Source organism: Triticum aestivum, chromosome 2B, assembly GCF_018294505.1.
Source record: "Triticum aestivum cultivar Chinese Spring chromosome 2B, IWGSC CS RefSeq v2.1, whole genome shotgun sequence".
NCBI classification, from domain to species: Eukaryota; Viridiplantae; Streptophyta; class Magnoliopsida; order Poales; family Poaceae; genus Triticum; species Triticum aestivum.
The window spans coordinates 757983036-758055124 of record NC_057798.1 but is presented as its reverse complement, the minus strand read 5'-3'; the positions used below and the strand labels follow the sequence as shown (position 1 = coordinate 758055124).

Genomic DNA, 72089 nt, shown 5'->3' with positions numbered 1-72089 from the left:
GACATGCAACTTACGCAAATGTTAGAGTAATAATATATGACATGCAACTTACACAAAGCATACAGGGTCTAATGCGTTTTTCGAGGCTAACTTTGACCAAATGTTAGAGTAATAATATATGACATGCAACTTACACAAAGCATACGGTCAATTTCGTATCTGAAAGGAGTTTCCAATGATATAATTTTCACATTATACATCTCATGTACTCCCTCCGTCTAGGTGTGTAAGTCATCTTACGAAAACCAAATAATCCCAAAACACGTACTACCTCCGTCCGGATTTATTGGTCCCCATTGTGTTTCGTGCCAAATTTTGACCATAGATTAAACTAACAAAATGTTCAAGCATGTCACCAAACATTATATTTTTGAAAACTATGTTCCAATATGAATCCAATGAGATAATTTTTCTTGACATGCATTAACATTTTGTTAGTTAAATCTTTAGTCAAAATTTGACACAAACTACAAGGGGGACCTATAAACCAGGATGGAGGTAGTAGGCGCGGTGCATTAACTTCTACCTTGTTTCCTGTTTTTGACATATCAACCAATAAGAGATAAGGGTGTGCATGCTTTTAATGACCTGAGACTATCAAACATGACATGCAGTGGTTAGTTCATTGCATGCAATACTATTAATTAGCAAATAAACATTAATTTCTCTCGTTTCCCCTCATCCTTGGTCACGGTGCATAGCCTAAGATGACTTACCTATGTGAAAGGAGTACTATTAATCTTGTCAATAGTCAAATTGGAAACCATCTCGAGTACAAATCTAGGAGTACATACGAATCTAACAATATTGATTGGGCGTTGTTGAATGTTGATACCTTTTTTATCATAGTAGAGATACTTTGACTACACATAAAACTTATATGTAAAGTAGAAAGGATAGGAGGGAGTATATTGTACGTTCAAAAACGAAACGAACATTGAATACCCTTTATATATGATTTGCGGATGCTATGATCACCGGTTCAAAATTTTGAATCCGCCTTGGGTATCACGTGCCCCCACTCGTTCCCTCTCGATTTCATCTCGGGGTCCGGAGATCTATTGAAAGAGGACTAGGGTGAGTACATGCGAATGATACTCGGCGGAATTTTCAAATGAGGCATGCAGGAGGATGGACTCGACTGGAGGGCGACATGATCGATGGGGAAGAGGATTGGAGAGGAATGAGAAATAAGGAAACGCCACATGATTACACTTGAATGGCTCAAATAAACAATAAGTTGTCTCTCTTGGCCTACATAGTGAAAGGCCTAATGCGCAACGCGGAGCACATACGCTCGAATATGGCCGGGAAAATAGGAAACCGACATGTGGGGCACACCCGTCGGGACGACGTAGCGCAGACTAGTCCAATGGAGGAGGCCACCGGCAACCGTTCATGTGGGTCGTTGGAGCCAACAATGGGGCGCAGCTCCAGCACCGCCTCTGGACACGGTGACCGCGGTGAGCGACACGCTCATATTGTCGATAGACACGGTCGGTGACGGTGTCCTGGACTAGGGGCTACTCAACGCGTCGTCTCCCGATCAGCTGGATTGGGCCGAGGACCCCCATAGCCGTATACTCATGGGCCAGTCCGGACAGCTGCCGCATACATGAAGAATCCACAAGACTTGGCGATCAAGACAAGGACTCCTCCCCCACCGGCGTATTCGGCTAGGACTCTTTTTATCCTAGGCCTCTGCTGCATTATATAAACCGAGGCCAGGCTAGTTGATAGAAATATACAACAACAATCATACCATAGGCTAGCTTCTAGGGTTTTACCTGCATCGAGAGGGCCCGAACCTGGGTAAACATTGTGTCCCTTGCCTCCTGTTACCATTGATCCTAAGACGTACTGCTTGGGACCCCCTACCCGAGATCCGCCGGTTTTGACACCGATATTGGTGCTTTCATTGAGAGTTCCGCTGTGTGATCGGCGAAAGGATCAATAGCTCGACTGCAGGTCAACTGCGACGTCGGCTTCTTCGTCACCAGCTCAACTGGTCACCTTGGTTTGACCGAGGACTGCACCCTAACTCCGATCATCATGTTCGGATGAAGGCCTTCATCAACACCAGCTCCGATCTCTATAAAGATCATGGAGGAGTCATCCATGGAGCTCGGGGGCTCAACGTCAACATTGTCCTCACGCGACCGTGCTGTTTTTCTGGACAGTAAACTTGTATCCGCCGCCACCGCCTCCTCAAGTGTCGCTTAAACGATTACTTTGGTGGAATTATGCGGAATTAAGTCTACAACAACCCTGCAAAAATTTCGTTGAGTTCCGATTGAGGAATCTCCGGCAATCTCCAATATACCGGAGCCCTGTTGAATCTGGACGAGAATCCGGACGAGTTTAGGGCGTGGTATCCAGCATCTAGCTCGGATGTCATTTGGAGGATCCAACCGTTGATTCACTGCGGAATTCCCATATCTAACACCTGCCAAAAATTCAGCTCGATCCGACCGTCCAAACTCCGGGAAACTTCCGATTAGTGCATCACTTTTTGGATCTGTTTTCTGCGCGAGAACGAATCCGACCCGAATTTATCTTCTTTTTGAATGGGATCTCGGACATCCTTTTTGAAGGAAGTTTTCATATGGGGTGTTGTGTTTTATTCTCAAACACATCCCAGTAGTATTAAAAGTATTCTTGCAATACGAACTTCACCGTCGCGCCGGTGTCAAACCAGCCCGACAACATCACTCCACGACGGTCGACCTGCGTTAGACACGTCGTCGCTTTGTTGAGCCGAGCTCAATTTCTTCAGATCATTATCTCGGCCAGCCGAACAATAGTCCGGCATCGCGAAGGATAAATCGTCACCAACATTGCCGCCCCATGGATTACACGGAGCGGGCACACCTGCATCACCACACGGTCACTTCATCAAGCCGGCATCGACCATGTCACGACCTGCATCGCTGGACCGGGGGCTTCATCATCTCTTCATCAACCTACTCCGGAGACTTCGGCGTTGCTGGCCGACCAGCTCCGTCACGTTAGCTGGACCGAGGGCTTTACCTCGGCGAGCCAACCTTTGCCAGCATCGCCATGCCGTTGCTTTATCGCCCATCAGGCGATAGGTGTGCGGATCGAGTCCCAATTTTGGGAATCACCTTTCTTCGGATTGCTACAACAAATAAGCCAGGTGCTATCAATCCTAGTATTTTTTGCTTGTTAGGGTTCATTTTTCCCAATGAATTATTACTCTAGTTTGTCCGTCATATGTACGCAGGTCTATCAAATGGTGGCCGCATTAACGACGGTCGCATGGTGGTTCGGTCAGTTTCTGTACATAGTCCAGCGAACGCCGCATCCGGAACTCAAACCGTCCTGTGAATTCAGGCCTTGCCATGCCTTTTCCGCATCACGCCGCCGCCCTGCACCGACATTGACTTCGGCGCCAGGCCATATTTCTTTTATTACTCACTTTGCATAAATTATTTGTTATGCAACGAATTTTTTATTATTATTATTACTATTATCTCTGGTTTGCACTATTTTTTGTGCACAGGAAAATGATCCAGCCGGACTATATCTGTCAGGACCCCGACTCAATGCCACATCGATCTAGCATGTAACACCCCATATCACTTTGCGGCCTCACGCACGGTATTCCCACGGGTGTCGCCTTACCTTTGCCCGGGACAGTTTGCGCCTTTTGGCACACGTATATGACAGTGTCGCTAGCATCCATATGATAAGGAGCCCGGGCTGACATGGCTAGTCGTAAACCCAAAGTGGCACAGACTTACAGGGACAGGCATCCATGACCCAGCATCGAACGTGTCGGTCATCAGCGAGTGAATCCAGGCTGTAGCACTGGGCTAGCAGGACTCCGGTGAACCGGGCTGTAGCAGGCTAACAGGACTCCGGTATTCATCGCGTGACATTTCCCCGAAGGGACAGACACATGAACGAAGAAGGACACATGCCGGCCAGCCTAAGTGTTCCGGAGCAGTAGCAAGCTACCATGGCTCGGTGGAAACACTAGGAGACATTTCCCGGTAAGAGAGGCTACTAAAGATAAACAACTAGATGGTCAGATCCCACACATACCAAGCATTTCAATAACATACACACAATATGCTCGATATGTGCAAATACAACATGGCATCACAACATGACTCTACGACTCAAGTATTTTATTCATTAGGCTCCGAGGAGCGAGATATTACAAACATAGGTCTCATGACCCAACACTCAGAGCATACAAGTCAAAGCACAAGCGGAAGCTATCATGTCTGAGTACAGACATTTATAAATGAAAAAGGCTTGAAAGCCTGACTGTCTACCAGATCCTGCCGAGGGCACAAGATCGTAGCTGAGGTAACAAGCTAAACGTCGAAGTCCACGTGGAACTACTAGTGAGACCGAAGTCTCTCTGCAAAAACATAAAATAGGCAAACGTGAGTACAAATGTACCCAGCAAGACTTACATCAGAACTAACTACATATGCACCATTATCAACAAGGGGATGGTGGGGTTTAATTGCAGCAAGCCAGCTTTGACTCGGTGGCTATCCTGAACTACGACTGCAATGTAACTCTTTTGAGGTGGCGCACACGAGTCCACATATTCACCATATCAATACACCACTAAGGATCCGCTCCCGGCTCCCTACGGGAACGCCATCCATAGCATTCACGCTTATCTTGCGTATTTTAGAGTATCCACTTTCACTTGTCTATGAACTGATATAAGCAACCCAGAAGTCCTTTTTCCGCGGACACGGCTATTCGAATAGATGATGTTAACCCTGCAGGGGTGTACTTCTTCATACATGTTTCCACCACTTAGCGTCTGCACACGACATGTGCTCGGCAGACTTCAAGCGAAAGCCGACGTGGGTGTAGACCATGACCTACCTAAACACTCAAGTCTCTAGTCCAGGTTTATCGCCTATTCGGGTTCCATCCATGAGGAGATCCGGCCGGAGTTTCGCTCACAGCCCCAAACGATGTGAACAGGGTTCCCGAGATACCAAACGGGCATCCGGTACACCGTGCCACGTACCTACCGCATCACAGCCCACCCCTACGGTCAGCGCTGTCCACGGCCTCCAGTAAGCTACAAACACCAGAAACTACTTGCAACTCCTGGACAGGGGACTAGGGTGAATAAGAAGTCGAGCGGGGTCATATTTCAGAGCCCAATGTATGGTAGTAGCTGAATCATGGATCACAAACACAGAACTCAGTTCCTGAGGACGGCTGCAATGAGACAACCCACCATGTACTCCTACATGGCCTCTCACCGCTACCTTTACCAAAACGTGTTCACACACTTAGCTCACACACAGTAGGACATGTTCACACACCTCTGATTCATCCCGGATGAATCAGACCTGACACAACTCTAAGCAGTAGCAGGCATGACAAACAAACATAAATGAGTAGGCACATCAGGGCTCAAACAACTCCTACTCATGCTAGTGGGTTTCATCTATTTACTGTGGAATGACAGGTCATGCAGAGGATAAAGGGGTTCAGCTACCGCAGCAAGTAACAGTTGAGTCGTTGTTGTCCTAATACAGTAAAAGAGAGCAGGAGCGAGAGAGTGGGATTGTATCGGAATGAACAAGGGGGTTTTGCTTGCCTGGCAATTCTGAAGATAACATTGAGTCTTCATCAGTGTCAACGATCACATCATCGGTATCACGTCTATCGAGAGGGGACAATACCGGCAACACAGAAAGGAACACAATCAATGCAATGCACAATATGATGCATGCTCATGACATGGCAAAATGAAGGTGTTTTGGGCTAATGCAGCTAGCAATAGATTAAATGAAGTTGGTTTGAACACAAGATTCAAATTCAAACTCCATATGTGATTATTCAAATGCCATTTAATTGATTTGTGCTAAACAGCAGCTATAAGTTGTTCTAACATGCATGAAAATGGTACAGATGGATTCCTTGAATTTTTCTGATAATTTTTCATATATAATTTATTTAATTTGGAGTTACGGTTGAATTTCTATGAATTTTAGAAGTTTATACAAATTTCTGGAATTTCCTGAATATTCTCAAATCCAGAAAATACTTATTGCGTCAGCCTGATGTCATGATGATGTCAGCAGGTCAACGTGGCACAGTCCGGTCAACCCCTGACCGGTGGGTCCCGAGTGTCAGCGTCTAACTAAACTAACCTAGCTTAGTTAAACTAACCTAACCTAATTAGCCGGGCGGGGCCCGCAGGTCAGTGAGAGAGAGGGGGTCAAACCCGGGTCAAACTCACCGGAGTTGACCCGAGGCTCATCGCCGGCGAGGCCAGGGACGGCGGAGAGCGTCGGGATTCGCCCTCCGATGACCAAAAGAGCGGCGGAGGGGCTCTACGGGATGCCCAGACCCGCGCGCATCTAACAGGGCCAACGGAAGAAGCTAGGGTGGCCGGAGGCGACGGCAATCATGACGGCGGCGGCGGCCGGAGTTCGGGTGGTGGCGGGTTTGGCGCTACGAGCGGTGGTTTGGCGCGCTGAGGGCACTAGGGAGAAGCTCTTGCTCCTACGCATCCAAAGGAACGGACGGGAGGCCGCGAGGTGGCCGGAGTTGAGCACGGCGTCGACCTCGGCGGTGGCCGGAGCTCGGGCGAGCTTGGGGTCGGGGTTAGGGAGCACGGCAGGAGGAGCTGGGGCGTGCTACGGACTCCTGAGATCGCGGTGAGCACGTCAGTGGGCTCGGATACGAGCTGGGGTGGCTGTGGCCACGGCCACGCCATGGCCGGCGGCGAGAAACTCTCGGCCGCAGTGGAGGAAGAGGCTAGGGGATGAGTGCGAGCTTGAGGGAAGGGGGAAGACGAAGAGGGGCTCACAGGGGTTGCATCGGTGGCCTCGGGGAGCTCGGGGAGGCGTCGGAGGCGGCGAATCGACAGCGGTGAGCTTCGGTGGCCGGCGACGGAACGGCGATGGTGGCGGCGTTGCAGGGCTTCCGGAGGGCCGTGGGTCGGTGGGGAGGAAGGAGGGGGTCGAGGCGGAGCCTTTGAGCGCATCGGCGAGGCTAGGGGTGGCCGGTGGCCACGAGGGAGCTCGTCGGCGGCGGCGAGCGTGTTCGGTGAGGTGGGAAACGGCGAGAGCGGGAGCAGGGAAGGAGTGAGAGAGGTCGGGCGGATCGGGACGTCACCGGGCATTCACCCACGCGGCCAGGGGAAGCAGGAGGTGGCCAGGGGAAGCAGGAGGTGGCCGGGGCGCGTGGCCGCGCGCGCCGGGCGCGTGCCCGTCCTCCTGGCAGAGGAGGAAGGCGACAGGGGAGGGAGGCGGCGGTGGGCTGGGCCAGCGGGAGGAGCTGGCCAGCTGGGCCGGCTACAGGTAAGTGCCCAGTTAGGCTTCTGTTCTTTTTATTTTTTTTCTTCTGTTTTGTTTTATTTAATTTATTTTGCCACTGTTTTGAATTTAAAATAATTCAAACAATGCCAAAAACTCCTCTGAATATTTTATATTGCTAAATGGACTTTTCCAAAAGCTTATAAAATATATCAGGGGTATTCGAAATTATATTCTAATTATATGAATATAATTCAAATTCAAATAGCTAATGAATTAAATCCAAAGTCCCAAAAATAATTCCTTAAAAATGTTCAATATTTTGGTTGGGACCAGAACCCTTACCAAAAATTATCAAACATTTAAGAAGAGCATTTTGGAGCAATGAATGAGATTTCTAGGGTTTTTGCCCCTCTTTTATTTAGGGTTTTGAGGCTTCTAAATTCCTCAGTTCAGGTTTCAAAAATTTAAACATGATGCACACATGAGCTAGCCTAGAGCACTACCAGCAGCTAGGGATGTGACAACTCACCCCCACTAAACAAGAATCTCGTCTCGAGATTCAAGCGTAGGGTAAGATGAAGGGGAAACGCAAACTAGTATAATCTTCCCGATCCAGGTTGCACTTCAAATGAACGTTGATTTGAACACCATCTTTGTCTTGTCGTCTTGCTCTGAGAACTCCAGCTAATCATGACAAGAAGAGGAAAGGAAATCTCTGGAAGGATCGGTCTTCTCGAAGATCGAACAACTCAGGATTAACTCCCGGAATGAGACATAACAGCATCTCTCGAGCTGAGAGACGAAGTACACATCCATAGGAATTGGAGTGAAGCAGATGACGAGGTTCGCTAGGTAGACAACAATTCCACACCTAAGAAGGTGGTAAACGATTGTCAACGTAGCGAGGAGTTGAGTTGCCATGATACCACGAAGAAACATCCTAGAGGAGGGTGATTCATAGATTATTACCCTAAGTGGCAAAAAGAATTACCTTTGATCCAGAGATCATTGAAACTCTTCATACCAGCCTAAGGCAATCACAAGCGATCATTTGGAGGGGGTCGGTAGAATGGCATACTCGGACTTGGATGATGTGGATTACCTTGTTGAAAACAACGTAATGGATGAATTTGCTTATCACCGGAAATGGAAGAGACCCATGGTAGAATGGCACATTGGCGGTGCAAGCTGGGAACAAAATGCAAATGATGGGAATGATTCTGGTAACTAAGGAAGAACCCAACAATAGAGAGTGGATTCACTGTTTGAAAAGATCATAGCATTGCCGAGGAAACTGAGAGCAAACCCAGTTAGTGCCGATGATAACACCTAGCGCTTGTGCGTGCTCTCAAGAACTTGAGCATTTCCATATTCATCAAGGTTTTACCAACATCCGTGTCAAGGATCCTGGCAGCACAACATACCACCATGATGAACAACGATGGACGATGCAGATGCATAAGAAGATAACATCATCTCAGATTTCACCCTAGCGAGGCCAAGGAGACAAAATCTGAGCGATTGACCGAGAGACATTTAGCACTCCGCTTCTAATGTTCTCCTTGATGTGCTAGCGTAATCCATAGACAATTATGGTTTGATATCTAGAACATCAAGTAAAAGGTCGGACTTCGGGATCTCAAAAATCCATAGGGCAACTAAGGAGTAAATCCTACGAAATCCCTATGGGGAGGTGGCCAACTTCCTCGATCAAGATATTATAATAACAGGTCTTCCGGCTGGGTGTGTTGGCCACGACATCCACTTTACCGGTTATCGAGGGACCAATATTATAGTTCTTGGGAAATGCTCCAACCATCATATCTGCCTGAGATTCCGATCTGGTTGGTGTTAGGACATTCCAGACTCATCGAGTCTAGGAAGAAAAACGAAAGTTTGCAACACAAATCAACGAGATGACGTTGCGAAATTCTCAGGAAATGAACTACGATAGCAAGCTCCAAAACATGAGCTGGTTCTGCTACAAACATGTGAACACGTTGTTCCAGACAAGCATGCCCACATGGTAGTCTTACAATAAAATACTACCGAGTTCTGGTTGGGAACCATAATCGAGGATATAGAAGTCTTGTGCATGACCTAGGATTAGCACATCAACTCCTTTTCCGTGAACAAAACAATCAGTGGCTTGGTGTGCTAGGGTATACATATAGATTGAAGGTTGCAAGTCTTCAAACCACAGAATTCTTCGCACGTGTGCATGACTGATTTGGGATGATTCCAAAGGAAACAACATTGACTTTCTCGAGTCCACGGCGGCAACTTGCATCGAATGCACATGAACTAGAGGAAGTCACTTCTTACATCCGAACATATGCTTCATGAGCTAGCATGAACAAATGCTTCAAAAGTTTCCAACACTAACTTATTGTCCAACAAAATCATGGAGGAGATAAAGATGTTGTCAATGGGCTCAACAACAATTCATCCGGGTTTCCTTTTAAAAGGAATTCCATAGTTAAGTGAACACGGTGATAGCATTGGTCAGACCAAAGATGTAATGGTGTATGCTCGAGGGATCAACCACGAATAAGACAGCATTACGAACATCGTTGGTACTGATTTGATTTGACGATAGCCCATACTCAAATCAAAGGACTGATAAGACAATAGGTCCAGCAACTGATCACAAGGACCAATCGATGAAGATATCATCTTTCTTCAACATACACTACACAAGGATATCCTTTTGGAACGAACTAAGTCAGGCAAGCTTTTATCTTCCAACTCTCCAAGTTGTTGTCTAGCTTAACCAACTAGCTCAGGGATATCTAACACGGATTCTTGGAGAAAGGGTGGTTTATAAGAAAACCAACTTGATCATGAGCTCAACATAGCGGTCAGGTGACAACCTGGTAATACTTCCGAGAAGATATTCAGAAAATCACGAACCACCGGTATGTTACTAAGCTCGAGAACAATCTCGCTTTTGAGGGCAAGACGATATGATCAAATGAGTGAGGACTTGACAAGATCCTAACTCATCAATCAAAGGGTGCACCGAAATAAGAACTAGATAGCACGATCAGTCTTAGGGTGACGATTCAATAATCAATATGCTGAGAATGAGGTTATCGTCCATTTAACTACCAAGCAACGAGGTTGCTGGGAGTATTGATTTCACACATCCCAATTCATTTGCCGGTATTCCGGTTGCATCAACACGGTAGCCGAGAAATGAATAATGATGGCGAGGAGTATCACTACGTCAAAATTCATGAGAGTTGGTGCAATCCTCATGAAAATCCTGACATAAAGAGGGTAATACTCCAAAGTAGAACAGAACCAAAAGCTGGATTGGCATTTGATCTGCAGAATACAACTACTTTGACCCAATCCTAGATATGGATGAGGTACTGGAGTTTGTTTCTCCAAGTCATTCCGGAATAGAATGGCTTGACAGACCACAGGAGTAATAGGCATCGATAAACGAATGCACACATAATCTTGACTATCAATTGATAGACGAGGGTCAGAAGACAACTAAAGAGGGACAACTCAAAGGAACATACGAGTTTCTGAGTTGTGGATGCATAGATTAGTTTGTCGAGCAGAGCTCAACATATTTCTTCCGGACAATCCATGCGGAAAGGTAGAACTGGCAGAGCCACAATATATAATGGAGAACTCATCAAGAATAATCCTGTTGTGATATTTCAGTTCAACGAGGAACTTCTGCCATAAGTAGTTCATGGTATTTGGAAGAAGAAGATACCACGGACTTCAAGGACTATCGCAAAGGTTACTAATATCCTAAAGGCACTAGCAATTACTATCAACATGAAGTAAGTAGGGTGAATCTCGGGTTCAAAACCCAGGAATAGAATACCTACCACTAAGTAGCATCACGGGATGCTTTCGAGAATGATGGCCAGAATCATCACACTGGGAACACAAATCATGGCTAAATTACTAGGTGATCCCCTAAGACACCTAGGGTCATAATAATATCTCCAACATAATGTCAAGGCAATAGAATACCTCAACTCAACAATTAGTGTGATTGAGCTGGCATAAAGGAGCATCGAAACCAGAGGGAAAGGATTTTGCAAATGCATCAGACTATTTAGAAACCTGGAATGACTCGGACAGCATAACGGCTGTAAATGCTCAGAAGAGATTTGAGACATTCACAAAAATGGTGGCATAACCACTCAGAAGCACAATATCAAGGTTTCGAGATCAACAATTAACATACGGAAGTAGTAACTGAACTCAAGCTTAAATCCAACAATCTTATAAGTCTAAGGATTAGTAACGCGTGATCCTGATAGAAAGAAGAGATAGCCTAGTTCTTAATCCCCGTAGGAAAGATAAGATGACTCAGATCAGAAGGCATAAAGTATAAGGAGTAAAAAAAAGAGCCTTACGTTCCATCCCACAATCAATTCCCTTATATAACTAAAGAATTTCTAGACTCAACTTCGACCAGTTTGGCTTGGTAATCCTACAGGCAGTCAAGCTCTGATACCAACGCTGTCAGCACCCCGACTCAATGCCACATCGATCTAGCATGTAACACCCCATATCACTTTGCGGCCTCACGCACGGTATTCCCACGGGTGTCGCCTTACCTTTGCCCGGGACCGTTTGCGCCTTTTGGCACACGTATATGACAGTGTCGCTAGCATCCATATGATAAGGAGCCCGGGCTGACATGGCTAGTCGTAAACCCAAAGTGGCACAGACTTACAGGGACAGGCATCCATGACCCAGCATCGAACGTGTCGGTCATCAGCGAGTGAATCCAGGCTGTAGCACTGGGCTAGCAGGACTCCGGTGAACCGGGCTGTAGCAGGCTAACAGGACTCCGGTATTCATCGCGTGACATTTCCCCGAAGGGACAGACACAGGAACAAAGAAGGACACATGCCGGCCAGCCTAAGTGTTCCGGAGCAGTAGCAAGCTACCATGGCTCGGTGGAAACACTAGGAGACATTTCCCGGTAAGAGAGGCTACTAAAGATAAACAACTAGATGGTCAGATCCCACACATACCAAGCATTTCAATAACATACACACAATATGCTCGATATGTGCAAATACAACATGGCATCACAACATGACTCTACGACTCAAGTATTTTATTCATTAGGCTCCGAGGAGCGAGATATTACAAACATAGGGTCTCATGACCCAACACTCAGAGCATACAAGTCAAAGCACAAGCGGAAGCTATCATGTCTGAGTACAGACATTTATAAATGAAAAAGGCTTGAAAGCCTGACTGTCTACCAGATCCTGCCGAGGGCACAAGATCGTAGCTGAGGTAACAAGCTAAACGTCGAAGTCCACGTGGAACTACTAGTGAGACCGAAGTCTCTCTGCAAAAACATAAAATAGGCAAACGTGAGTACAAATGTACCCAGCAAGACTTACATCAGAACTAACTACATATGCACCATTATCAACAAGGGGATGGTGGGGTTTAATTGCAGCAAGCCAGCTTTGACTCGGTGGCTATCCTGAACTACGACTGCAATGTAACTCTTTTGAGGTGGCGCACACGAGTCCACATATTCACCATATCAATACACCACTAAGGATCCGCTCCCGGCTCCCTACGGGAACGCCATCCATAGCACTCACGCTTATCTTGCGTATTTTAGAGTATCCACTTTCACTTGTCTATGAACTGATATAAGCAACCCAGAAGTCCTTTTCCGCGGACACGGCTATTCGAATAGATGATGTTAACCCTGCAGGGGTGTACTTCTTCATACATGTTTCCACCACTTAGCGTCTGCACACGACATGTGCTCGGCAGACTTCAAGCGAAAGCCGACGTGGGTGTAGACCACGACCTACCTAAACACTCAAGTCTCTAGTCCAGGTTTATCGCCTATTCGGGTTCCATCCATGAGGAGATCCGGCCGGAGTTTCGCTCACAGCCCCAAACGATGTGAACAGGGTTCCCGAGATACCAAACGGGCATCCGGTACACCGTGCCACGTACCTACCGCATCACAGCCCACCCCTACGGTCAGCGCTGTCCACGGCCTCCAGTAAGCTACAAACACCAGAAACTACTTGCAACTCCTGGACAGAGGACTAGGGTGAATAAGAAGTCGAGCGGGGTCATATTTCAGGGCCCAATGTATGGTAGTAGCTGAATCATGGATCACAAACACAGAACTCAGTTCCTGAGGACGGCTGCAATGAGACAACCCACCATGTACTCCTACATGGCCTCTCACCGCTACCTTTACCAAAACGTGTTCACACACTTAGCTCACACACAGTAGGACATGTTCACACACCTCTGATTCATCCCGGATGAATCAGACCTGACACAACTCTAAGCAGTAGCAGGCATGACAAACAAACATAAATGAGTAGGCACATCAGGGCTCAAACAACTCCTACTCATGCTAGTGGGTTTCATCTATTTACTGTGGAATGACAGGTCATGCAGAGGATAAAGGGGTTCAGCTACCGCAGCAAGTAACAGTTGAATCGTTGTTGTCCTAATACAGTAAAAGAGAGCAGGAGCGAGAGAGTGGGATTGTATCGGAATGAACAAGGGGTTTTTGCTTGCCTGGCACTTCTGAAGATAACATTGAGTCTTCATCAGTGTCAACGATCACATCATCGGTATCACGTCTATCGAGAGGGGACAATACCGGCAACACAGAAAGGAACACAATCAATGCAATGCACAATATGATGCATGCTCATGACATGGCAAAATGAAGGTGTTTTGGGCTAATGCAGCTAGCAACAGATTAAATGAAGTTGGTTTGAACACAAGATTCAAATTCAAACTCCATATGTGCTTATTCAAATGCCATTTAATTGATTTGTGCTAAACAGCAGCTATAAGTTGTTCTAACATGCATGAAAATGGTACAGATGGATTCCTTGAATTTTTCTGATAATTTTTCATATATAATTTATTTAATTTGGAGTTACGGTTGAATTTCTATGAATTTTAGAAGTTTATACAAATTTCTGGAATTTCCTGAATATTCTCAAATCCAGAAAATACGTATTGCGTCAGCCTGATGTCATGATGACGTCAGCAGGTCAACGTGGCACAGTCCGGTCAACCCCTGACCGGTGGGTCCCGAGTGTCAGCGTCTAACTAAACTAACCTAGCTTAGTTAAACTAACCTAACCTAATTAGCCGGGCGGGGCCCGCAGGTCAGTGAGAGAGAGGGGGTCAAACCCGGGTCAAACTCACCGGAGTTGACCTGAGGCTCGTCGCCGGCGAGGCCAGGGACGGCGGAGAGCGTCGGGATTCGCCCTCCGATGAACAAAAGAGCGGCGGAGGGGCTCTACGGGATGCCCAGACCCGCGCGCATCTAACAGGGCCAACGGAAGAAGCTAGGGTGGCCGGAGGCGACGGCAATCATGACGGCAGCGGCGGCCGGAGTTCGGGTGGTGGCGGGTTTGGCGCTACAAGCGGTGGTTTGGCGCGCTGAGGGCACTGGGGAGAAGCTCTTGCTCCTACGCATCCAAAGGAACGGACGGGAGGCCGCGAGGTGGCCGGAGTTGAGCACGGCGTCGACCTCGGCGGCGGCCGGAGCTCGGGCGAGCTCGGGGTCGGGGTTAGGGAGCACGGCAGGAGGAGCTGGGGCGTGCTACGGACTCCTGAGATCGCGGTGAGCACGTCAGTGGGCTCGGATACGAGCTGGGGTGGCTGTGGCCACGGCCACGCCATGGCCGGCGGCGAGAAACTCTCGGCCGCAGTGGAGGAAGAGGCTAGGGGATGAGTGCGAGCTTGAGGGAAGGGGGAAGACGAAGAGGGGCTCACAGGGGTTGCATCGGTGGCCTCGGGGAGCTCGGGGAGGCGTCGGAGGCGGCGAATCGACAGCGGTGAGCTTCGGTGGCCGGCGAGGGAACGGCGATGGTGGCGGCGTTGCAGGGCTTCCGGAGGGCCGTGGGTCGGTGGGGAGGAAGGAGGGGGTCGAGGCGGAGCCTTTGAGCGCATCGGCGAGGCTAGGGGTGGCCGGTGGCCACGAGGGAGCTCGTCGGCGGCGGCGAGCGTGTTCGGTGAGGTGGGAAACGGCGAGAGCGGGAGTAGGGAAGGAGTGAGAGAGGTCGGGCGGATCGGGACGTCACCGGGCATTCACCCACGCGGCCAGGGGAAGCAGGAGGTGTCCAGGGGAAGCAGGAGGTGGCCGGGGCGCGTGGCCGCGCGCGCCGGGCGCGTGCCCGTCCTCCTGGCAGAGGAGGAAGGCGACAGGGGAGGGAGGCGGCGGTGGGCTGGGCCAGCGGGAGGAGCTGGCCAGCTGGGCCGGCTACAGGTAAGTGGCCCAGTTAGGCTTCTGTTCTTTTTATTTTTTTTCTTCTGTTTTGTTTTATTTAATTTATTTTGCCACTGTTTTGAATTTAAAATAATTCAAACAATGCCAAAAACTCCTCTGAATATTTTATATTGCTAAATGGACTTTTCCAAAAGCTTATAAAATATATCAGGGGTATTCGAAATTATATTCTAATTATATGAATATAATTCAAATTCAAATAGCTAATGAATTAAATCCAAAGTCCCAAAAATAATTCCTTAAAAATGTTCAATATTTTGGTTGGGACCAGAACCCTTACCAAAAATTATCAAACATTTAAGAAGAGCATTTTGGAGCAATGAATGAGATTTCTAGGGTTTTTGCCCCTCTTTTATTTAGGGTTTTGAGGCTTCTAAATTCCTCAGTTCAGGTTTCAAAAATTTAAACATGATGCACACATGAGCTAGCCTAGAGCACTACCAGCAGCTAGGGATGTGACAATATCCTCTGGCGTCACCTCGGCTGGACGGGGGGCTTCGTCAACACTTCATTACCCCATGCCGGGGACTTCGGCATCACCCTGCCGTCCCGCATTGACCGTGCTATGTCACCACTTCGGAGTGCCGAGCTCTTTGCTCCGCCACCTCGGGACCGGCTTGGGGGGTGGAACCTGGTCCCGCATCAAGCTCGGACCGCGTCATCAATACCGAACACATTAACCAGCTAAGTTGCCTTCATGCTCAAAGTTTTAAATTTTTAACTTGTGTTCAGCTCATCCAAGCATTATACTTTTTTGAAAAAAAGTTGCTTGTAAAAATTTCCTTGTCCAAACTTTGTTTGTGATGCACAAATTCGAATACCCTGTTTACTTGGGGGCTTCCTTCATGAAGCTTTTTCCTCTTGCATATGGTTATACTTGTACGGCTTCGTTCCTTGTTCGTGTATTACGCCACAATATGCACCATATTGACTTAAGCGATTTGCAAGCTGGGTTGCCTGGCTCCTGTGCTTACCCCTACGTTCCCGATTGTTCGGCTAGGGAGTAAAGGGAGCACCTCTGCAATTGTCACGATCGGGTCACCCGAGCCGGACCTCAGACTGGGTGAAGCCGAAAGCTAGCACTCTTATTATTTTCAATCATGGTCGGCACACAACGGAACTCATGAGTACAAAAAATCAATTGCACAAGTCTCATAATAACAATGAGCACCGAAGAAAGGTATCGGTGGGGGTACTATTTTCTTCGAAGATGCTTCTTACTCTTCGTAGTAATATAGCATAAGTTCCCTGAGCGCGCTTTGTCTGTTACAGCCTTATGGCCTGATTGCCTGGTTATTGGAAACACCGTCGATATTCTCGACAGATGGAGTACATAACACTTTTCGGTCCTTGACCGAAGAGGGAGAAGCCGACGGTCGGTTAAGACGCGTTTAAAGTTCGGTTGAACATAGATATGATATAAGTACTTCGGTACATGCAATCATTCTTTTACCCAAGTCACTTGGGGGCTCTTAAATTTATATGAGCTGTTTTATGATAAGTGTTTTTCTTCTTAGTCGTTGCATAGTTTTTATTATTATTTATCACTCCTTTTTTTGACACAAGTGTGCGGTCACTAGCGGGGGAGTCTAATTTCTCTCTCAAAGCCGCTAGAGTTTAGTTTGCTAAACTAGCCTAGTAAGAAGTACTCCGCCTTCGGGATAGGAGGTTGAAGCCGTAGGCTGACCCGCTTGAAGTTTTGAGATAGGATGTGTCATGTTAAAGCACGGCAGAAGCACCTTTTTTTTTCTAAAGTCCAATTTTCGGATTGGCACCCAACACTTGATCTAGTTCGGACCTTAACCTTTTGAATAAGTTTTTTGGCTTTTCGAGCCCATGGCACTTTTAAACTATTTGTTTGTTTTCAGCACAAGTCTCGTAGTGCAACGCCGGACACCTTTAGATATTCGGCAAAAACATTCTCGGATATTGCTATATATGCATCGATTTCGAATTATGTCTTCGGTCAATAGTTGGGTTGCCCGGCTCCTACGCTTGCTTCCTATGTTCCTCTTTGTTTGGCTAGCTGTGCAAAAGGAGAACCACTACGATTGTGCTTCCAACTCACATGGTTAAGCACCTCAGTGGAGAAAGCCGAAAACTGACTGTCACAATAAGCGTAAACTGGTCGGCGATCCGATGACGGCGTTAAACGACGGGCCATTCATAACAATGGCCAAAGTGTTTACAGCTTGACCTCAACTGTCGCCGAACACTACCGGGGGCTATTAACTGGCCTCCCAAACTAAATCCTCAATATTTTGCTCCTACATTGGAGCTGAGGTTTCATGATCATGCTTAGCATGACAACCCAAAGAAAGAAACCGATAGCGGGACTATTTTCTTTGGAAGACATTTCTTCTGTTAAACAGTAATATAACATATCTCTCTGCGTACCTTTGTTTATAAAACCGTATGGCCAGATTGCCTTGTTTGTCATATATCTTTGCCCTCATAAAGGCTTTATAAAGTAGGACAAACACTCCTCGGCTACTGGCCGAGGAGGTTGAAGCCGATGGTCGGTCAACAAAGTTTTGTACAATGCGGATCCGATCATTAATGACATAAAGTACTTGGATACAATTAGTCATTACACATAATTTGTGATTTTACTATGGATATCGATCCTTAATTCGGCCACCCGTGCCCGCATTAAGGCTCGGGGGCTACTAGGCTTCGGGCTTATTATTTAAAAATATTAAAGGGGCACATCAATCCCCTGATCTGGTGTTGCCACCCGACCAGTGTCTCGGGGGCTACTGCATTGCCTGTTCTATGCAGAAAATTTTAAGTGCAATACAGTTTCCGAGGAGATTTTGATCCTCAGGTTGGTCGGCCGCACCCAACCTGAGTCTCGAGGACTGAGCATGCCGCTTTTTGTGTCCCGAAGTATTCTACTGAGCTAGGACTTGATCCTCAGGCCGATTTTGCAAATCAACCTGAGTCTCAGCGGTTACTGGGATCAGCGGTCTTATGTCATCCTTCAGGTGCATCTCGGGTTTTAGACCGATACACACCTTGAGGACTACTGACTATATATCTCGTCAGAGAATAAATTGCATCAATAAAATATATTGACCAAAAATCAGCCCATGACTGAGGTGCTGAACCACCTCGGAAGCAGTTCGGCATATAGCTCGGATGCAAGTGGCTAGCTCCTTAGAGGGCATTTCCGACATTAAGCTTGGCTAAACTCCTTCAACTTTTTTGGACCAAGATGATCTATGACATCTTGGATATAGTCCGGCGTTGGAGCTTGGACACAGTCCGGCGTTGGAGCTCGGATACATTCCGGCGTTAGAGCCGGGAAGCAGTCCGACATTGTTGCTCGGCTGCAAGAGATACCTTGAATGCAGTCTGGCGTTAGAGCTCGGACGCAAGAGGACACTGCCTCCTGGGAACAACTCCGAACCCGAGTTGTGGCATAAAAATAACAAGGCATTGATAAAGGCCGGAAACTTAAAGGGGCTCCTCGGATACCCGACGTGTAAACTCGTCGAATGCATTTCGGCGATCCTCAAGATAGAAGATGAGAAGATTTGTTGAACCAGTTTTCAAGATCGGCAATCGAAGATGAAGAACAGTTCGGAAGAATCGAGGAGCGTCCCTAACTTGAAGACCGGTTCAGGGGGCTATTGACGGTGTCCTGGACTAGGGGGTACTCAATGCGTCGTCTCCCGATCAGTTGGATTGGGCCGAGGACCCCCATGGCCATATACTCATGGGCCAGTCCGGACAGCTGCCGCATACAAGGAAGAATCCACAAGACTTGGCGATCAAGACAAGGACTCCTCCCCCACCGGCGTATTCAGCTAGGACTCTTGTTATCCTAGGCCTCTGGTGCATTATATAAACCGAGGCCAGGCTAGTCGATAGAAATATACAATAACAATCATACCATAGGCTAGCTTCTAGGGTTTAGCCTCTCTGATCTCGTGGTAGATCAACTCTTGTACTACCCATATCATCAATATTAATCAAGCAGGAGTAGGGTTTTACCTCCATCGAGAGGGCCCGAACCTGGGTAAACATTGTGTCCCTTGCCTCTTGTTACCATTGATCCTAAGACGCACTGCTTGAGACCCCCTACCCAAGATCCGCCGGTTTTGACACCGACATTGGTGCTTTCATTGAGAGTTCCGCTATGTGATCGGCGAAAGGATCAATGGCTCGACTGCAGGTCAACTGCGACATCGGCTTCTTCGTCACCAGCTCGACTCGTCACCTTGCTTTGACCGAGGACTGCGCCCTACTCCCTCCTTCCATCTATATAGGGCCTAATGCGTTTTTCGAGGCTAACTTTAACCAAATGTTAGAGCAATAATATATAGCATGCAACTTACACAAAGCATATCATCAAATTCATATGTGAAAGGAGCTTTCAATGATATAATTTTCACATTATGCATGTCATGTAGTATTAATTTTATCAATAGTCAAAGGCGGTCTTGAAAAACGCATTAGGCCCTATATAGATGGAAGGAGGGAGTACCTCCTATCATCATGTTCGGATGAAGGCCTTCATCAACACCAACTCCGATCTCTATAAAGATCATGGAGGAGTCATCCATGGAGCTCGGGGGCTCAATGTCAACATTGCCCTCAGGCGACCGTGCTATTTTTCTGGACAGCAAATTTGTATCCGCCGCCACCGCCTCCTCGAGTGTCGCTTAAATGATTACTTCGGTGGAATTATGCGGAATTAAGTCTACAACAACCCTGCAAAAATTCGTTGAGTTCCGATGGAGGAATCTCCGACAATCTCCGATATACCAGTGCCCTGTTGAATCTGGACGAGAATCCGGACGAGTTTAGGGCGTGGTATCCAACATCTAGCTCGGATGTCCTTTGGAGGATCCAACCGTTGATTTACTGCGGAATTCCCATATCTACCACCTGCCAAAAATTCATTGATAGACACGGTCGGTTTCAGTGTGCCGAGGGTGGCGTTAGTGTTGTGGCACGACCAACGGTATGTTTGGTTTGTGCCCAAGGTTGCCCCATCAAAGCATTGGGTAGCCAAAATTTTGGTTGAGGTATTGGTTGCCCATGAATTGGCCGACATTGGCAAGAAAAATGAACTAGAGTTGTCTAGAGTTCATTGGCATGCCAAAGAAATGGCAACCATCCAAACAAAGACCAATCTTTGGGTCATGACCAAAATTTTGGTAAGGTGCACTTTGGCCACAATCCAAACACACCCCAACACCCGGCTCGTCGAGGATGCACGGGGCGCCATGACGCGTCCGCGGAGTGGTGTAGCGCAGCCAACTGCATCCTCTGGACCTGAGACCATGCCGGGTCGTCTTGCTTTTTCAATGACATGCGGGGATCGCATTTGAGCAAATGGCATATCCAATGTTGCCATGACCGCAGCTAACTACCCTGGCACACCAAAGCCCTCGCCCCTCGCGCCGTCGCGCGGTGCGTTCCCAGCCGGCGCCAGCTACCTGCATTCATGCCGTCCGTTCGTATGTCGTCGTTAAGAGGCTCGGTGCCCGAGGAATCAACTCCGGCGACCTAATGACGCACCCGGACGCTTGGCCTCACCGGAATGCGCTACTTAAAGCGGCAACGCCCAGCTAACCTCCACACCATAGCGCATCGTCCTTCTACCTGGCACCACATCCGCCATGACTACAAGTGCGAACACTCTGCGGGAGAGCTTGTCTTCGGGGATGAAGCTCGAGGTTGCCGCCCTCGCTCAAATTGCCTCTCGCGACGCAATAGCGGCGTAGCCGGACGCGGACGCGACCGCACAAGCAGTGGCCATGCTAGCGGCCGACGACGGGAGCACCGTCAGCCACGCGTCCTACTTGTCGTCTTCCAACGTCCGGCACCGCCGAGGTCGGGGACTCTTCCGAGGATGAGTAGGGCATGGGAGGCGGCAGGGCATGGTGTGCCAACTGGCCGGTCCATATCCCGTGTTCTACTCTTCCTCGCTGGATACTGCACCTTCACTTCACAGGTCTTGAACCCCGCCCCCGTACATAGAGATCGCAGATGGAGGACGTTGGTCGCCGCCGTAGCATAGGTTTAAGGTCGGGTTTCTTTTATTTTTCTGTCCTATAAAAGTTCCAAATGTAATGAAAATCTACCGTGTTTGCATTAATCTCGGTCGGTGTATATGAACTTTCACAATAATATACATATTGTAGGAGTACTAGCAAGATGCCCGTGCGTTGCACAGAAGATCAAGATCTTGTGGGAGAAAAGGATGAATGAGGGAAAGCTTTATCTGCAAATGTGGAGAGGAGTGCGGGTAAATTGTCATAGTTTCCTTCCTATCCGTTAGATATAGATCGGACGGCCTATATTGCAGGATGACAAGCACACCATCATCACCAACCGAGACAAATCTAAAAAACCCAACTAAGCCAATGTCCCAGCATATCGCACGGGAAAAGACCCGGTCGTGCCGTTTTAGTCGGGATTACCGGATTACTAGTAGTAGTATCGATGGATCGCGCGAAGCAACATTTTTTTTAGGGGGCGAAGCACCTAGTTTAAAAGGAAAAAAGGCGGTACACTCACAGCACTCCTGCCGCGGTCGCATTGCACCCCACACACGTTCGGTCCTGCACAAGCCTCACGCAAATGGAACGCGCTTCGGCTTGCCTCTTCACTGACACGTGGGACTGCACTTGGAGAAACCGACCATGCGCCAAACTCCCCCCGCCCACCGCGCGAAAATCCTCCCCCCCCCACACACAAAAATCCCCCCCCCAAATTCGATTCAACCGCCCTTCAGCCAAATATTCCCCAAACCCCCTCCCCCGTCCCCCCTCCACTCCATTCACTCTGCCAAAGCCGCCCTCCCCGCCGCGCCGATATGTCAGCGCCGCGGTTCGTCGAGGGGACGCATGGCGATCCTCTCGCTCCCATAGTACGCTCTCGTAGACTGCCGTCCTCTAGCCGTGCCGCCACCTCTGGCTACGTTCTTGTGGAGGCGCACGGCGGTCAGCGCTGCCACCGCTGGTGACGTTCATGTGGATACGCACGGCGATCAGCTTCTCCCACGGTACGCGCATTCTAGACTGAGGCCCCGTTCATGTCGGTGTAGCGCTGAATGTTAGCTGATAGATGCTATTAATCTCACTGTTTGCCGAAGTAGTTTACTGTCAATATGCTCTGCTTAAGAAGCTTCCTTGCCATGTTCTGCACTCAAGCTTCCTTGCCGAAGTAGTTTGCTGAGATGGCATGCCAAGGCCGATTAGTTGCTAAAATATCCTGCCATATATTTATTGTGATGTAGATTGCCATGGTCTAGTAGCCAATCTGTTAGGTGAAATAGCTCTACACCGTTTTATACTCGATCTTTGTTGCTGCGATGGCCTTCGATAGTTCGATGGCTGTGTGCTCGGCCTCATTGACTGCTGAAACAGCCTGCCATAATTTAGCACTCAAATCTGTTTGCTGAATTAGCTTTACATATATTTCGTTACTTAGATCTGCTCGTCCAAATATCATGCCATAGCTTTAGACATCGACCTAGGTATTTTTTTCTGGACTTCATAAAAAAGCATATATGTTTTTCCTATAATATATAGTAGAAGAACTAATTTGTATGTCTAACAGATGGACAGGACTTGGATAACTTCTGCTCGAAGATTCTCCGCTACATATGTCGAGGGGGTTGAAAACTTCATGAACTTTATCAGAGCTGAGTATGGTGGTCCGAAATCAGATGTGCTCTGCCTGTGTAGCAGTTGTATGAATTTAGTTACAAGACCCCAGTCAACTGTGCAAAATCATCTACACTTGTATGGGATGTCAGTCACATATACTAGGTGGGTTCATCATGGTGAAGCTGTGAACGTCAATGTTATTGACTACGTGGAAGTAGCAGATCACCATCTTGATCTGCTTGATGCTCAGGTGGAAGAGGAGGAGGAGGTGGTGGTGGTGGAGCCAGTGAGTTTGACCAACATTGAAACAATGCTACGAAATGCTCGTGCATTCCGTGAACTTTCACCTGCAGAAGAAAAACAGTGGGCCCGCATGTTGGAATAATGCAACTTGCTGTCACCCCAGGAAATAAGCTGTCAGTATTCTCAGCTATGGCCACCTTTCTTCAGGTGAAGACATCTGAGCGGATGACCAACAAATCATTCGATGCGATGTTGGCTGCTTTCCGCAAATCTTTCCCAGATGCGTCTGAGCTGCCACACACCTACAGTAAAATGAAGAATTTCCTTCGTGCAGTTGGAATTGGATATGATATGATCCATGTTTGTAAGAATTATTGTGTTCTATTCCGGAAGTATTATGCCAACTTAAGTGAATGCCCGAAATGCAAATCATCAAGATGGAAAGATGGCGATGCTGTGAAGAGGGTTCCTCATAATGTTCTGAGACATTTTCCAATTACACCAAGATTGCAGAGGTTGTTTCATGATGCTGAAACAAGAGAGGATGTACTGTGGCATTCTAGGAACCAGGAGTACAGAGATCAGAATGTAATGAGCCATCCATCTCATGGTAGTGAGTGGAAAAGCTTCAATGATAAACACAAAGAGTTTGCTGCTGACCCAAGAAACATTAGACTTGGCTTAGCTTCAGATGGATTTAACCCATTTGGCCACCAAAGCGCCACATATAGCATGTGGCCAGTGCTTGTTATCCCTTACAACATGCCTCCAAATGTCTGCACCAAAGAATCAAACTACATGATGGCCTTGCTCATCCCAGGTCCAAAAAGTCCTGGAAAGGATTTTGATTTGTTCATGGAGCCTCTTGTGGAGGAACTTCAACAGCTATGGAAGGGTGTTCTCACTCGAGACCTATATAGCAGCCCACCAGATGATTTCTTTCTGCGTGCTCTTGTAATTTGGTGCATGCATGATTTTCCGGCTTTGGGCACTATGTCAGGGCGAAGGACACATGGTTACAATGCATGTGTTCGTTGTGACAGGAATCCGCTGTCATACGCAATACTTAGCAAGATCTGTTACATTGGACACCGTCGTTTCCTTGCCAAGGACAAGCCGCATCCTAGAAAATACCGAAGACATGTGTTCAATGCAAAGCATGAAAACCGTGATGCGCCAAAGAGGCTCACCGCCGATGAGTTGCAAGTGGAATTAGAGAAGGTCAGCCATATTACACCAAGAAACCATCCTGGTAATGGTAGTGAGAAAAGGAAGCATGGCACGGTAGAAGAGAGATTATTGTTTACCCGCAGGTCCACTTTGTGGGACTTGGAGTATTGGAAAGATTTGGATCTGCGGCATAATCTTGATGTGATGCACATAGAGAAAAATATATGTGACAACATTATCGACACACTTCTTAACATTGAAGGCAAAATGAAAGATACCTTAAAATCTAGGATTGATTTGACACACCTGGGTATCAGAAAGGATTTGCAGGTGCAAGATGAAAGTAAACCACGGGATATGGCACCAGCTGTGTACGTCTTGGACAAGGTAAAAAGAAAAGAATTCTGCGAGGTCCTGTCACGTGTGAGATTCCCACATGGATTTGCTTCCAACCCTGAAAGGAGAGTCAGTGCAGATGGAAACAAGGTACAAGGGTTGAAAACTCATGACTGCCACGTCCTACTTCAAAGGGTTTTACCTGTTATCCTTAGAGGATTGGGCCGCCCTGACTTATACAGAGCAGTTGCAGAGTTGGGACAATTCTTCAGGGAACTCAGTAGTAGAAATATCAGGATAGATGCTTTGGAGCGTCTTAGAGACAAGATACCAACTATCCTATGCGACCTTGAGAAGATATATCCTCCAGCCTTCTTTGATGTGATGGTGCATTTGGCTGTTCATCTACCTGATGAGGCACTACTTAGAGGTCCAGTACAGTATGGCTAGATGTACCCTATTGAAAGGCGGCTAGGCACTTTCAAGGGCTATGTTAGGAACAAAGCTAGACCCGAGGGTTCCATTGCAGAGGCCTACATTGCTACAGAAGCGTTGACATTCTGCTCAAAATACATTGAAATAGCTGATCAGCTTAGCAAAGAGGTGGGTGAAGACAATCCCAGGCTCAATGTTTTCGATTATTCTGTTCGAGTTACAGGGAAGAGTTGACAAGAGGACAAACCTAAAGATTTGGACAAAATGGTTTGGTATGTGTTGAATAACTGTCCTGAGATACTACCTTATATCAAGTAAGTGCAGTACTGCAGCTTATACACCGTAATCTACTAAACTTGCAACACATTCTTATATATTTAGATGTTTGACGCGATCACTATGTTGTGCAGCATCTACAAAGAGGAGTTACTGCCGCAAAATCCAAGAAACATTGACAAACTGGTTATGGCAGGATTTGCGAAATGGTTCAAGAACCATGTAAGCTTTTGAAGTGCACTGTCAGTTTTTTTAATATATTGAGTACATAAGATGATGCCCTTTACTCACTAGCAATGGGTCCTGATACTCGGGTAAGACATTATGAATCTTGCGTTGTTGGATATGTGCGCTACAACACCCTTGCACGAGACGAAGGTAGGAAGACACAAAACAGTGCCATCATGAGCACAGATACGTATGACAAAGAGAGAACTGAAATGTATGCTAACATAACATACATTGTTCAGTTGCAGTATATCTCCAGTTTCGAGGATCATCGGTGTGTGGTTCTGTTGTGCTGTCATTGGTATAACCTGTTTTCCAGGATCGCAAAACCCAGAGCTGATGATTATTTGAAATCCATCAATGTCAAGGCGGCGTACCAGACCAACGAGCCTTTTATTTTGGCAAATCAAGCAACACACATATTTTTCTTGGAAGACACATTTGCACGTAGCAATGACTGGAGAGTATTGCAAAGGTTTGAGCAGAGGAATTCGTTTAATGAAGTTGCACAACAAGATGATGCTTACACTGCTCCTGATGTACAAGATAACACAGATGTTCCTAATATCTTTGAGAACCATCACGTCAATGACACCGGCGAAAAGATTGCCTTTCGTGCTATGGACATACAAGAGTTGATCAAGAAGAAGCCAACGTTCGAGGACGTTGAGGACGAAGAAGAAGATGACACCATGGGGAATTACGATTCAGACTGATACACATGGCGAAGATGTTGACGCTGCTGCTGCGGATGATGATTACATTGTTTTTGTCGTATTTTCCTGTCAAAAGACGTTTTTTTATCTACTATGTGAAATTGTGTTTGCTATGATAACTAAAACCTGATGAACATGTTGTTTAGTATTTTGCTGTGAGAACATCACTTGTTATGTATGCTGATTTGTGTTTGGTGATTGTATGACAACTAAAACATGATGACATTGTTGTTTAGTTGTACTCATATTTGGCTGTGAAACTTGAATTTGATGACATAGTTTGTTGTTGGACTACAATTTGCTCGATGTCTTCGAATGAGAACAAAGCTGACCCGACAGGGCCTCTGCTATTTATTTATTTATATGAGCAAAAGGAGATACCCCGTGATTTCTGTTAATAGAAATCATTAGATGTTCACAGAACTACGCCCAACCTGCTAAACAGGTTTCATTCATTACTAGTTTCAGCAAAGTGCTCATGTCGTAGCCATTGAATACATCATGAGTGCTACATACACTGCAAATAAAGAGACAATCATCCTACAGAGCACATCGATTTTGCCCATTATCTTCACAAGCTCTTTCATCTCCTCATTGTTGTCAAGGTCATTCAGCAGCTGTTGCTTGGCCATGATCAGAGGAACTGCATCTTTAACCTTCTGCTCTGCATCTTCCTCTTTTGCCGTTCCTTCAGTTACTTGTCCAACACCCCAACCTGCTGGTATTGGGATTCCTCAGCTAACCAAATAATTAGCGTAGTTGCATTCCCCCACATCAGCAACTTCCCAGAAATACAAATCACACGAATCTTCCCTTTTCTGCACGAATCAAATTGGAAGATCATCAACCAAACTATTAAAAAAATTAGCAACTGAAAGCAGCAGAACAACACTTAAACATATTATTACCCAATGATTCGGGCATTTGTAGAAGACTCGGCCAGGGTTGCGGATTGTGGTTGAGACATGACGGATGACTCTGCATGATTTGCAGCAGTGGCATCACACCAACGTCAGCGGGTTGCGATGAGCAATCGGCTGCGGTGCGCGTGTCGGCGGGGGTGTGATAAAACCCACAGGCGATGGTACGGGTGGCGACTTGGTGCATATCTGGTTGTTGCCTGCTGAAGAGCAGGTGGACGAGCAGCCAGCGGACATGGTTGCTGCGGCCAGAGCTTCTGATGCTAGGCATAGTAAGTAGAGAAGAGGAGAAGCGAACATTGGATATGTCAGTTTCATTACTTGTAGAGTAGCATAGCACCATATATAGTCATAGTCTAGATTTGGATTCGAACCGGCTAAAGGAACACGTCTTTCTTTATTCTAAAACTCGGAAACGTCTCTTTACTGGTACACTAGCTTGTTCTGTACGCCTTCCCAAGTCTTTGATTTTCTTTCCCTTTTTTTGCGAGGAAGGAAGGAGGACAAAATTGAGAGTTCCTCGGACTCGAACCCAAGACCTCTCGGTTGAAAACCAAGGGTGCTAGTCACTTATGTGGCGAACGTTCCCTGTGAGGAGGACAGTAGACGAACGCATTTTCCTCGCAGTTTTCTTCCTATATATAAAAAGTATGCTACTTGGTGTTCGCTTAGTCAAAAAACGATTGTGCCAACCTTGACCGTTCGATTGACATTCAACGTCTGTCGCGTTTCTTTAGTCTCTTCTTCCTCGAGCCGCCAAAGCCAAACCAGCACCGACGGGACTGCCTGCTCCTACCTCCCACGGCTGGCTGTGATCTTCCCCGGCTCCTGTTCATTCCCGTCCGAGGCCTCACCATCGTCCTCCGCCTTGGTTTGCTCGCCGCGGCGCCGCCCTCCGGTGTTGTCAACATGGTCAACAACCGAGAGGAATAAGGAGATGACTGTACATGGTGAGGATGACAGTAGGGACCCAGCAGCGCACGTAATAATTTTGTTTTTTCGGGACGGAGAAGGGTATCAACTGGGTTGTGCGGGACCCATGGCCCGTCTAGCCCAGGCTTTTATTTCATATGTTTAGCACATGACCAGCCCAATTTGTTTTTTTCCTTTCTAAAAAATGGCTAGCCAGCTATTTTGTTTTTTGCAGGATAACCAACATAGGCCTACTTGCTTTTCTACACCCTGCTAGGCCAGAAATCTTTCAAGACGAGGAGGGATGCATTTTGCCCAGAAAATGGGTTATAAGTAATAAGAAATGGGCTATAAGTAATAAGAAATGTGCTATAAGTAATAATAAATGGGCTGTAAAATGAAAAAAAATACAGCAAACAGGCAATTAGTTCCCAAATACTGTTTTCTTTCGGATTTTGATATTTTAAATTTCATTGTTTTTGTGCAGGTAAAATTTTATTGAATTTAAATTAAGGTATATTTAGATTTAAAATTAATTTGAATCTAGCTAGAAATTTCGGGCTGTATGGTGTTTGGGACAGATTTGGAGGCTGACTTGTGGGTCTACTAGGTTGACGTGTACTTTGGCTTTGTCAACTTAGTCCACAAACGATTCTAGCAGCAGTGACCATTGGGTGTTATTCCAATGGCCGTGCTGCTTCTTCAATATCTGATCTTCTTGCTTCAGCCGCCCAAACCAGCTCCGGTGGGACTGCCTGCTCCCGCCTCTCGTGGCTGGCTGTGCTGCCGCACAGGCCGCACCGCCCCACCCTACTTCATTGCTGGCCAGGCCATTCCTCTACTCACCCACACCTCCTGTTATTTTCCGGCGACGGCAGTCGGACCAGTAAACCCTCGTACTCCCCACCGCGTGGGCAACCATTGCCGAGTCTTCCCCGGCTCCATGCTGTTCCCTTCCTAGGCCTCGCCGTCGTCCACCGCCATGGTGCTCTCGGCGCGGCCTGGTTAACGTGGTCAACGAACGACATCCATCGGCCATGGACTGTACGTGCAAAATAATGATTCCTCCACCTAACAGCTGGGACCCACTGGAAGGGCCTCTGTATTTCATGAAAAAAAAACGTTCCCCCCGCTGACATGTCGGACCCACTAGCTATATCTTCGCACGCAAGGAAGTGCCTCCTTATTACGCACAAAAAAATGAATACCCACCCTGCTAGATGGGACCCACCATAGTGGGAGGATGACTTGTGGGCCAACTAAGTTGACGGGGACGAAGGGCTTTGTCAACTTAGTCAATATGAACGATTCTAGCTCCAGTGACCGTACGATGTCCATCCAACGGCCGTAGTGCTTCTTCAACCTCTGGTCTTCTTGCTCCAGCCGCGCAAAGCAACGCCGGTCGTGCCGCCTGCTCCTGCCGCCCGTGGCCGGTTGTGATGCTGCGGAGGCCTCACCGCCCCCTACTACTCCCACCGCTGGCCAGGCCATCCCTCTACGCACCCACACCCCATGTTATTCTGCGGTGACGGCAGCCTCACATCGCAGCCGAACGAGTGAACCCTCATACTCCTCCACGCGTGGGCATCCACTGCCGCGTCTTCCCCGGCTCCGTGTCGTTCCCTTCCTAGGCCTCGCCATCGTCCACCGCCCTGGTGCTCTCGGCGCGGCATGGTCAACGTGGTCAAGGAATGGCTTCCATCGGACGTGGACTGTACGTTGAGAGGCTGACAGCTGGGTCCACAGCCGCAACAAGGAAGTGCCTCCTTATTACGCGCAAAATAATTATTCCTCCACCTGACAGCGGGCACCCACCGGACGAGCCACCGTATTTTGCAAAAAAAACATTCCCCCTGTCTGCTGGGACCCACCAGCTACATCTTCGCACGCAAGGAAGTGCGTCTAAAAAAAGATTCGCCCCCCTGACTGCTGGGACCCACCAGCTACATCTTCGCACGCAAGGAAGTGCGTCCGAACAAAAAAAATGATTCGCCCCCCCGACTGCTGGGACCCACCAACTAAATCTTCGCACGCAAGGAAGTGCGTCCGGGCAAAAAAAATAAAAAATAAAACGATTCGCCCACTGACTGCCAGGACCCACCAGCTACATCTTCGCAGGCAAGGAAGTGCCTGACACTTAGGACCCACCTGGTCGAAACGTACGTAGCGTTGTCATTATGGTCGCGAACATGTATGTACATATATACTAGTGGATGTAGAGGCGCGCACGTGTCGTAGTAGAGGCGCGCACGTAGCATGTACACGTACGTACAGCGGCGAGGGTGCAAGAAAGAAAATACGGCCACGTACGTACATACGGGTAGGGTCTCGAACGCCTACTCGCGCATACGTACATGGCTGGGTCGGAACGGAGAAACAGCATCGTCGTCGTCTTCATGGGGAGCCAACCGGCTGGGTCAGAACGGAATGCGTGGTCGTGTTCATCGGGAGGGCTTGGACGGAACAGGCAATGGAAACGAGGCCTGGCGTACCGCGGAACGGAGGAAACAGCCTTGTGTTCGACCGGCCACGTTCGGAACGGGGTCATGTTGATCGGGAGGGGTGTGGCGTACCGCAAAACGGAGGAAACGGACCTCCTACGGTCGAAACGGGGGTCCTGTTGATCGGGAGGGTGTGGCGTACCGCAAAACAGACGAAACGGACTTGTGTTGGAGCGTTACGGTCGAAACGGGGGTTCTGTTCATCGGGAGGGGTGTGGCGTACCGCAAAACGGACGAAACGGACTTGTGTTGGAGTGCTACAGTCGAAACGGGGGTCCTGTTCATCGGGAGGGGTGTGGCGTACCGCAAAACGGGACTCCACGGGATACTATTCATCTCCACCGTCGACCTCCTCCAGCCTCCACGGGCTACCATCGACCTCCTCCAGCCTCCACGGGCTCCTGTTCATCTAGCCTCCACCGCGTGCTACTCCACCGGCTACTGTTCAACCACCCCTCCATCGTCTACTATTCATCCAGCCCTCCACCGTCTACTGTTCATCCAGCCCTCCACACCACGGGGTCCTGTTCAACCACCCCTCCACGGCCACTCCTCCATCGTCTACTGTTCATCCATCCCTCCACACCACGGGGTCCTGTTCATCTAGAGGCAACGCCACCGCTCCCTGTTCATCCCCCCCCCCGCAATGCTCACTGTTCATCCAATCGATCGGCTTCAGTTAGCAACAGTAGCAAAGGAATCGCTCCATCGGGTTCAGTTAACAGCCATCGATCGATCACTCGGGTTCAGTAATGCGTAGCGTGCAGTGCAATCGCTCGGGTTCAGTTAGAGCCGAACGCCTCGCTCGGGTTCAGTTAGAGCCAATGCCTCGCACACACGCGCGTACGTGTGTGAGAGAAACGCGCATCGCTCGGCCCCCGACCTCCCACTGTAACCGGCAACTCCCCGAATTTTTCCTCCCCCTCGCTTCTACCATGGTTTTTTCCGTCATGGACGGCCCAAAGAATGTCATGCAGCTGCGTCTCCGGCCCGCCCAGGACGAAAAGCCCATTTTCTGTCATGATTTTTTGTCATAGAAGTAGGAGCCCACCACATCTATGATGATACCGGGTTTTGTCACAATTATCATCATAGAAGTGTCATATGTATGACAAAAAAAATCGTTCGGCCCAAAATGTCACGGATGTGTCTTTTTTTTGTAGTGCATAAGCCTAATGAGATAAACTTGACATACTTCTGGAATTGCTGGCTTGGACACATTAGTCTAAAACGCATGAAGAAGCTCCATGATGATGGGCTCGTAACTTTGTTCGACTTTGGGTCGTTCGAGACATGCGAATCATGCTTGCTCGGCAAGATGACTAAGTCTCATTTCTCAAAGAGTTGCTAGAGGGCGTCTGAGCTGTTGGAACTTATACACAATGATGTGTGTGGACCAATGAGCACAACTGCCAGAGATGGCTATCAGTACTTCGTGACTTTTACCGACGACTTGAGTTGATATGGATATATCTATTTGATGAGGCACAAGTCGAAATTTTTTGAAAATTTCAAAGAGTTTCAGATCGAGGTTGAAAATCGGCTCAACAAGAATATAAAGATTCTACGATCTAATCGTGGAGGTGAGTACATGAGCCAGGAGTTTGATGATCATCTAAAAAGACGAGGTATAGTACCTCAGCTCACACCTCCGGGTACGCCACAGAGAAACGGCGTGTCGGAATAGAGGAATATGACCTGTTGGACATGGTCCGGTCTATAATGAGCAAATCGGATTTACCCTTGTCATTCTGGGGATACGCTCTAGAAACTGTAGCTTTCACACTTAACAAGGTACCATCAAAATCCGTAGACAAGACACCACATGAGATGTGGACTGGGAAGAGTCCCAATTTGTATTTTCTAAAGATTTGGGGTTGTGAAGCATTTGTCAAGCATCTTATGTCAGACAAGCCAAGTTGGATAAATGCATATTCGTGGAATATCCGAGGGAGACCTTGGGATATAGCTTCTACAACCGGGAAGAGAACAAAGTGTTTGTTGCTCGAAATGGGGTTTTCCTTGAGAAAGAGTTTCTCAGTCGGGAGTGCAATGGGAGGACGGTTCGACTCGAATAAATTCGAGGAACACTGGGGGACGGCTCGTCTAGTGATGAGATCATACCGGTGTCAGTTAGGGAACCCGTAGTGGAAGCGGCACCGGAACCACGGAGGTCAGAAAGATTGCTCGGAGTGCGTGATGTATTGTTGCTAGAAATCAACAAGTCGGCCACATATGCCGAAGCAATGGTGAGCCCAGATTTCGAGGCATGGCTGGAGGCCATGAGATCCGAGTTAAAGTCCTTGGATGAGAATCAAGTCTTGGACTTGGTTGATCCGCCACCTAGCGTAACAACCATTGGTTGCAAATGGGTCTTTAAGAAGAAAACAGATGTGGATGGAAATGTTCAAATCCACAAAGCTCGGCTTGTCGCTAAATGTTATGGACAAGTTCAAGGAATTGACTACGTAGAAACTTACTTGCCAGTAGCGATGCTGAAGTCGGTGAGGATCGTACTAGCTATAGCTGCATATTTCGACTACGAGATATGGCAGATGGATATCAAAACGTCTTTCCTTCATGGAAATTTAATCGAGGATGTGTGTATATGATACAACCCGAGGGTTTTGTCGATTCGACTAGCGTTGATAAGGTATGCACGCTCAAAAGATCCATTTATGGGTTCAGGCAAGCATCTCAGAGCTGGAATATTCATTTTGATGAAGTCGTCACTAGTCTCGGTTTCATCAAAAGCGAAGAGGACGCTGATGTCTACTACAGAACCTTCTTCTTGTAGACGTTGTTGGGCCTCCAAGTGCAGAGGTTTGTAGGACAGTAGCAAATTTCCCTCAAGTGGATGACCTAAGGTTTATCAATCCGTGGGAGGCGTAGGATGAAGATGGTCTCTCTCAAACAACCCTGCAACTAAATAACAAAGAGTCTCTTGTGTCCCCAACACACCCAATACAATGGTAAATTGTATAGGTGCACTAGTTTGGCGAAGAGATGGTGATACAAGTGCAATATGGATGGTAGATATAGGTATTTGTAATCTGAAAATATAAAAACAGCAAGGTAACAAGTGATAAAAGTGAGCGTAAACAGTATTGCGATGATAGGAAACAAGGCATAGGGTTCATACTTTCACTAGTGCAAGTTCTCTCAACAATAATAACATAGATAGATCATATAACAATCCCTCAACATGCAACAAAGAGTCACTCCAAACCCACTAATAGCGGAGAACAAACGAAGAGATTATGGTAGGGTACGAAACCACCTCAAAGTTATTCTTTCGGATCAATCTATTCAAGAGTTCATACTAGAATAACACCTTAAGACACAAATCAACCAAAACCCTAATGTCACCTAGATACGCCATTGTCACCTCAAGTATCTGTGGGCATGATTATACGATATGCATCACACAATCTCAGATTCATCTATCCAACCAACACAAAGTACTTCAAAGAGTGCCCCAAAGTTTCTACCGGAGAGTCAAGATGAAAACGTGTGCCAACCCATATGCATAGGTTCATGGGCGGAACCCGCAAGTTGATCACCACAACATACATCAAGTGGATCACGTGATATCCCATTGTCACCACAGATAAGCACATCAAGACATACATCAAGTGTTCTCAAATCCCTAAAGACTCAATCCAATAAGATAACTTCAAAGGGAAAACTCAATTCATCACAAGAGAGTAGAGGGGGAAAAACATCATAAGATCCAACTATAATAGCAAAGCTCGCGATACATCAAGATCGTGTCATAGAGAGAACACGAGAGAGAGAGAGATCAAACAGATAGGTACTGGTACATACCCTCATCCCCAAGGGTGAACTACTCCCTCCTCGTCATGGAGAACGCCGAGGTGATGAAGATGGCCACCAGTGAGGGATCCCCCCTCCGGTAGGGTGCCGGAACGGGCTCCCAAGAGGTTTTTGGTGGCTACAGAGGCTTGCGGCGGCGGAACTCCCGATCTATCTTCCGTTCCGATGTTTTTAGGGTATATGGGAATATATAGGCGAAAGAAGTCGGTAGGGGGAGCCTCGAGGGTCCACGAGACAGGGGGGCGTGCCCAGGGGGTGGGCGCGCCTTCCTATCTCCTGGCCTCCTTGAAGCTTCCCTGGCTTGTACTCCAAGTCTCCCGGATAATGTTCGTTCCAAAAATCACGCACCCAAAGGTTTCATTCCGTTTGGACTCCATTTGATATTCCTTTTCTTCGAAACACTGAAATAGGCAATAAAACAACAATATGGGTTGCGCCTCCGGTTAATAGGTTAGTCCCAAAAGTAATATAAAAGTGTATAATAAAGCCCGTAAACATTCAAAACATATAATAAAATAGCATGAATGCTTCATAAATTATAGATACGTTGGAGACGTATCAACATCCCCAAGCTTAATTCCTGCTCGTCCTCGAGTAGGTAAATGATAAAAGAAATAATTTATGAAGTGTGAATGCTAGCAGGTCTACAAGTTTGATCAATGATAATTTCAATCACCTTTTCTAGCATGATTATATGTCATAACAGTAGTTCATCTCATAAAACTTCTCAAGATCAAGTAACAAGCTATTCACATGTTAAAGCATAGATCATAAACTTTCTTGGAAACTAGCAAACTTCATTCGTAGTCATCAAACAATTACAATTCATCTTATTTTCAGGAAGGGTCTATGTCAGAGCTTTGATTTAGAAAACTCCACATACTCAACTATCATATAGTCTTCCATGATTGCTAACACTCACGCAATACTAATGGTTATGGAATTTTAATCGGACACTGAGAAAGATAGGGGCTTATAGTGTTGCCTCCCAACGTATTCACCTTTGGGTGATGTCAACAATAATAGTTCATGCTAACTTACATCCAATTGGATATATATATCAGGATCTTTCCAACACAAGGTGTCTGCCAAAGGATAAAATGAAAAAGGGAAAGGTGAAGATCACCTTGACTCTTGCATAAAGGTAAAAGATAGGCCCTTCACAAAGGGACGCAGGGATTTGCAGAGGTGCCAGGGCTCAATTTTGAAATAGAGATAAATAATTTTGAGAGGTATGATCTCATTGTTAACATAACAACCAAGAGTTCCCAATATCTTCCATACTAGATATATTATAGGCGGTTCCCAAACAGAATGGTAAAAGTTTTTACTCCCCCTCCACCAACAATCATCAATCCATGGCTTGCCCAAAACAACGGGTGCCTCCAACTAACATCAAACCTGGGGGAGTTTTGTTTGCAATTATTTTTTATTTGATTTTGATCTTTTGATCATGGGACTGGGCATCCCGGTTACCAGCCATTTTTCTCATGCATGATGAGCGGAGTCCACTCATCTTGAGAATAACCCACCTAGCACGGAAGATACTGACAGCCCCTAGTTGCTACATGAGCAATTCGAGCATACAAAACAGATTATTATTTGAATTTTAGAGTTTGGCACAAGCAAATTTACTTGTAACGGCAGGTAAATACCACATATAGGTAGGTATGGTGGACACTCATGGCAAAAACTGGGTTTAAGGATATTTGGAAGCACAAGTAGTATCTCTACTTGGTGCAAGGAATTTGGCTAGCATGAGGGGGAAAGGCAAGCTCAACATGTTTGAATGATCCATGACAATATACTTTAACTGAGATGTGAGAAAACATAACCCATTACGTTGTCTTCCTTGTCCAACATCAACTCTTTAGCATGTCATACTTAATGAGTGCTCACAATTATAAAAGATGTCTAGGATAGTATATTTATATGTGAAATCTCTCTTCCTTCAATATTCTTTCATGAATTGTTCAAATGACCAATACAATGCTTGCTAACCTTCAATAAATTTACAACCTCTACTTCTTAGATGTGAAGTCATTACTCCCCATGGGATAAGCAAATGAGACATATATAATTTCAGATTTATGACATTCAACTCATTCAACCATTTACTCATAGGATATAAGTGAAGCACACGAGTAAATGACAAACTACTCCAAAAAGATATAAGTGAAGATCAATGAGTAGCTAAATAATTATGTAACTATGTGAAGACTCTCTCTCATTTAAGAATTTCAGATCTTGGTATTTATTCAAACAGCAAGCAAAACAAAATAAAATGACATTGCAAGGATAGCACAACTCATGTGAAGAAGCAAAAACTTAGGTTCAACCGATACTAACCGATAGTTGTTGAAGAAGAAAGGTGGGATGCCTAACGGGGCATCCCCAAGCTTAGATGCTTGAGACTTCTTGAAATATTATCTTGGGGTGCCTTGGGCATCCCCAAGCTTGAACTTTTGTGTCTCCTTAATTCCTCTCATATCATGGTTTCTCTTTTATCAAAAGCTTCATCCACACCAAACTCAACAAGAACTCGTGAGATAGGTTAGTATAAACCAATGCAAAACCTTATCATTTTCTACTGTAACAAATCACTAAAATTATTATTCAACATTGCATACTAAATGCCTCTGCATATTTAATACTCCTATCCTCAAATAGAATCATTAAACAAGCAAACATATGCAAACAATGCAAACATAACAGCAATCTGCCAAAACAGTATAGTCTGTAAAGAATGCAAGATTATCAATACTTCCCTAACTCCAAAAATTATGAGAAAAATACTACCTGTAGAAGATTTATCAGAGCTCAATATGCAAAAAGATTCAACATTATACCATTCTATGACTTTTCTAGGGAATTTTTGCAACAGCGGTAAACTTTCTGTTTTCAAACAGCAACATGTATACTAGCAAAATAAGCATGGTAAAGGCTATCCTTGACATTTTTATTGAAAATAAAGATGCAAAACATTATTCTAAATAACAGCAAGCAAATACTAACAAATAAAATGACGCTCCAAGCAAAACACATATCATGTGGTGAATAAAAACATAGCTCCAAGTAAAGTTACCGATGAACGAAGACGAAAGAGGGGATGCCTTCCGGGGCATCCCCAAGCTTAGGCTCTTGGTTGTCCTTGAATATTACCTTGGGGTGCCTTGGGCATCCCCAAGCTTAGGCTCTTGCCACTCCTTATTCCATAGTCCATCGAATCTTTACCCAAAACTTGAAAACTTCACAACACAAAACTCAACAGAAAACTCGTAAGCTCCGTTAGTATAAGAAAATAAAACCACCACTTAGGTACTGTAGTGAACTCATTCTAAATTTATATTGGTGTAATATATACTGTATTCCAACTTCTCTATGGTTCATACCCTCCGATACTACTCATAGATTCATCAAAATAAGCAAACAACACATAGAAAACAGAATCTGTCAAAAACAGAACAGTCTGTAGTAATCTGTATCAAACGTATACTTCTGGAACTCCAAAAATCCTACAAAATTAGGAAGTCCTAAGAAATTTGTGTACCAACCCATAACAAAAATAATCAGATCACAATCACGTTTCTATGAATTAACAAAACTAATTTACTGGATGCAAAAGTTTCTGATTTTCAGCAGGATCAACACAACTATCACCGTAAGCTATCCTAAAGGTCTTACTTGGCACTTTATTGAAACAAAAGCTATAAAACATGATTACTACAGTAGCATAATCATGTGGACACACAAAAACAGTAAGGTAAATATTGGGTTGTCTCCCAACAAGCGCTTTTCTTTAATGCCTTTTAGCTAGGCATGATGATGACAATGACGCTCACATAAAAGATAAGAATTAAAACATAACGAGAGCATCATGAAGCATATGATTAGCACATTTAAGTCTAACCCACTTCCTATGCATAGGGGTTTTGTGAGCAAACAACTTATGGGAACAATAATCAACTAGCATAGGAAGGTAAAACAAGCATAACTTCAAGATTTTAAGCACATAGAGAGGAAACTTGATATTATTGCAATTCCTACAAGCATGTATTCCTCCCTCATAATAATTTTCAGTAGCATCATGAATGAATTTAACAATATAACCAGCACCTAAAGCATTCTTTTCATGATCTACAAGCATAGAAAATTTACTACTCTCCACATAAGCAAATTTCTTCTCATGAATAGTAGTGGGAGCAAACTCAACAAAATAATTATCATGTGAGGCATAATCCAATTGAAAACTAAAATCATGATGACAAGTTTCATGGTTATCATTATTCTTAATAGCATAAAAGTCATCACAATAATTATCATAGATATCAACTTTGTTCTCATAATCAATTGGAACCTCTTCCGAAATAGTGGATTCATCAGTAAATAAAGTCATGACCTCTCCAAATCCACTTTCATAATTATCACAATAATATTCAACATCCTCCAAAATAGTGGGATCATTACTTCCTAAAGTTGACACTCTTCCAAACCCACTTTCATCAATATAATCATCATAAATAGGAGGCATGCTTTCATCATAATAAATATTCTCATCAAAACTTGGGGGACAAAAAATATCATCTTCATCAAACATAGCTTCCCCATGCTTGTGGCTTTGCATATCATTAGCATCATGAATATTCAAGGAATTCATACTAACAACATTGCAATCATGCTCATCATTCACATATTTCATGCCAAGCATTCTATGTAATTCTTCTTCTAGCACTTGAGCACAATTTTCCTTTTCATCATACTCACGAAATATATTAAAAAGATGAAGCATATGAGACAAACTTAACTCCATTTTTTTGTAGTTTTCTTTTATAAACTAAATTAGTGATAAAACAAGAAACAAATTCGATTGCAAGATCTAAAGATATACCTTCAAGCACTCACCTCCCCGGCAACGGCGCCAGAAAAGAGCTTGATGTCTACTACACAACCTTCTTCTTGTAGACGTTGTTGGGCATCCAAGTGCAGAGGTTTGTAGGACAGTAGCAAATTTCCGTCAAGTGGATGACCTATGGTTTATCAATCCATGGGAGGCGTAGGATGAAGATGGTCTCTCTCAAACAACCCTGCAACCAAATAACAAAGAGTCTCTTGTGTCCCCAACACACCCAATACAATGGTAAATTGTATAGGTGCACTAGTTCGGCAAAGAGATGGTGATACACGTGTAATATGGATGGTAGATATAGGTATTTGTAATCTGAAAATATAAAAACAGCAAGGTAACAAGTGATAAAAGTGAGCGTAAACAGTATTGCAATGATAGGAAACAAGGCATAGGGTTCATACTTTCACTAGTGCAAGTTCTCTCAACAATAATAACATAGATAGATCATATAACAATCCCTCAACATGCAACAAAGAGTCACTCCAAAGCCACTAATAACGGAGAACAAACGAAGAGATTATGGTAGGGTACGAAATCACTTCAAAGTTATTCTTTCGGATCAATCTATTCAAGAGTTCGTACTAGAATAACACCTTAAGACACAAATCAACCAAAACCCTAATGTCACCTAGATACTCCATTGTCACCTCAAGTATCCGTGGGCATGATTATACGATATGCATCACACAATCTCAGATTCATCTATTCAACCAACACAAAGTACTTCAAAGAGTGCCCCAAAGTTTCTACCGGAGAGTCAAGACGAAAACGTGTGCCAACCCCCAAGCATAGGTTCATGGGCGGAACCCGCAAGTTGATCACCAAAACATACATCCAGTGGATCACGTGATATCCCATTGTCACCACAGATAAGCACGGCAAAACATACATCAAGTGTTCTCAAATCCCTAATGACTCAATCCAATAAGATAACTTCAAAGGGAAAACTCAATTCATCACAAGAGAGTAGAGGGGGAGAAACATCATAAGATCCAACTATAATAGCAAAGCTCGCGATACATCAAGATCGTGCCATAGAGAGAACACGAGAGAGAGAGAGATCAAACACATAGCTACTGGTACATACCCTCAGCCCCGAGGGTGAACTACTTCCTTCTCGTCATGGAGAGTGCCGGGATGATGAAGATGGCCACCGGTGAGGGATCCCCCCTCCGACAGGGTGCCGGAACGGGCTCCCGAGAGGGTTTTGGTGGCTACAGAGGCTTGCGGCGGCGGGATTCCCAATCTATCTTCCGTTCCGATGTTTTTAGGGTATATGGGAATATATAGGCGAAAGAAGTCGGTCGGGGGAGCCTCGAGGGGCCCACGAGACAGGGGGGCGCACCCAGGGGGTGGGTGCGCCCTCCTATCTCCTGGCCTCCTCGAAGCTTCCCTGGCTTGTACTCCAAGTCTCCCGGATCATGTTCGTTCCAAAAATCACGCTCCCGAAGGTTTCATTCCGTTTGGACTCCGTTTGATATTCCTTTTCTTCGAAACACTGAAATAGGCAATAAAACAGCAATATGGGTTGGGCCTCCGGTTAATAGGTTAGTCCCAAAAGTAATATAAAAGTGTATAATAAAGCCCGTAAACATTCAAAACAGATAATAAAATAGCATGAATGCTTCATAAATTATAGATACGTTGGAGACGTATCAGACGCTTGTTTATACAAGAAGTTAAGTGGGAGCTCGATAGTGTTTTTGATCTTGTGTGTGGATGACATATTGTTGATCAGAAACGATGTTTCGATGCTGAACTCGGTCAAGGAGTCATTGGATGGCAAGTTTTCGATGAAGGACCTTGGTGAGGCAGTGTATATTTTAGGCATTAAGATCTGTAGAGATAGATCAAGGATGCTGCTCGGCTTAAGCCAGAGCACATACATAGATAAAGTGTTGAAGTGGTTCAACATGAGTGAGGCGAAGAAAGGGTTCTTGCCACTCACACATGGTATAAGGCTAAGCGAAACGCAGAGTCCTTCCATATCTGATGAGCGAAGCAGGATAAGTAGGATTCTATATGCCGACTCTACTTATTGCCACGAACCGCTTCGCTCATGTAATCTCTCCAGAGGGTGATCACGAGGCGCTTTGTGGGCGATCCTTCTCTGCCTGCAACTTCGCTGGCCAAGGCGTTGCCTATTGATCCCTGCCTTCTCCGTCCGTCGCTCCGGCGTCGAGAGGGGGTGGGGACCCTGGTGCTTCGTGTCCGACTTTAGTTAGGGTTGGTCTAGTGCTTTCTGCTGCTACCATGGACGAGATGGCGCCGCGTCAGAATAATCTGCCTCTACTCTTCCTCCATCTCGGCGTCGCTCCAACCGGTGGCGTCGGGGGGCAGGTTGCCCGGTCTTCTCGGTGATCTCTGGATCCGACGAGATTCGTGTCTGGTGGTCGTCCGTCGACACTCTCATGGGTGGCGGTCGTGTCGGCTGTTGTAGTTGTGTTTGTTGTCTTGCAGTTGGGTATATGGATGACGGTAGGCTTCGACATTCCTCTTCTTCGACTACATTGGATGAAGTTAACGGCGTTGAGATCTGGTGACCACGAGGAAGATCCCCGGCCGACGTGCCACAAAGTCTCGGTCTCGTCGCTTGCGGCGGCCCGGTTCATCGGCTCAAAAAACATCTTTGTATGTGATGGTGCTCTCCCAGATCTTGGTATGGCGGTTGTTCTTCTCTTTTTTCGGCGTTGCCATGGTGGCGGCGGAGGACGTTTATGGACTATGTTCCGGCGATGCACAAGTTTCTTCAAGGGTGGAATAGTAATTTTACTTCTTGTGGAATTCTTTGTGCAAAGTCGCTTGACAAGCATGTTTGTCTCTTATGACGACAATATGTGTAAATATTTGTGAACATATTGTCTAATGAAATATGTGGTTGCTTCAGAAAAAACTGAATTGCACATCGCTTATCCAGATTTTTTTTAAGATTATGATTGAGAGGCCATCACTGATTTGTCAGGAGCATGTTCAACTTGACATACTAACTTCAAGTTTAGTAAACATTTCAACAATAAGCAGTAGGTTAAACATCAGAACATGAACCTGCAGAAGATTCCATCGCTATTGGAGTTCAGAAAATAATAGTTCAGCTATTTGGGTATGTATTTTTTTTCACATGCATGATACTCAAGAAAGTGAGGAGTGGTCTATCTTCTGACAAAAACTGAAGCAAGCATGTCATAGACACTACAGTAGTCCTGTCAATTTCCTACTAGTCGATTACCTAGTAGTAATCTAGTATAAGCACGAGTCCTTATAGAACAAAAATGCACAATGAAAATCTAGTTTACTCTAGTATTCTTAAACAAATACTTCAATAATGAGCTAGAGTTTCTATATTGTAGTTTCCAACCTTGGATGACACATTATTTCCGTTTGTATCAACAATGTTTAAGAGCACAGGAAATTAATATTTATAAATGAAGTTGACTAGAGATCAAAATAGAGTTGCCGACCGTTTGACAAACTAAAGTCATATAGAGTGTACCATGGCTGTGTGGATGCATGTAGGACCACCATGTATTGAGGATCTTTCGTCTCTCGACTGTAATTCTCTTAATAGGAATAAGACTCCTTTTCCCCTGAAGAAAAAAGCAGTGATATTATCCAGTGACAACAGTTAATTCAGAACAAACTTTTTTTATAGGCGAAGTAGTGAACGAACTGGCATTACAGAGAAGGAATGGACCAGGGCTGACCACGCGGGGCTAAATTTCGTGTTTTGACCCTTTTTTGAAACAAAATCGAGATGTGACCCCAGTTTGAAACCTTTTTGAGATCTGACCCTTTTGCTATCGCCAGGCGTTCAGGCGGTAGGATTGCGTAGTCTACCGCCGCAGGGTCTGGCGATAGGTGTGGCTGACGGCCGTTAAACCGTTAACGGCTGCTTACGTACCTACCGCCATAAGCCAAGGCGGTAGTCAGCACAAACCTACCGCCGAGATCCCTGGCGGTAGGGTTGGAGCATGTGTTAACTTTCTGTGACCAAAAACTCGAACAGCTCAGCGGTACGGTTGTACACCCTACCGCCGAGGAACTCGGCGGTAGCATCATACCGCCACGAGCCCTGGCGGTAGGGTGTACAACCCTACCCCTGAGCTGTTCGAGTTTTTGGTCACAGAAGGGGGGGGGCGTGGGGGGAGGGTGGCCCTAAAATATGAGCTCACATTTTTTTAGTGATTGTTTGTTTTGTAAAATATGAGCTCACAAAGAAATCCAACAAACGATTTCACATAATTTGTTTTGTTACAAATAGCAAAATATGAGCTCACATCACAAATAGCAAAATATGAGTTCACATAATGATGATGGTTCCACATAACAATTATCAAACAGTTTACACATAGCAAATAGCAAACTTGTCCACATAGTTTGACAACCCCTACGAAAACAGAGATACATATGCAATCGACATGTTTATGGGGCAGACAAATCTCCCCCCTCGTATGTTAGGCATGGCCATGGAGACAGATACGGCAGCGGATCCACCGGTTCAGGCGGAGGCGGAACGCTGGTCAGCATCCGACCGTTCAAGCAGTCCCACCTTGCCTTTCCCGCTGGAGTTTTCGCCTCAGCCCTTGGCAAGTTGATGATATCAAACGCCGATGCACTTGGGGGCGGCATCCTGACTCTCTCCTCCGCATTGCTCTCGAAGTAGACCCTCCGGCCCAAATTGCGCAGCTCCCGGTTGGAGCGCTGCTTGGCAGCTTCAATGTTCCATTCCCGACGTTCTTGGGAGATAGTTGGATCTCCCTCCATCTCTGCAATCACTCTCTTCCACTCCTTCACACTCTCTGCCCAACACTTCTGATCATCGTAGATCCGCTCCGCCCTCTCGTGCCACCGCACTGCCCTCGTCTCCTGTAGGAACTCGTCTAAAAAAACGGTCACCGGCAGCAGAAGCTCGGGGTAGGCCTCGTACACGTACGGAAGTGGCAAGCCGGACGGGTCGTGTTGGAGATGAAGGGGCGATGGCTGCGCCACTATTGCAAACCTAAACATATGGATGAAATAAATAAAATACATATATCAAGATGTGTCAAATGCAAAATCATATCATATCATATTTACTCCAACCAAATCCAGTACTTGCATCATATTAACATGCTTACTAAAGAACTAAGAACTAAGAACTAAGAACTAAGAACTAATTAAGAACTAATGCGACGAATCAAATAATGGTGATTTGAATATTTAAATCTAGTTCAAGAAGGGGGGGTGATTTGAATCAAATAATGCGACGAATCGGAAGCTATTTGACTAAAACTAATTGGAGGGATCGAAGAAGCTTACTTTTCTTTCTTCGGGGCCATCTCGATCCGCAAAAATGGTGAAGAAACGACGAAGATCTGAGGGGGGGAGTGGAGGAGAAGAGAGAGGGGCGAGAGGAAGAACCCCTCTGTTCTTGGGGGAGAAGGGGAGGGGTGGGGCGGCCGGCGGCTTATAACTGCCCGCATCCTACCGCCAGGTACCCCGGCGGTAGGATCGGACAGGCTACCACCATGACCGGCGGCGGTAGGGTGGGACGGAGGCCGTTAACGCTGCTGACGTGGATAAGTTTTCTACCGCCGCAGTTTCCGATGGTAGCCTAGGTAAACCTACCGCCGGGCATCCTGGCGGTAGCAAAAAGGGTCAAATGTTGAATTTTTTTCAAAGGGGTGTCAAATCCCGATTTTGTTTGACAAAAGTGTCAAAACTCAAAACACGAAAATTGGCCACCACACGGCGGAGCCTTACGATCTCTGCGTAATCAAAAGCCCAGAATATCATAAGGGCCATTCCACCGCAGAATCACCAGCAGGGCGCGTAACCGAGCAACCGGAATCAATGGCTGCGCGCCAGTGGCGGCGAACGAACACACCGAATCCGCCGCCGCGGCATCCGGCAGCTCGAACGGCGATGGTATCAAAGACCTCGCCCCGCCTCCTCTTATGGGCACCGCGCGCCACACGATTTCACACATTCGCGGCCGAGGGAGCGAGCAGCGCCGGCCGCCCCGCGGCACCGCCGGTTGCTCTCGCCTCCCGCTCCGCAGCACCGCCGGTAGCTCTCGCCTCCCGCTCCGAGGCACCGCCGGTAGCTCTCGCCTCACGTCCCGCGGAACCGCCGGTAGCTCTCGCCTCCCGCTGATACAATGGCCAACGCCGCGGTCGACCCCGAGCGCAAAAGGTCGCGGTTGACGTCGTCCATGTCGTCCATGTCGTCCGTGGACACCATTCTCCGTCTCCCGCCCTCGCCGCTGTTGACGTCCCCGACGCGCGCCCCGGCGGGACACGCGCTGGAGGAGCCTCCCGCGCGGCACAGGCCGGCGCGGAGATCCAAGCCCGTGAGGATTTTCCAGAGCATGTTCCGGTCTCTGCCGGTCGTGACGGTGCCGCGCTGCGGGGGGATTCTGACGCCAGCCCCGACCGCCGCGGCCGCGTCCGCGTCGCCCGCGCGGTCGGACTCCCTCCTGTCGCAGATCATCTCGCCCTCGACCGCGTCGAGTGGCGGCGGAGGCGTCTGCGCGTCGTCCCGGCGGCACATGACTGGCACACTCTTCGGCTGCCGCGAGGGCCGCGTGTCGCTTGCGCTGCAGGAGAACCCGCGGTGCCGCCCGGCGCTCGTGGTGGAGCTGGCGCTCCCGACGCACACCCTGCTCCGCGAGCTCGGCGGCACGGCCGGCGCGCGCATCGTGCTGGAGACCGAGAAGAAGCACGTGAAGGAGCACGGCAGCTCCGGCGGCGGCGAACATGGCGACGCCGCGGCGAGGCAGCACGACGACGACGACGGGTGGCTGCTCCATGAGCCGATCTGGACTATGTTCTGCAATGGCAAGAGGGTGGGCTACGCGGTGCGGCGGGAGCCGACGGACGGCGACATCGCGGTGCTGGAGACGCTCTGGGCCGTGTCCATGGGCGGCGGCGTGTTCCCCGGGAGGGCAGGCTCGGCCGCGGCTGACGGGGAGCTGGCGTACATGCGGGGTTGCTTCGATCACATCATCGGGTCCCAGGACTCGGAGTCGCTGTACATGCTCGGGCCGCACGGCGGCGACAGCCCGGAGCTCGCCGTCTTCTTCGTTAGGCTTTGAGCCGATCGATCGTCTGTCTCTCCCTCTCTCTCGGTCGAACACTTCGTGTACGTATACGTACATAGATACAAAATGGCACGCGTGAATGCTTGGACGTTGACGATCATCTCTTTGATTTTTTTTAAACAACGATCCTCCTTATCGATTTTCATTAAAGAAACTGCCACAGTTTACAAACCAAGAACAACAAAAACTCATAAGGAAGTCTCACGGATATGAGGATTACAAAATAAACATGGTGAAAGTGGACAAATGTGGCCTTTTCTAAAACTTTACCATAAAATAAACCCGATCCAGAACAATTCCACAAAATGATGATATTTAGATGAAGCAAGGCAGAAACTCAGAAAATGATGATGGAGATCAAGGAGGTCTACTCCCCCCCCCCCCCCCCCCCCCCCCCCAAAAAAAACTCTGTGAGGGACAAATTCTCATGGACAAGGGATTCCATCCATGCACTCTGGCAAATGCCTCACAAAAGACCTCCTTCATCTCCATCCTCAGTTTCGCTTCTGTCTTGGCTTTTCTGCAATATGCTCCAAGTTTTCAGAACAAATGTGGCTCGGGCGTCATGCAAAACGAACCATTTTGTGATTTATTTGGATTGAGTTCATTTTAAGCCAAAGTTTTTAAAAAGGGGTCTGATTTGTCAACTTCACTAAAACCTGCAACAATCAGGCAAAGCCACTTATGAACCAATTGCACGCAGGCAGCTAAAACCAGCGTTCGTCATGTTACTTCACACAAAATCACCCCAAAGTTCAAACCATCAACTAAACAAGTTCCCAAAACCAACCATAGCAATTTAGATGAAGCAAGGCAGAAACTCCCAAAACCAAACATATTGCAGAAAATGAGGATGGAGATCAAGGAGGCCCCCCCCCCCCCCCCCCCCCCCCCCCCCCCAAAAAAAATTCCTATGAGGGACAAATTCTCATGGACAAGGGATTCCATCCATGCACTCTGGCAAATGCCTCACAAAAGACCTCCTTCATCTACATCCTCAGTTTCTCTTCTGTCTTGGCTTTTCTGCAATATGCTCCAAGTTTTTAGATTATATATAAAAAAATCTAAAATAAAAGTGATCCGATCATTGGATTTTTTTTAATATCAAAATATGTCCTATTTTTAGTCTTTCAGGTAGTCCGGTAAATTGTCACTACCCCCTCCCCCCTCCTCTTCCTGAGGAGTGCAACCATTGCCCCGGCATTTAGAGACATTAATACTGTGCATCTTTTCATCCCTCTCAGGCCATCAGCATTTTCAATCGTCAAATCTACACTTTTGGGCTTTTGTGGCCGTTTGTTGTGCTTCCAATCCCGCTTGGGCTTCAATATCTCTTACTTTCTTCATTCCTAAATATAAGTCTTTTTAGAGATTTCAATATGGACTAGATACGGAGCAAAAAATAATAATTAAAATGTACACTCTAAACTACGTCTATATACATTCCTATGTAGTTTATATTGAAATCTCTAGAAAGTAGGAACAGAGGAAGTAGAATAGTAGATCTCTTTCTCCCTACACCACGTTTGGCCTGGCATTCGTCGCTCACGAGTTCGATACGTTTGAGGAGGGATGGATGAACAAAAGCCACGGAACACGCACAGCATGCATTCCTGGCTGTCCCGCCGTTCCGTCGTCAGAGCTCAGAACGTCCATGCACACCGGATACTCTGGCACAGTGATGCTCATCGGCCATGCGATGGGAGACGGAACACGCAGTACGCCTTTCACGTAGCACGCGTCAACTCACGCAAGTGCACGCACCCGCCAGGGCCGTGTATCGATCACATCGGTTGCCGTCTTCGGATACGCAACAAGTGTGCAGTGCAGAGACTAGTCGGGTAGCTGCATGGGCCCTTGGCGCCGTGCATGGTGGTGTGATACGGCGCTGAGCGGCTGGACACGCACGTACGCGCACTGCACACACGACACAGATGCATGCACGGTCAAACACGTCCACAGTGCAGTGCGCTTTTGGGCAGCGACGCACTGGCAGTGGCGATGCATAGTTTACATCACGCGCGCAGTTCCATAAACTATAGAATATCCGCGGCCGGCCAGCGGAAGGGCACAGCAGCAAGGCTCCAAGGAACGAGTAAACTACTGTTCGTTGTGTTTTCCAAGTAAAGCCTCCCGGAGATGCACCCAGTTACGCACGCATGTCCGTACCTTATGCATTGGTGCACACGCATGACTCCACGGCGACGTTTTTCTTTCACAGTTTTGCTATTCTTCGGTCGCCTGAAGGCTGAATTTGCGTCGGTCGATTTTTTGGCAAGCACCAAGGTCGAAAACAGCAGAGCTGCCACGAGCGCAGCCAGGCCAGAGAGGCCTACTACGGTAAACTTGCTTTCTTATTCTTGAAGCGTATCCTGAACGAACTGTTGGGGCCAGACAGTAACAATGCGCTGCACAAATTCATCAACACGGCAAATATGCACACTACACAGCCCTTTTTACTTGATGAACTTTGAGGACAACTTCAACCAACAAGTAAGGAGCGAAATAACTCAAACAACACGCACATGTGACACGGGATTTAACGTGGAAAAACCTTCTCAACTTGAAAAGTAAAAAACCACGTCTGTGAACCGACCGGTCCACACAACTTCACTATAAGAATGATGAGTACAAAGTTTTCTCTGGAACCTCTAGAGAGATTTACAACACATTCTCCACGTTGCCAACTGGCAACAGCAACAACAACCATAGGAAGCAAGATTTCAGCAAAACAGAGTTTACACAGCTTCTGTACCCTTCAGTATTTTGCAAACTGCTTTTAAACCGTTGAACCAAACAACATCAAATTTGGCAAACAAGTAGACACACGAGTTCTTGAGATCCCCTTAAAATTTCAGCTCAATTGGACATCGTTTGCCTACCCAAAACTATTCGTCTCCCAAAACTACTCTGTTCTGAAACTGCAGCAGTCAGAGCTGACAAAACCACTCTCAAATTTGATGCTCCACTGACCCAATCCTCAAACCAGCTAACCAGATCGAAGTACTCAAAGTAAGGAACGAGCTCACCAAGTTTGTGGTTGATCCAAGGACGTTTGAGCCTCCAATCACCAGCTTGAACAGTGTCTAGTCAGATGCAGCAAATCTGGACAGAACATCTGCTTCTTCTTCTTCCTCTCTCTCTCTCAGGTTTTGGTTTCTCTTGTGTGTTCTCTTTCACACTCTCACGAATGGCAGCCATCGGTGGAGTGGCTAGGGTTTTCTTCTTGCTGCACTTCCTTTGGAAGCGCTCTCAACCGTTGGATGCAGCAAAGATCGACGGCTGACATGTGTTGGACTTCTGGGCTGATGTTGGGCTGTCAACACACCTCCATGTGAAAGGACTTAGCCCATCAAACTCCCCCTCCCGAGATCATGGAGGGTCTCACAGCCTTCCGGCAGCCATGCCAGCAAGCCGGCGTCATACTTCGAGCTTCTTCCTCGTGACCACTTTAGTCAACATATCAACCCCATTGTCATCGGTGTGAACCTTTTCAAGTTGCATTTGCTTGGAATACAATGTTGGGGAACGTAGTAATTTCAAAAATTTCCTACGCACACGCAAGATCATGGTGATGGCATAGCAACGAGAAGGGAGAGTGTTTGTCCACGTACCCTCGTAGACCATAAGCGGAAGCATTATGACAACGCGGTTGACGTAGTTGTACGTCTTCGCGATCCGACCGATCCAAGTACCGAACGTACGGCACCTCCAAGTTCAGCACATGTTCAGCTCGATGACGATCCCCGGGCTCCGATCCAGCAAAGCTTCGGGGATGAGTTCCGTCAGCATGACGGCGTGGTGACGATGATGATGTTCTACCGGCGCAGGGCTTCGCCTAAACTCCGCAACGATATGACCGAGATGGAATATGGTGGAGGGGGGCACCGCACACGGCTAAGAAACGATCCGTAGATCAACTTGTGTGTCATGGGGTGCCCCCCTGCCCCCGTATATAAAGGAGCAAGGGAGGGGGTGGCCGGCCTAGGAGGAGGCGCACCAAGGAGGAGTCCTACTCCCACCGGGAGTAGGATTCCCCCCTTCCAAGTAGTAGGAGTAGGAGTCAAGGAAAGGGGGAAGAGAAGAGAAGGAAGGAGGGGGCGCAGCCCCTCCCCCTAGTCCAATTCGGACTAGGCCTTGGGGGCGCCCAACCTCTCCTCTCTCTTTCCCCTAAAGCCCAATAGGGCCCATATACTCCCCGGCGAATTCCCGTAACTCTCCGGTACTCCGAAAAATACCCGAATCACTCGGAACCTTTCCGAACTCCGAATATAGTCGTCCAATATATTGATCTTTACGTCTCGACCATTTCGAGACTCCTCGTCATGTACCCGATCTCATCCGGGACTCCGAACTCCTTCGGTACATCAAAACTCATAAACTCATAATATAATTGTCATCGAAACCTTAAGCGTGCGGACCCTACGGGTTCGAGAACTATGTAGACATGACCTAGAACTATTCTTGGTCAATAACCAATAGCGGAACCTGGATGCCCATATTGGCTCCTACATATTCTACGAAGATCTTTATCGGTCAAACCGCATAACAACATACGTTGTTCCCTTTGTCATCGGTATGTTACTTGCCCGAGATTCGATCGTCGGTATCCAATACCTAGTTCAATCTCGTTACCGGCAAGTCTCTTTACTCGTTACGTAATGCATCATTCCGTAACTAACTCATTAGCTACATTGCTTGCAAGGCTTATAGTGATGTGCATTACCGAGAGGGCCCAGAGATACCTCTCCGACAATCGGAGTGACAAAACCTAATCTCGAAATACGCCAACCCAACATGTACCTTTGGAGACACCTGTAGTACTCCTTTATAATCACCCAGTTACGTTGTGACGTTTGGTAGCACCCAAAGTGTTCCTCCGGTAAACGGGAGTTGCATAATCTCATAGTTATAGGAACATGTATAAGTCATGAAGAAAGCAATAGCAACATACTAAACGATCAAGTGCTAGGCTAACGGAATGGGTCATGTCAATCACATCATTCTCCTAATGATGTGATCCCGTTAATCAAATGACAACTCTTTGTCCATGGCTAGGAAACATAACCATCTTTGATTAATGAGCTAGTCAAGTAGAGGCATACTAGTGACACTATGTTTGTCTATGTATTCACACATGTATTATGTTTCCGGTTAATACAATTCTAGCATGAATAATAAACATTTATCATGATATAAGGAAATAAATAATAACTTTATTATTGCCTCTAGGGCATATTTCCTTCAGTCTCCCACTTGCACTAGAGTCAATAATCTAGTTCACATCGCTATGTGATTTAACACCAATATTCACATATGCATGTGATTAATACCCATAGTTCACGTCATCATGTGATCAACACCCAAAAGGTTTACTAGAGTCAATAATCTAGTTCACATCGCTATGTGATTAACACCCAAAGAGTACTAAGGTATGATCATGTTTTGCTCGTGAGAGAGGTTTAGTCAACGGGTCTGTCATATTACAAAGTCGTATGTATTTTGCAAATATTCTATGTCTACAATTCTTTGCACGGAGCTACTCTAGCTAATTGCTTCCACTTTCAATATGTATCCAAATTGAGACTTAGAGTCGTCTGGATCAATGTAAAAGTTTGCATCGATGTAACTTTTACGACGAACTCTTTTATCACCTCCATAATCGAGAAACATCTCCTTATTCCACTAAGGATAATTTTGACCAATGTACAGTGATCTACTCTTAGATCACTATTGTACTCCCTTGCCAAACCAGGGCAGAGTATACAATAGTTCTGGTCCATAGCATGGCATACTTTTATAGAACCTATGACTGATGCATAGGGAATGACTTTCATTCTCTTTCTATTTTCTGCTGTGGTCGGGATTTGAGTCTTACTCAATTTCATACCTTGCAACACAGGCAAGAACTCTTTCTTTGACTGTTCCATTTTGAACTACTTCAAAAAATTTATCAAGGTATGTACTCATTGAAAAACTTATCAAGCGTCTTGATCTATCTATATAGATCTTGATGCTCAATGTGTAAGCAGCTTCACCGAGGTCTTTCTTTGAAAGAAATCCTTTCAAACACTCCTTTATGCTTTGCAGAATAATTCTACATTATTTCCGATCAACAATATGTCATTCACATATACTTATCAGAAATGTTGTAGTGCTCCCACTCACTTTCTTGTAAATACAGGCTTCACCGTAAGTCTGTACAAAACTATATGCTTTGATCAACTTATCAAAGCGTATATTCCAACTCTGAGATGCTTGCACCAGTCCATTGATGAATCGCTGGAGCTTGCACATTTTGTTAGCACCTTTCGGATCGACAAAAACTTCTGGTTGTATCATATACAACTCTCCTTTAAGAAAACCATTAAGGAATGCAGTTTTGACATCCATTTGCCAGATTTCATAAAATGTGGCAATTGCTAACATGATTCAGACAGACTTAAGCATCGATACGAGTGAGAAAATCTCATCGTATTCAACACCTTGAACTTGTCGAAAACCTTTCGCAACAAGTCGAGCTTAGTAGATAGTAACACTACTATCAGTGTCCGTCTTCCTCTTGAAGATCCATTTATTTAACATGGCTTGCTGATCATTGAGCAAGTCAATCAAAGTCCATACTTTGTTCTCATACATGGATCATATCTCAGATTTTATGGCCTCATGCCATTTCGCGGAATCTGGGCTCATCATCGCTTCCTCATAGTTCGTAGGTTCATCATGGTCTAGTAACATGACTTCCAGAACATGATTACCGTACCACTCTGGTGCGGATCTTACTCTGGAAGACCTACGAGGTTTGGTAGCAACTTGATCTGAAGTTTCATGATCATCATCATTAACTTCCTCACTAATTGGTGTAGGAATCACTGGAACTGATTTCTGTGATGAACTACTTTCCAATAAGGAAGAAGGTACAATTACCTCATCAAGTTCTACTTTCCTCCCACTCACTTCTTTCGAGAGAAACTTTTTCTCTAGAAAGGATCCATCTTAGCAACGAAATAACTTGCCTTTGGATCTGTGATAGAAGGTGTACCCAACAGTTTCCTTTGGGTATTCTATGAAGACGCACTTCTCCGATTTGGGTTCGAGCTTATCAGGTTGAAAACCTTTTTCATATAAGCATCGCAACTCCAAACTTTAAGAAACGACAGCTTAGGTTTACTGCTAAACCATAGTTCATACGGTGTCGTCTCAACGGATTTAGATGGTGCCCTATTAAATGTGAATGCAGCTGTCTCTAATGCATAACCCCAAAATGATAGTGGTAAACTGATAAGAGACATCATAGATCGCACCATATCTAGTAAAGTACGATTACGACGTTCGGACACACCATAACGTTGTGGTGTTCCAGGTGGCGTGAGCTGTGAAACTATTCCACATTGTTTTAATTGAAGACCAAACTCGTAACTCAAATATTCGTCTCCATGATCAGATCGTAGAAACTTTATTTTTCTTGTTATGATGATTTTCCACTTTACTCTGAAATTCTTTGTACTTTTCAACTATTTCAGACTTATGTTTCATCAAGTAGATATACCCATATCTGCTCAAATCAGCTGTAAAGGTTAGAAAATAACGATATTTGCCACGAGCATCAACACTCATTGGACCGCATACATCGGTATGTATTGTTTCCAATAAGTCAGTAGCTCGTACCATTGTTCCGGAGAACGGAGTTTTAGTCATCTTGCCCAAAAGGCACGGTTCGCAAGCATCAAATGATTCATAACCAAGTGATTCCAAAAATCCATCTTTATGGAGTTTCTTCATGCGCTTTACACCGATATGACCCAAACGGCAGTGCCACAAATAAGTTGCACTATCATTATCAACTTTGCATCTTTTGGCATCAATATTATGAATATGTGTATCACTACGATCGAGATCCAACAAACTATTTTCATTGGGTGTATGACCATCAAAGGTTTTATTCATTTAAACAAAACAACAATTATTCTCTGATTTTAAATGAATAACCGTATTGCAATAAACATGATCAAATCATATTCATGCTCAACGCAAACGCCAAATAACATTTATTTAGGTTCAACACTAATCCCGAAAGGAGTGTGCGATGATGATCATATCAATCTTGGAACCACTTCCAACACACATCGTCACTTCACCCTCAACTAGTTTCTGTTTATTCTGTAACTCCTGTTTCGAGTTACTAATCTTAGCAACCGAACAAGTATCAAATACTCAGGGGTTACTATAAACACTAGTTAGGTACACATCAATAATCTGTATATCAAATATACCCTTGTTTAGTTTGCCATCCTTCTTATCCACCAAATATTCAGGGTATTTCCGTTTCCAGTGACCATTTCCTTTGCAGTGTAAGCACTCAGTTTCAGGCTTTGGTTCAGCTTTGGGCTTCTTCGTGGGAGTGACAACTTGCTTGTCATTCTACTTGAAGTTCCCTTTCTATCCCTTTGCCCTTTTCTTGAAACTAGTGGTCTTGTCAATCATCAACACTTGATGCTCTTTCTTGATTTCTACCTTCATCGATTTCAACATCACGAAGAGCTCGGGAATCGTTTTCGTCATCCCTTGCATACTATAGTTCATCACAAAGTTCTACTAACTTGGTGATGGTGACTAGAGAATTCTGTCAATCACTATCTTATCTGGAAGATTAACTCCCACTTGATTCAAGCGATTGTAGTACCCAGACAATCTGAGCACATGCTCACTAGTTGAGCGATTCTCCTCCATCTTTTAGCCATAGAACTTGTTGGAGACTTCATATCTCTCAACTCGGGTATTTGCTTGAAATATTAACTTCAACTCCTGGAACATCTCATATGGTCCATGACATTCAGAACGTCTTTGAAGTCCCGATTCTAAGCCGTTAAGCATGGTGCACAAAACTATCAAGTAGTCATCATATTGAGCTAGCCAAACGTTCATAACGTCTGCATTTGCTCCTGCAATAGGTCTGTCACCTAGCGGTACATTAAGGACATAATTCTTCTGTGCAGCAATGAGGATAAACCTTAGATCACGGATCCAATCCGCATCATTGCTACTAACATCTTTCAACACAATTTTCTCTAGGAACATATCAAAATAAACATATGAAAGCAACAACGCAAGCTATTGATCTACAACATAATTTGCAAAATACTACCAGGACTAAGTTCATGATAAATTTAAGTTCAATTAATCATATTACTTAAGAACTCCCACTTAGATAGACATCCCTCTAATCCTCTAAGTGATTATGTGATCCATATCAACTACACCATGTCCGATCATCACGTGAGATGGAGTAGTTTCAACGGTGAACATCAATATGTTGATCATATCTACTATATGATTCACGCTCGACCTTTCGGTCTCCGTGTTCCGAGGCCATATCTGTATATGCTAGGCTCGTCAAGTTTAACCTGAGTATTCCGCGTGTGCAACTGTTTTGCACCCGTTGTATTTGAACGTAGAGCCTATCACACCCGATCATCACGTGGTGTCTCAGCACGAAGAACTTTCGCAACGGTGCATACTCAGGGAGAACACTTCTTGATAATTAGTGAGAGATCATCTTATAATGCTACCGTCAATCAAAGCAAGATAAGATGCATAAAGGATAAACATAACATGCAATCAATATAAGTGATATGATATGGCCATCATCATCTTGTGCTTGTGATCTCCATCTTCGAAGCACCGTCGTGATCACCATCGTCACCGGTGCGACACCTTGATCTCCATCGTAGCATCGTTGTCGTTACGCCATCTATTGCTTCTACGACTATCGCTACCGCTTAGAGATAAAGTAAAGCAATTACAGGGCGTTTGCATTTCATACAATAAAGCGACAACCATATGGCTCCAGCCAGTTGCCGATAACTTCGGTTACAAAACATGATCATCTCATACAATAAAATATAGCATCACATCTTGACCATATCACATCACAACATGCCCTATAAAAACAAGTTAGACGTCCTCTACTTTGTTGTTGCAAATTTTACGTGGCTGCTACGGGCTTAGAAAGAACCGTTCTTACCTACGCATCAAAACCACAACGATAGTTCGTCAAGTTAGTGCTGTTTTAACCTTCGCAAGGACCGGGCGTAGCCACACTCGATTCAGCTAAAGTGAGAGAGACAGACACCCGCCAGCCACCTTTAAGCACGAGTGCTCGCAATGGTGAAACCAGTCTCGCGTAAGCGTACGCGTAATGTCGGTCCGGGCCGCTTCATCTCACAATACCGCCGAACCAAAGTATGACATGCTGGTATGCAGTATGACTTGTATCGCCCACAACTCACTTGTGTTCTACTCGTGCATATAACATCAACGCATAAAACCTAGGCTCGGATGCCACTGTTGGGGAACGTAGTAATTTCAAAATTTTCCTACGCACACGCAAGATCATGGTGATGGCATAGCAACGAGAAGGGAGAGTGTTTGTCCACGTACCCTCGTAGACCGTAAGCGGAAGCGTTATGACAACGCGGTTGACGTAGTCGTACATCTTCACGATCCGACCGATCCAAGTACCGAACGTGCGGCACCTCCGAGTTCAGCACATGTTCAGCTCGATGACGATCCAGCAAAGCTTCGGAGATGAGTTCCGTCAGCACGACGGCGTGGTGACGATGATGATGTTCTACCGGCGCAGGGCTTCGCCTAAACTCCGCAACGATATGACCGAGGTGGAATATGGTGGAGGGGGGTACCGCACACGGCTAAGGAACGATCCGTAGATCAACTTGTGTGTCATGGGGTGCCCCCCTGCCCCCATATATAAAGGAGCAAGGGAGGGGGTGGCCGGCCTAGGAGGAGGCGCACCAAGGAGGAGTCCTACTCCCACCGGGAGTAGGATTCCCCCCCTTCCAAGTAGTAGGAGTAGGAGTCAAGGAAAGGGGGAAGAGAAGAGAAGGAAGGAGGGGGCGCAGCCCCTCCCCCTAGTCCAATTCGGACTAGGCCTTGGGGGGCGCCCAACCTCTCCTATCTCTTTCCCCTAAAGCCCAATAAGGTGTTGGAAATATGCCCTAGAGGCAATAATAAATTAGTTATTATTATATTTCCTTGTTCATGATAATCATTTATTATCCATGCTATAATTGTATTGATAGGAAACTCAGATACATGTGTGGATACATAGACAACACCATGTCCCTAGTAAGCCTCTAGTTGACTAGCTCGTTGATCAATAGATGGTTACGGTTTCCTGACCATGGACATTGGATGTCATTGATAACGGGATCACATCATTAGGAGAATGATGTGATGGACAAGACCCAATCCTAAGCCTAGCACAAAGATCGTGTAGTTCGTATGCTAAAGCTTTTCTAATGTCAAGTATCTTTTCCTTAGACCATGAGATTGTGCAACTCCCGGATACCGTAGGAATGCTTTGGGTGTACCAAACGTCACAACGTAACTGGGTGGCTATAAAGGTGCATCACAGGTATCTCCGAAAGTGTCTGTTGGGTTGGCACGAATCGAGACTGGGATTTGTCACTCCGTGTAAACGGAGAGGTATCTCTGGGCCCACTCGGTAGGACATCATCATAATGTGCACAATGTGACCAAGGGGTTGATCACGGGATGATGTGTTACGGAACGAGTAAAGAGACTTGCCGGTAACGAGATTGAACAAGGTATCGGTATACCGACGATCGAATCTCGGGCAAGTATAATACCGCTAGACAAAGGGAATTGTATACGGGATCGATTGAGTCCTTGACATCGTGGTTCATCTGATGAGATCATCGTGGAACATGTGGGAGCCAACATGGGTATCCAGATCCCGCTGTTGGTTATTGACCGGAGAACGTCTCGGTCATGTCTGCATGTCTCCCGAACCCGTAGGGTCTACACACTTAAGGTTCGGTGACGCTAGGGTTATAAAGGAAGCTTGTATGTGGTTACCGAATGTTGTTCGGAGTCCCGGATGAGATCCCGGACGTCACGAGGAGTTCCGGAATGGTCCGGAGGTAAAGATTTATATATGGGAAGTCCTGTTTTGGTTACCGGAAAAGTTTCGGGCGATATCGATAATATACCGGGACCACCGGGAGGGTCCCGGGGGTCCACCAAGTGGGGCCACCTGCCCCAGAAGGCTGCGTGGGTCAAGTGTGGGAGGGGACCAGCCCCTAGGTGGGCTGATGCGCCTCCCACAAGGGACCCAAGGCGCAAGGGAGAGTGGGAGGGGGCAAACCCTAGGGCAGATGGGCCCTAAGGCCCACCCCAGGCGCGCCTCCCCTCTCTCCCCCTCTTGGCCGCCTCCCCAAGCCCCATCTAGGGCTGGCCGCACCCCTTGGGGGTGAAAACCCTAGAGGGGGCGCAGCCCTCCCCTTCCCCTATATATATTGGAGGTTTTTGGAGCAGCCCAACACATGAGAACTTCTCCCTCTTGGTGCAGCCCTGCCTCTCTTCCTCCTCCTCTCCCGTGGTGCTTGGCGAAGCCCTGCTGGATTGCCACGCTCCTCCACCACCACCACGCCGTTGTGCTGCTGCTGGATGGAGTCTTCCTCAACCTCTCCCTCTCTCCTTGCTGGATCAAGGTGTGGAAGACGTCACTGGGTTGTACGTGTGTTGAACGCGGAGGTGTCGTCCGTTCGGCACTAGGATCTTCGGTGATTTGAATGACGACGAGTACGACTCCTTCAACCCCGTTCTCTTGAACGCTTCCGCTTAGCGATCTACAAGGGTATGTAGATGCACTCTCCTTCCCCTCATTGCTGGTTTCTCCATAGATAGATCTTGGTGACACGTAGGAAAATTTTGAATTTCTGCTACGTTACCCAACAGTGGTATCAGAGCTAGGTCTATTGCGTAGATTCTTTGCACGAGTAGACCACAAAGTAGTTGTGGGCGTTGATCTTGTTCAATATGCTTACCGTTACTAGTCCAATCTTGTTTCGACGGTATTGTGGGATGAAGCGGCCCGGACCGACCTTACACGTACACTTACGTGAGACAGGTTCCACCGACTGACATGCACTTGGTGCATAAGGTGGCTAGCGGGTGCCAGTCTCTCCCACTTTAGTCGGAACGGATTCGATGAAAAGGGTCCTTATGAAGGGTAAATAGCAATTGGCATATCACGTTGTGGTCTTGCGTAGGTAAGAAACGTTCTTGCTAGAAACCCATAGCAGCCACGTAAAACATGCAAACAACAATTAGAGGACGTCTAACTTGTTTTTGCAGGGTATGCTATGTGATGTGATATGGCCAAGAAGAATGTGATGAATGATATGTGATGTATGAGATTGATCATGTTCTTGTAATAGGATTCACGACTTGCATGTCGATGAGTATGACAACCGGCAGGAGCCATAGGAGTTGTCTTTATTTATTGTATGACCTGCGTGTCATTAAACAACGCCATGTAATTACTTTACTTTATTGCTAACCGGTAGCCATAGTAGTAGAAGTAATAGTTGGCGAGACAACTTCATGAAGACACGATGATGGAGATCATGATGATGGAGATCATGGTGTCATGCCGGTGACGATGATGATCATGGAGCCCCGAAGATGGAGATCAAAAGGAGCAAAATGATATTGGCCATATCATGTCACTATTTGATTGCATGTGATGTTTATCATGTTTATGCATCTTGTTTACTTAGAACGACGGTAGTAAATAAGGTGATCCCTTACAACAATTTCAAGAAGTGTTCTCCCCTAACTGTGCACCGTTGCTACAGTTCGTCGTTTTGAAGCACCACGTGATGATCGGGTGTGATAGATCCTTACGTTCACATACAACGGGTGTAAGACAGATTTACACATGCAATACACTTAGGGTTAACTTGACGAGCCTAGCATGTACAGACATGGCCTCGGAACACGGAGACCGAAAGGTCGAGCATGAGTCGTATAGTAGATACGATCAACATGAAGATGTTCACCGATGATGACTAGTCCGTCTCACGTGATGATCGGACACGGCCTAGTTGACTCGGATCATGAAATCACTTAGATGACCAGAGGGATGTCTATCTGAGTGGGAGTTCATGATGAACTTAATTATCCTGAACATAGTCAAAAGACCTTTTGCAAAGTATGTCATAAGCTCGCGCTTTAGTTCCACTTTTTAGATATGATCCTAGAGAAAATATAGTTGAAAGTTGATAGTAGCGATTATGCGGACAGGAGAAAGCTTATGTCCTTAATGCACCGCTCAGTGTGCTGAACCCCAAACGTCGTCTGTGGATGTTGCGAACATCGGACATACACGTTTTGATAACTACGTGATAGTTCAGTTAAATGGTTTAGAGTAGAGGCACCAAAGACGTTTTTCGAAACATCGCGGAACATATGAGATGTTTCGAGGGCTGAAATTAGGATTTCAGGCTCGTGCCCACGTCAAGAGGTATAAGACCTCCGACGATTTTCTTAGCCTGCAAACTAAAGGAGAAAAGCTCAATCGTTGAGCTTGTGCTCAGACTATCTGAGTGCAACAATCACTTGAATCGAGTGGGAGTTGATCTTCCAGATGAGATAGTGATGTTTCTCCAAAGTCATTGCCACCAAGCTGCAAGAGCTTCGTGATGAACTATAACATATCAGGGATAGATATGATGATCCTTGAGGTATTCGCGATGTTAGACACCGCGAAAGTAGAAATCAAGAAGGAGCATCAATTGTTGATGGTTGGTGAAACCACTAGTTTTCAAGAAGGGCAAGGGCAAGAAGGGATACTTCATGAAACGGCAAATCAGCTGCTGCTCTAGTGAAGAAACCCAAGGTTGAACCCAAACCCGAGACTAAGTGCTTCTGTAATAAGGGGAACAGCCACTGGAGCAGAATTACCCTAGATACTTGGTAGATGAGAAGGCTGGCAAGGTCGATAGAAGTATATTGGATATACATTATGTTAATGTGTACTTTACTAGTACTCCTAGTAGCACCAGGGTATTGAGATACCGGTTCGGTTGCTAAGTGTTAGTAACTCGAAATAAAAGAGCTATGGAATAAACGGAGACTAGCTAAGGTGAGCTGACGATATGTGTTGGAAGTGTTTCCAAGTTTGATGTGATCGAACATCGCACGCTCCCTCTACCATCAAGATTAGTATTAAACCTGAATAATTGTCATTTGGTGTTTGCGTTGAGCATAGACATGATTGGATTATGTCTATCGCAATACGGTTATTCATTTAAGGAGAATAATGGTTACTCTATTTATTGAATAATACCTTCAATGGTCTTGCACCTAAAGGAATGGTTTATTGAATCTCGATCGTAGTGATACACATTTTCATGCCAAAAGATATAAGATAGTAATGATAGTACCACTTACTTGTGGCACTGCCATGTAAGTCATATTGGTATAAAACGCATGAAGAAGCTCCATGTTGATGGATCTTTGGACTCACTCGTTTTTGAAAAGTTTGAGACATGCGAACCATGTCTATTGGTGTATACGCATGAAGAAACTCCATGCAGATGGATCGTTTGGACTCACTTGATTTTGAATCACTTGAGATATGCAAATCATACCACATAGGCAAGATGACTGAAAAGCCTCGGTTTCAGTAAAATGGAACAAGATAGCAACTTGTTGGAAGCAACACATTTTGATGTGTGCAGTCCAATGAGTGCTGAGGCATGCAGTGAATATCGTTATGTTCTTACTTCACAGATGATTCGAGTAGATGTTGAGTATATTTACTTGATGAAACACAAGTCTGAATTATTGAATGGTTCAAGTAATTTCAGAGTGAAGTAGAAGATCATTGTGACAAGAGGATAAAATGTCTATGATATGATCATAGAGACGGATATCTGAGTTACAAGTTTTGGCACACAATTAAGACATTGTGGAAATTGTTTCGCAATTAATACCGCCTGGAACACCATAGTGTGATGGTGTGTCCGAACATCATAGTTGCACCCTATTGGATATGATGCGTACCATGATTTCTCTTATCGAATTACCACTATTGTTCATGGGTTAGGCATTAGAGACAACCACATTCACTTTAAATAGGGCACCACGTAATTCCGTTGAGATGACACCGTATGAATTATGGTTTAGAGAAACCTAAGTTGTCGTTTCTTAAAGGTTTGGGGCTGCGACGCTTATGTGAAAAAATTTCAGGTTGATAAGCTCGAACCCAAAGCGGATAAAATGCATCTTCATAGGACACCCAAAACAGTTGGGTATACCTCCTAATTCAGATCCGAAGCAATAGGGATTGTTTCTTGAATTGGGTCCTTTCTCGAGGAAAAGTTTGTCTTGGAAAGTTGAGTGGGAGGATGGTGGAGACTTGATGAGGTTATTGAACCGTCACTTCAACTAGTGTGTAGCAGGGCACAGGAAGTTGTTCCTATGGCACCTACACCAATTGAAGTAGAAGCTTATGATAGTGATCATGAAACTTCGGATCAAGTCACTACCTTACCTCGTAGGGTGACAAGGATGTGTACTGCTTCAGAGTGGTACAGTAATCCTGTCTTGAAGGTCATGTTGCTAGACAACAATGAACCTACGAGCTGTGGAGAAGCGATGGTGGGCCCAAATTCCGACAAATGGTTAGAAGTCATGAAATCCGAGATAGGATCCATGTATCAGAACAAAGCATGGACTTTGGTAGACTTGCCCGATGATCGGCAAGCCATTGAGATAAATGGATCTTTAAGAAGAAGACGGACGTGGATGGTAATGTCACCATCTATGAAGCTCGACTTGTGGCGAAGAGTTTTTCACAAGTTCAAAGAGTTGACTACGATGAGATTTTCTCATCCGTAGCGATGCTTTAGTCCGTCGGAATCATGTTAGCATTAGCTGCATTTATGAAATCTGGCAGACGGATGTCAAAACGAGTTTCCTTACCAGTTTTCGTAAGGAAAGGTTGTATGTGATACAATCAGAAAGGTTTTGTTGATTCTAAGGATGCTAAAAGGTATGCTAGCTCCAGCGATCCTTCAAAGGACTGGAGTAAGCATCTCGGAGTTGGAATGTACACTTTGATGAGATGATCAAAAGATTTTGGGTTTATACAAAGTTTATGAGAAACTTGTATTTCCAAAGAAGTGAGTGGGAGCATTATAGAATTTCTGATGAGTATATGTTGTTGACATATTGTTGATCAGAAATGATGTAGAATTTCTGGAAAGCATATAGGGTTATTTGAAAGGTGTTTTTCAAAAGAAAACCTGGATTAAGCTACTGAAACATTGAGCATCAAGACCTATGAGGATAGATCAAAAACGCTTAATGGTACTTTCAAATGAGCATATACCTTGACATGATCTTGAAGGTGTTCAAGATGGATCAGTCAAAGAAGGAGCTCTTGCCTGAGTTGTAAGGTACGAAGTTAAGACTTAAAGCTCGACCACGGCAGAAAAGAGAGAAAGGACGAAGGTCGTCCCCTATGCTTTAGACGTAGGCTCTACAGTATGCTATGCTAAGTACCGCACCTGATGTGTGCCTTGCCACTTGCCTGGCAAGAGAGTACAAAGGTGATCAAGGAGTGGATCACCAGATAGCGGTCAAAATTATCCTTAAAGGAATAAGGATAGGTTTATCGATTATGGAGGTGTTAAAGAGTTCGGCGTAAAGGGTTACGTCGATGCAAGCTTTAACACCTATCTGAATGACTCTGAGTAGCAAACCAGATACGTATAGTGGGACAACCATTTGGAATAGCTCCAAGTGGAGAATGGTAGCAGCGTTTACAATATTACCTAGAGATTTGCGAAGTACATACGGATCTGAATGTTGCAGACCCGTTGACTAAAACCTCTCTCACAAGCAGAACATGACCAGACCCCAGATTCATTGAGTCTTAATCACATGATGATGTGAACTAGTTTAGTGACACTACTAAACTCTTTGGATGTTGGTCACATGGTGATGTGACCTGTTAGTGTTAATCACATGGTGATGTGAACTAGATTATTGACTCTAGTGCAAGTGGGAGACTGTTGGAAATATGCCCTAGAGGCAATAATAAATTAGTTATTATTATATTTCCTTGTTCATGATAATCGTTTATTATCCATGCTATAATTGTATTGATAGGAAACTCAGATACATGTGTGGATACATAGACAACACCATGTCCCTAGTAAGCCTCTAGTTGACTAGCTCGTTGATCAATAGATGGTTACGGTTTCCTGACCATGGACATTGGATGTCATTGATAACGGGATCACATCATTAGGAGAATGATGTGATGGACAAGACCCAATCCTAAGCCTAGCACAAAGATCGTGTAGTTCGTATGCTAAAGCTTTTCTAATGTCAAGTATCTTTTCCTTAGACCATGAGATTGTGCAACTCCCGGATACCGTAGGAATGCTTTGGGTGTACCAAACGTCACAACGTAACTGGGTGGCTATAAAGGTGCATCACAGGTATCTCCGAAAGTGTCTGTTGGGTTGGCACGAATCGAGACTGGGATTTGTCACTCCGTGTAAACAGAGAGGTATCTCTGGGCCCACTCGGTAGGACATCATCATAATGTGCACAATGTGACCAAGGGGTTGATCACGGGATGATGTGTTACGGAACGAGTAAAGAGACTTGCCGGTAACGAGATTGAACAAGGTATCGGTATACCGACGATCGAATCTCGGGCAAGTATAATACCGCTAGACAAAGGGAATTGTATACGGGATCGATTGAGTCCTTGACATCGTGGTTCATCTGATGAGATCATCGTGGAACATGTGGGAGCCAACATGGGTATCCAGATCCCGCTGTTGGTTATTGACCGGAGAACGTCTCGGTCATGTCTGCATGTCTCCCGAACCCGTAGGGTCTACACACTTAAGGTTCGGTGACGCTAGGGTTATAAAGGAAGCTTGTATGTGGTTACCGAATGTTGTTCGGAGTCCCGGATGAGATCCCGGACGTCACGAGGAGTTCCGGAATGGTCCGGAGGTAAATATTTATATATGGGAAGTCTTGTTTTGGTTACCGGAAAAGTTTCGGGCGATATCGGTAATATACCGGGACCACCGGGAGGGTCCCGGGGGTCCACCAAGTGGGGCCACCTGCCCCAGAAGGCTGCGTGGGTCAAGTGTGGGAGGGGACCAGCCCCTAGGTGGGCTGATGCGCCCCCCACAAGGGACCCAAGGCGCAAGGGAGAGTGGGAGGGGGCAAACCCTAGGGCAGATGGGCCCTAAGGCCCACCCCAGGCGCGCCTCCCCTCTCTCCCCCTCTTGGCCGCCTCCCCAAGCCCCATCTAGGGCTGGCCGCACCCCTTGGGGGTGAAAACCCTAGAGGGGGCGCAGCCCTCCCCTTCCCCTATATATATTGGAGGTTTTTGGAGCAGCCCAACACATGAGAACTTCTCCCTCTTGGTGCAGCCCTGCCTCTCCTCCTCCTCCTCTCCCGTGGTGCTTGGCGAAGCCCTGCTGGATTGCCACGCTCCTCCACCACCACCACGCCGTTGTGCTGCTGCTGGATGGAGTCTTCCTCAACCTCTCCCTCTCTCCTTGCTGGATCAAGGTGTGGGAGACGTCACCGGGCTGTACGTGTGTTGAACGCGGAGGTGCCGTCCGTTCGGCACTAGGATCTTCGGTGATTTGAATCACGACGAGTACGACTCCTTCAACCCCGTTCTCTTGAACGCTTCCGCTTAGCGATCTACAAGGGTATGTAGATGCACTCTCCTTCCCCTCGTTGCTAGTTTCTCCATAGATAGATCTTGGTGACACGTAGGAAAATTTTGAATTTCTGCTACGTTACCCAACATAAGGCCCATATACTCCCCGGCGAATTCCCGTAACTCTCCGGTACTCCGAAAAATACCCGAATCACTCGGAACCTTTCCGAACTCCGAATATAGTCGTCCAATATATCTATCTTTACATCTCGACCATTTCGAGACTCCTCGTCATGTCCCCGATCTCATCCGGGACTCCGAACTCCTTCGGTACATCAAAACTCATAAACTCATAATATAACTGTCATCGAAACCTTAAGCGTGCAGACCCTACGGGTTCGAGAACTATGTAGACATGACCTAGAACTATTCTCGGTCAATAACCAATAGCGGAACCTGGATGCCCATATTGGCTCCTAGATATTCTACGAAGATCTTTATCGGTCAAACCGCATAACAACATACGTTGTTCCCTTTGTCATCGGTATGTTACTTGCCCGAGATTCGATCGTCGGTATCCAATACCTAGTTCAATCTCGTTACCGGCAAGTCTCTTTACTCATTACGTAATGCATCATTCCGTAACTAACTCATTAGCTACATTGCTTGCAAGGCTTATAGTGATGTGCATTACCGAGAGGGCCCAGAGATACCTCTCCGACAATCGGAGTGACAAAACCTAATCTCGAAATACGCCAACCCAACATGTACCTTTGGAGACACCTGTAGTACTCCTTTATAATCACCCAGTTACGTTGTGACGTTTGGTAGCACCCAAAGTGTTCCTCCGGTAAATGGGAGTTGCATAATCTCATAGTTACAGGAACATGTATAAGTCATGAAGAAAGCAATAGCAACATACTAAACGATCAAGTGCTAGGCTAACGGACTGGGTCATTTCAATCACATCATTCTCCTAATGATGTGATCCCGTTAATCAAATGACAACTCTTTTGTCCATGGCTAGGAAACATAACCATCTTTGATAAACGAGCTAGTCAAGTAGAGGCATACTAGTGACACTATGTTTGTCTATGTATTCACACATGTATTATGTTTCCGGTTAATACAATTCTAGCATGAATAATAAACATTTATCATGATATAAGGAAATAAATAATAACTTTATTATTGCCTCTAGGGCATATTTCCTTCATACAACACATCTCGAATCCAATGATATCAGACTTCTATATGCTTAGACCTTGAATGAAAGCTTGCATTCTTACTCAAGTGGGTAGCACTTTGGTTGTCACAAAACAACACATACTTGTCTTGCTTAAAATCAAGCTCACAAGCAAACCATTTCAGCCACAATAGCTCTTTGCTCGCCTCTGTTACTGCAATGAATTCAACTTCAGTTCTATTTAGTGCCAAACACTTATGCAGCCTGCTTTGCCATGACATTGCTCCCCTGCATAGGTAACCAAGTAATCTGAAGTAGACTTCCCATCTCCAGCCATGTCAGAATCTGAAAAAGCAACCAGCTTGGCCTCACCATCACGAAAGCAAAGTTTCAGATTTGTGCTGCTCCGGAGATATCTCAAAAACCACTTCACGACTTCCCAATGAGGTCTTCATGGATTGGAAATAAATCTGCTTATAGTACTAACTGCATGAGCAATGTCAGGCCTTGTGTAAGGGCATATTTCTCCCTAAGTGGTTTTGGTGATTGGCGAGAATGCCTTTGCGGACTAATCATGTGCTTTGAACATTTCAGATATCTCATGTCTATGCACTAGATGATTCGAAGCCCCTTGGAGCCTATCGAAGACGGAGGTTAATTATCGATGTTTCTTTTTTGTGGATTTGATTCGTAGGAAAGCCGTAGTACTAAGAGGGGGTCCGCTTCGGAAAGGTATGTATGGAATCAACATGTACACAGCCCCATATGCACCCACGGCTTCCTTTCCCTTCTCTAGAGCTTCTCCATGTTTTCTTTGGTGTTTCAGCATCTTGCCAGCGGTAGTACCGCTAGTGCCCACGATAGTACCGTTTATGTGGTAGTACCGCTGGGTACTTTCGTGGCACTACCGCTTAGGGTTTCCCCGAGCGTGCAATGTTCTATTGTTGGTCTGCAATTCACGGTAGTAGGGCGGCAGTAGTGTGGTAGTACCGCTCCGGTGGTACTACAGCCTGTACTACCATCTCCACTACCGCTTGCAGGGTCTTCCTCTGTGCAAGGTTCTGTTCCCACTTTGCGCTAAGCGGTAGTAGAGCGGCACTAGGACGGTAGTACCGCTTCGCACGGTACTGCCGCCCCTGGCACCCTCTACTACCGCTGCCTCTCCAGGTCTAAAAGCCCTTGGCGGTAGTACCGCCAGGGTCAGCAGTAGTACCGCTCCAGCGGCACTACCGTAGGTACACTCTATGTGTTTTAGGCTTGTGCGGGGTAGTACCCCCTAAGCGGTAGCACTGCTCCTAGATGCGGTAGTACCGCTTAGCTGCGGGCACATGGCCGAAAACGGTTGGATTTTGTTCCCCTATATAAAGGGGGGGTCTTCTTCTTCCTAGGGTTGACCTCTCCCCCCAAGCTTCATTGCCTTTCAAAAGCTCATCCTTGCCCGATCTCTCTCCCTAGCCAATCAAACTTGTTGGTTTTCTAGGGATTGGTTGAGAAGGCCCCGATGTACACTTCCACCAAGAGAAATTTGATTCCCCCCACTAATCCCTGCGGATCTTGTTACTCTTGGGTGTTTGAGCACCCTAGATGGTTGAGGTCACCTCTGAGCCATATACCACTGTGGTGAAGCTCCATGGTTTTGTTGGGAGCCTCCAATTCGGTTGTGGAGAGAGCCCCAACCTTGTTTGTAAAGGTTCGATCGCCGCCTTCAAGGGCACCAATAGTGGAATCAGGGCGTCTCGCATTGTGTGAGGGCATGAGGAGAATACAGTGGCCTAGTGGCTTCTTGGGGAGCATTGTGCCTCCACACCGCTCCAACAGAGACGTACTTCCTCTCAAAAGGAAGGAACTTTGGTAACACATCCTTGTCTCCACCGGCTCCACTCTTGGTTATCTCTTACCTTTACTTGTGCAAGCATTTATTGTGTTGTATCCCTTTTTTGCTTGTGTGCTTGTTGTTGCATCATATAGGTTGCTCACCTAGTTGCACATCTAGACAACCTATTTTGTTGCTAAGTTTAATTTGGTAAATAAAATATCAAAATTGTTAGTTGCCTATTGATACGGCTCCAACGTATCTAAAATTTTTGATTGTTCCATGCTGTTATATTATCATTCTTGGATGTTTTACAATCATTTTATAGTCATTTTATATCATTTTTTACCAACCTATTGACATAGTGCCCAGTGCCAGTTGTTGTTTTCTGCATGTTTTTTACATCAGAGGAAATCAATATCAAACGGAGTCCAAACGCAGCGAAACTCCTGGAGGATTTTTTTGGGCCAGAAGACATCCAGTGGGCCAAGGAAGCACCTGGGGGTGGCTCAAGGGGAGCAACACCCACCAGGGCGTGCTAGGAGGCCCAGGCGCGCCCTGGTGGGTTGTGCCCACCTCGGGTGCCCCCTGAACCTTCTCTTTGCTCTATAAATACCCCAATATTCCAGAAACCCCTTTTCATCATATTTGCCTTTGCGGTCTATTTTTCTTTGCATTTATTTTCAGATCTATTAAACAAAAAAATTAAAAATACCTTGCTGCAATTTATTTGTTCCGTGATCTATTTATCCAATCTACCACTTTTATCTCACGTTATTTGCCTATCTTGAGGCGTCGTACCCTAAAGGGATTAACAACCCCTTTAACACGTCAGGTTGCGAGTATTTGTTATTTGTGTGCAGTGCAGGTGCTGTTTACGTGGTGTGAGGAGGTTCTCCTATTGGTTCTATAACCTTGGTATCTTCACTGAGGGAAATACCTACCGTCGCTATACTGCATCATCCCTTCCTCTTTGGGGAAATACCAACGTAGTTCTAGCAGACATCACTATTCAACCCCCGCCAGTCAACCATATCGATCATTTCACCTTGTACACACCATAGCATACATCAAACTCCCAACCGCTGAAGCATAAGGAACTTGATGAATTTCCTTTTTCATCTCATCAGTGGTAGGACACTGCTTTCTACTCAACTTGAAATGAGCTGCTAGTGGACAACTCGCAACTTTAGCATTTTCCATCCTGAACTTTTGAAGTACCTTCTCAATATACTTCTCTGGAGACAAGTACAACTTGTTGCAATTTCTGTTTTGCTCAATTCTCATTCCGGGAATGTTCTTTGCTGGACCTAAGTCTTTCATAGAAAAACATTTTCTCAACTCCTTCTTCAACTTAGCAATCCTAGAGACATTCTTGCCAACAATCAGGATATCATCAACATAGAGCAATAATATGATGAAATCATTACCTAAGAACCTCTGAATAAACACACAATAGTCTGAGCTACACTTCTTGTAGCCTTGCTCCGCCATGAAAGTTTCAAACTTCATGTACCATTGTCTTGGTGCTTGTTTCAGGCTATAGAGACTTTTCTTCAGCTTGCACACATAATCTTCTTTGCCTTTCACAAGAAACCCCTTAGGTTGCTCCATGTATATTTCTTCCTCTAACTCACCATGAAGGAATGCAATATTCACATCCATCTGCTCAACCTCCAAGTTGAGACTTGCTGCCATGCCAAGGATTACTGTTATGGATGTCATCTTCACAACCGGAGAAAAGATCTCATCATAGTCAATGCCTTTTCTCTGGACGAATCCTTTTACAACTAGCCTGGACTTGTACCTTGGATGTGATATGTGCTCTTCTTGCTTGATTCTGTAGACCCATTTGTTCTTCAAAATTTTCTTGCCGTTGGGCAACTTCACCAACTCATAAGTATGATTCTTTTGCAAGGAATCCATCTCTTCTTGCATAGCGTTTTTCCACTCATTCTTGTGCTCATCTTCCATTGCATCTGCAAAGCATTTGGGTTCTGAACCGTCAGATAATAATTGCATCTTGTGCTCATCTTCCATTGCATCCACTCCTCTATTATGAACATTTGTGTTAAATTATTTTGGTCCTCACTGGAAATTCGTTCTATCCCTTTTGGATCCAGGAACAAACTTGATTGTTTTGGTTTACCAAACAAGTTATTGTAGAATTTTGTGATATAGGTTTGAGATTTTCTTGTCCCTCAACAATTCCATCATCTCGATATTACTGGTGAATGAAATTCTTCCTCCTCCTTCCATTTTCTTTTGAATGGTACTCCATCCGTTCCAAAATACTTGTCATGTTTTTAGTTCAAATTTGAACTAAAACCACGACAAGTATTTTGGAACAGAGGGAGTAATATCTAGTGTTAATCCTCATGTAATTCTTTCTCATGCGTTCTTTGCCACTTTATCCCCTCTCACTCACTACTAGGGAAAAGCCTATACACAAAATCTTACCAGCAGCGCGCTCTAAAATAAGGCGCTACTGCTACGTAGCAGTAGCACGTGCAAGGTTAACTCGCTGCTGAAATAGATATAGCAGTAGCGCGCCTGCTCTAAGACGCGCTACTAATATAATTCCCACGAGGCCGCTGCGAGGCTAGTTCTAGCAGCAGTGCGTTATCACGAAGAGCGCTACTGCTACATAGCATAGTAGCAGCGCATTTCGCCAATAAGCGCTACTGCTAAGTTTACTACAAAAATTTAGTCCCACCTCGCTCCGTGAAGAGAGTTTCTACCAGCTTAAATATGTTACTTCTCATACTTTGACAAGCACTTGGTCTTCACTGAACTCTAT

At 45.9% G+C, this 72089-nt stretch overlaps 1 protein-coding gene across 1 annotated transcript; it reads left to right on the top strand.

Annotated features, from left to right (window-relative positions):
- Positions 1-45597: 45597 nt before the first annotated feature.
- LOC123042505 (protein MIZU-KUSSEI 1) lies at positions 45598-46847 on the top strand. The gene has a single exon (XM_044464941.1). It carries the CDS (start codon positions 45812-45814, stop codon positions 46745-46747), a length of 936 nt encoding a protein of 311 aa, XP_044320876.1. The 5' UTR covers positions 45598-45811; the 3' UTR covers positions 46748-46847.
- Positions 46848-72089: the final 25242 nt, after the last annotated feature.

Bases quoted from the DNA above. Each gene is read 5' to 3' on its own strand.
- LOC123042505 (XM_044464941.1), top strand. From the start codon at position 45,812: ATGGCCAACGCCGCGGTCGACCCCGAGCGCAAAAGGTCGCGGTTGACG.